Source organism: Melanerpes formicivorus, unplaced genomic scaffold, assembly GCF_026170545.1.
Source record: "Melanerpes formicivorus ecotype bairdi unplaced genomic scaffold, bMelFor1.0.p_v2 SCAF_22, whole genome shotgun sequence".
Taxonomy (NCBI): Eukaryota; Metazoa; Chordata; class Aves; order Piciformes; family Picidae; genus Melanerpes; species Melanerpes formicivorus.
In genome coordinates this window covers 186,355-253,960 of record NW_027142374.1, presented here as the reverse complement: position 1 = coordinate 253,960, position 67,606 = coordinate 186,355, and the positions used below count along the sequence as shown (strand labels likewise).

Here is a 67,606-nt window from a genome sequence, read left to right as displayed (position 1 = left end):
AATCAACTAACCCATGGCACCAAGCACCCTATCAAGTCTCCTCCTGAACACCTCCAGGGATGGTGACTCCACCACCTCCTCAGGCAGCCCATTCCAATGGGCAATCACTCTCTCTGTGTAGAACTTCCTCCTAACCTCCAGCCTAAACCTCCCCTGGTGCAGCCTGAGACTGTGTCCTCTTGTTCTGGTGCTGGTTGCTTGGGAGAAGAGACCAACCTCTGCCTGTCTACAACCTCCCTTCAGGTAGTTGTAGAGAGCAGTAAGGTCACCCCTGAGCCTCCTCTTCTCCAGGCTAAGCAACCCCAGCTCCCTCAGCCTCTCCTCACAGGGCTTGTGTTCCAAGCCCCTCACCAACTTTGTTGCCCTTTGGAGGCACCCAAGACTTGGAGCAGCCCAAGACCCACAGCCATGACCAAGCACATGGAGCTTTTTTCCTCCCACAGCTTCCAAGGTGTGGGCTTGCTCCTCTTTTCTCTCTCCAGAGAACTTGCTCCCCAGGAGCCCTCACAGGAGGGCTGTGAGAAGTGGCTTGGATGGGGTGGAAGACACAGCTGAAAGTGGGAGACCTGCCCAAAGGACACTGTTTTTGTTTGAACCCCTCATGACCCAAAGGCTGAAGTCTGAAGTCTGCGCAATGTTTAACTAGCAGGAAGGTTTGATCTTGTTTTGTCCTTGTTGTTGTTTGGAACAGCTTTGTTGGTTTTTTCATAAGCTCAGCTTGGCTGCCTGAACAATGCAGCCTGATGAGGTTGTCCACTTTTCAAGCAGCACTTCTGTGGCAGCAGCCACATGGCAGCAGCTTTGTGCTTACTGCAAAGAGCTGTGAGGGTGCTTTGTTTGCTGCTTGTGCAGCATCTCTGCCGCCACACGAGGTGAGCCACCAGTGTTTTATCACAGAATGCCAGGGGCTGGAAGGGACCTTGAAAGCTCACCCAGTCCAACCCCCCTGCCAGAGCAGGATCACCTAGAGCACATCACACAGGAACACATCCAGGTGGGTCTTGAATATCTCCAGAGAGGGAGACTCCACAACCCCCCTGGGCAGCCTGTCCCAGGGTTCTGTCACTCTCACAGGGACAAATTTCTTCCTCATGTTTCCATGGAACTTCCTCTGCCTCAACTTCCACCCACTGCCCCTTGTGCTGTTTATCAGAGATGTTGTCACATGGCACCAAAAACCCCATGCACAAGGACACTGTAAACCCCAGGCTGACCTCTTTTTACTCCTCCCAACCTTCTCCTTTGACTGCACACATTACTCTGAAGTCACCTGAGGTCCCCAGCAACCCCCTGCAAAAACAAAGCAGAACAAAGAGCAGGGCTAAGATCAGTTATGAAAATCAGATTCCTTCTTTCCCTGTGCAGCAAGCATTGGTGAGAGGAACATCTGTTCTGTGCCAGCAACAAGAAAAAATACTGCTGCCCTCATTCCTGGGATCACAGAAGGGTAGGGGTTGGAAGGGACCTCTGGAGATCATCGAGTCCAACCCCTCTGCCAAGGCAGCTTCACCTAGCAAAGGTCACATAGGAACATATCCAGGTGGGTTTTGAATGTCTCCAGACATGGAGTCTCCACCACCTCCCTGGGCAGCCTGCTCCAGCACCCTTAAATTCCTCCTCATGTTTGGATGGAACTTCTTATGCTTAAGTTTGTGCTTGTTACTCCTTGTCCTGTCACAGGAAACCACTGGGCAGCACTTGCCTCACCCCTGGGTGACCCAGAAGCTTCTGTGTGACCAAAATCAATGTGACTGATGCCAGCCACGTTACTGTGCTGCCTTACTCAAACTTGGGTGGTCCCTGTGAGCACAGGAGTGGACAGATGCCCCCATGCAGCAAACTCCCAGGACTACACAGACATAAAAGGACCTCTGGGAGGTGGGCTGTGCATGGGAAGTGCACAGTTCACTTAGTGAACACAGCCTCCATTGTTTTTTTGGCAATGTTTAAATGAAAGTGTGCTAGCAAGAAACCAAGGGAACCCTGCAGCAGGACTTCAGCCCAGGGTATCTGCCCTGGAAGTTTGTTTCATAGACTCATAGAATGGTTTGGGTTGGGAGGGACCTCAAAGATCATCTAGTTCCAACCCCCTGTGGCATGGCATGAAACACCTTCCACCAGAGCAGGCTGCTCAAGGCCTCATCCAACCTGGCCCTGAACACCTCCAAAGAGAGGCCATCCATGACCTCCCTGGGCAACCTGTTCCAGTGTCTCACCACCCTTACTGTAAAGAATTTTCTCCCCTGTTTCTACCATACCTTCAGCTGAAGTCTGAAGGAAAGCTGGACAACTCCAAACACAGTTTGGTGCTGGCAGGAGGTTCTCCCACCAGGGAAAGGGGAGTGAGAATGAGAGGTGTGGCTCTCCACCTTGCTCAGTTGCTTGCTGAGGAACCAGCAGGTTAATCTGCTTTCACCAGGCACCTGTGTGCTGCACCTATGTGCAGACCCCAGGAAGCCTATCTGTGTCCCATGCCTCAGAAGAGCTGTCTGTACAGGCACCTGCAAGGGCTGGTTATAAGAAAAGGCAAACCAAACCTGGAACTTGTTGATACCAGCATGGACACGGGCCAACAGGTTGTCACATGAGGACAGAAACTCGAGAGAAGGCAAGAGGAGGTGACAAGGCTGCTTCAGCAGGAGGGGGGGAGAATGAGGAAAAGCAGCAAGAGAGCACAAGGAAGGCAGCAACCCGATCAGATAAGTGCTGCTGGAAGGCTGAGTTTGCTGAGGCCTGCAGATCTTGCTGGCACTGGCTCAATGCAGACTAGGCATCAGGTGGCAGAGCTCACACGCCGCGGCCCCTGCCTCCCATGTGGAACGTGGCAGCCATTCAAGTATCTCAGAAAACTCCTCTGGGCAGACTACAGGGGAAGCAGAGATGAGAAGTACGTGCCAGGCTGCCAGGGAACGGCACTTCAGGGCTCCCCTCTCCTCTGCAAAACCTCTTGAGTTGGATGCTATGAGCTGCACAAACTGTCATTCAGATCCTCAGATGTTAAATGCTCTTCTGGGACTAACACCAGACCCCAGATTTGGGTCTGGGTGAAGGGTGCAAGACTGTGTGAGATGCATGGTGAAGGCAGTCAGACACTTCATTCAAAGAGTGCTTTCCACAGAATCAATCAGGTTGGAAAAGACCTCAAAGATCATCAAGTCCAACCTATCACCCAACACCTCGTGACTAACTAAACCATGGCTCCAAGTGCCTCATACAATCCCCTCTTGAACACCTCCAGGGACAGGGACTCCACCACCTCCCTGGGCAGCACATCCCAATGGCTAACAACTCTCTCTGGGAAGAACTTCCTCCTTACCTCGAGCCTAAACTTCCCCTGGCACAGCTTGAGACTGTGTCCTCTTATTCTGGTGCTGGCTGCCTGGGAGAAGAGACCAACCCCCACCTGACTACAACCTCCCTTCAGGTAGTTGTTGAGAGCAATAAGATCTCCCCTGAGCCTCCTCTTCTCCAGGCTAAACATTTACAAGGCCAAATAAGTGAATTTCTGGGGTCTCAAGATAAACAGCCAGGCAGCAGGGACCCTGAATTCCTATGTACTGTCACCCACCCAAATCTTGTTTGGCCCAGTGGAAAGCCCCTTCAGAAATCTCATGAGATATGGATGGGAAGGGGGTGAGCTGTTCTCAAAAGGACTGCTGAGCCCCATAGCAAAGGGAGAGAAAACAACCTTTCTGCTAGGACAGACAACAGGACCTCAGCTGAGGCTCTTTCCAGACAGCTAGAAACTCCAAGGGGGAAAAGAAAACCCATAAGGTTGATGCTTTTTGAAGCTGTCTGGCTCCAGACACTGACCCTACTTAGCAAACTGTGTGTCCAGTTAACTGCAGAGCAGAGCACCTGCACCTACAGTTGCAGACATGCAAGATACCATAACCTGCTCCACAGAGATGGCAACAGGAGAGTTCTGCTCCAAAACCCACTTCTAATTATTATTTTTTTCCCCCTGCCCATCCTCTCCACTTAATTTCACCTCTGCACTCAAATCCACTCCTCAACTTGTCCATCTGTGCTACCTGAAGGAGGAATGCAAGTTTGACACAGCGACAGCACCTGGAGCTTTTAAACTCACCAAGGATTGCCTGGGTCTCTTCAGAGCCTGGAGGGGTTTCCCAAAACTCAGCTCCCTCTTGCTGCAAACATTGTTTGGCAGCATCAGAAAGGCTTTCCAAGGGGAAGTCAGACAGACGAGAGCTCCTGTGTCTTTGAAGCCCTGCCAGGCACGTCTCCAGTTACCAGCTTACAGACTAAGTGTGGTCCTGCTATTGATGAGAGCTGAAAAAGAATCTGAAGTGCAAGGACACTGATCTTCTGTTTAATTGCTGCACAAATCAGATAATTGGGTGCAGAGGATTCAAAGAAAAGCTGAGGATCTGATGATGCACAGCTGAGGTGGGGAAGAAAGATGACACACAAAATCCCTGCGCTTGCAGTGATGCCTGGGAGGTAGCTGAAAAGGAGCCAGAGATTTAATTGTGCCTTGGCAAATACCCTTGCTACAAATGAGAAATCATAATGCAAATGTGGCCACTGAAGCAAGGAACAAGGAAGCTTGATGCTTACATTGAAACATTACTCTTCAGACTCAAAACTTGGAGTATTATAGAACTGTTGTGTTTGGAAAAGCCCTCTAGGATCGTTGACTCCAACCTTCAACCCACCACCCCCACGGCCATTCAATCACGTCCCAAAGCGCCATGGCCACATGCTGTTTGAACACCTCCAGGGATGGGGACTCCACCACCTCCCTGGGCAGCCTATTCCAGTGCCTGACCACTCTTGCAGCAGACATCTTTCCTATCTCCAACATAAACCTTCCTTGGCACAATTTCAGGCCATCACCTGAGACTAGGGAGACCTAAGACCACCATGGCCACTAAACTGTGTCCCCAAGTGTCATGGCCACACATTTCTTGAGCACCTCCAGGGATGGGGACTCCACCGCCTCCCTGGGCAGCCTGTGCCAATCCCTGACCACTCTTGCAGCAAAGACATTTTTCCTGATCTCCAACCTAAACCTCCCCAGGCACAATTTCAGCCATTTCCTCTCATTCTACCACCTCATACTAAGGAGAAGAAACCAACCCCCACCTCATTCCAAGCTCCTTTCAGGAAGATGTAGAGAGCAATGAGGTCTCCCCTCAGCCTCCTCTTCACCAAACTAAACATCCCCGGTTCCCTCAGCTGTTCCTCCTCAGCCCTGTTCTCCAGACCCTTCCCCAGCTTTGGGGCCCTTCTATGAACACACTCCAGCCCCTCAGTGTCCTTCTTGGAGTGAGGGCCCCAAAGCCAAACCCAGGACTCAAGGTGTGGCCTTCAGGAGAATGTGACATGATTTATTTGGGGGCAAAATGTGGGCACTAGTAAGAAGGCAACTAAGTAAGTAGGCTCTGGCAAGTCTGGCAAACCCAAGTCACTCACAGGCCTCAAGGTCTGAATGAATCACTTGTGTGACTCAGCACAGCTACCCTGAGTCTTGTGCTTATTTTTCCCAAACTAGTCTCACTGAAGGAACTGACTTTCCAAGGTTGTATTATCCCATCAGGATCCAAGGATGTTAGCAGCAATCTGGAGAGTTTAAACCTCCTTTTTTCTTCTTCTTCTTTTCCCCCCCCCCCCAGCACTGCTACTGCAGCTCTCACTCTGCAGCAAAGCACTTTATGGATGTGCCACCTGAGTACTTCAGGTTTAGATTAAAGGCCTCCTCCCTGCTTTGAACTTTCCAGACGTCAGGGATTGCCAGCACCAGTCCAGATGTCAGGGATTGCCAGCACCACTCTTAACTGTGGTTTGAAGTGGAAAAAAAAAGAAGTAGAACTTGTTTCCCCAAGTAAGCTACCTGCACTCTGGAAGGAGCAGGGAGCAATGAGAATAAAAGTGGTGCTGAGTGTGTGGAACTTCGGTGGCTTCTTGTTTTGGAGAGGTATCGAAGCTCAAAACGAGAAGGCAGCTGCATGGCTGCCTGCCAGAAGGAAGTTCACAGCAAAGCTGTTTGCACAGCAGCAGCCTATTTTTAGCATGCAGTTAAGGAGGGTGTTTTTTCCTCCCCCTGCCCCAAGCCTTTGTAATGCCCTCCACTGGCAGGCAGGAGCTTGATGGGAGAGTCCTTGCACGTCTGGCCTTACAGTACCTGATGGGGGCCACAGGAGAGCTGGGGAGGGACTGTTCATAAGGTCTTGGCCAATGGCTTGGAGCTGCAAGAGGGGAGATTGAGACTGGAGATGAGGAAGAAATTCTTTAGAGTGAGGGTGGGGAGACACTGGAACAGGTTGCCCAAGGGGGGCTGTGGATGATGCTTCCTCCATTTAGGAAGGAGGTTGACTTGCTGGAAGGTGTCCAGAGAAGGGCAACAAAATTGGTGAAGGGGTTTGGAACACAGCCCTGTGAGGAGAGGCTGAGGGAGCTGGGGTTGCTTAGCCTGGAGGAGACTCAGGGGTGACCTTATTGCTCTCTACAACTACCTTAAGGGAGGTTGTAGACAGGTGGGGGTTGGTCTCTTCTCCCAGGCAAGCAGCACCAGAACAAGAGGACACAGTCTCAAGCTGTGCCAGGGGAGGTTTAGGCTGGAGGTTAGGAAGAAGTTCTACACAGAGAGAGTGATTGCCCATTGGAATGGGCTGCCTGAGGAGGTGGTGGAGTCACCATCCCTGGAGTTGTTTAGGAGGAGACTTGATAGGGTGCTTGGTTGCATGGGTTAGTTGTTTAGGTGGTGTTGGATGATAGATTGGACATGATGATCTTGAGGGTCTCTTCCAACCTGGTCTGGTCTGGTCTATTCTATTCTATTCTATTCTTCTCCCTGGAGGGTGCTCAAGACCAGGTTGGATAAGGCCCTGAGCAGCCTGGGCTGGTGGGAGGTGTCCCTGCCCATGGCAGGGAGGATAGAACTAGATGATCTTTGAGGTCCCTTCCAACCCAAACCACTCTATGATTCTAACATGGATGTTTTACTTGGGTTTGGGTTTGTTTTTTCCCTCTTTTTCCTTCTTTGGCCAGCAGTGTGCACTGGGGTGTTTTATGTGTGCCAAGCAACCTGCACATCCATCCAGGGAATAAAAAGCAGGGCAGCACCCAGCCCTGCCTGTTGCCTGCTCAGCTGGAATGTTGTTTCAGGGAAAATAAAAGCAGAGAACTCTCTTTAAACAAAGAGAACATTTCTGGCACCAGTTCAGATAAAAGCTGCAGATTCCTGCCACAGCAACTGGGTAAGAGATCAGTCACTCCAAACCCTGCATCATCAGCCCAGCAAGCATGCACACAATTTAGAAGCATCAAGGAGCTAATCCCACCCCTGTGTCTGTATAAATCACAGAATCACTGAATGGTTTGGGCTGGAAGGCACCTTAGAGATCATTTAGCTCCAACCCCACTGCCAAGGGCAGAGACACCACCCACTAGCCCAGGTTGCTCAAGGCCTCATCCAGCCTGGCCTTGAAATGACTGCTGCCACTTTGCTTATTCTTAGAACATAGAAATGGACATGCAAGGTGTGGGACATCATCACCCAAAAAGCTGGGAGTGCTGAAAGTGGAGAGTGCCTCATGCTGGGCAGCGTCAGGAAGCTGGTGCCAACTATGTGGGCACGGGGCCCTCCATGGGAGCACACCAGTGTCCCCACAGATGTTATTATCACCACAAGTGGTAGTTTTAAGGAGAAGCAGCAAAAGGAAAGGCATGGCTGTGAGCCTTGAGGTTGAGTAGCTCAGCAGCTCTGCCAGTGCAATGTTTCTCTCCAGAGCAGGCAGTTCTCCAACTCCCTTGCAGAGGCCTTAGTGTGAAGCCGTATTGCCATCCACAACTACCTGAAAGGAAGTTGTAGACAGGTGGGGGTTGGTCTCTTCTCCCAGACAACCAGCACCAGAACAAGAGGACACAATCTCAAGCTGTGCCAGGGGAGGTTCAAGCTGGATGTTAGGAAGAAATTCTTCCCAGCAAGAGAGATTGGCCACTGGGATGTGCTGCCCAGGGAGGTGGTGGAGTCACCATCACTGGAAGTGTTCAAGAGGTACCTGGATGAGGCACTTGGTGCCATGGTTCAGTTGATCAGTTAGTGCTGGGTGATAGGTTGGACTTGATGATCTCAAAGTTCTTTTCCAGCCTGGTTAATTCTGTATTCTGTAACATCTAAGAGGGCAGCCTCAGAAACATAAGCAAGGAGGCACTTCAGTTAGTCTGGTCCTTGGCTGGTGCCCCAGCCCTGGAAGATGCCCACTAACTTTTCTTTTAAAATCCCACATTCCTGAGATTCCAGAGTTTTCCAGAGCTCAACTCTTCCTGCTGTCAAGGCCAGCTGCCCATTCTGATATGTAAAGCTAAATGTCTCCTGCTGCAAGGTCATCTGTTCTTCTTGTCCTACCTGCAGCACAGTTGGGAAGTGTTTATTTCCTGCTTCTTTGTACCTACCTCTTACTGATCTGAAAACATCTCTCCTCCCACCTAGAAACAAATCCTGGCATTTATAGTGGTGAGACACTGGAACAGGTTGCCCAGGGAGGATACCCCCTCCCTGGAAGTGTTCAAGGCCAGGCTGGATGAGGCCTTGAGTTGCCTGGTCTAGCAGGAGATGTCCCTGCCATGGCAGGGGGGTTAGAACTGGATGATCTTTAAGGTCCCTTCCAACCCAAACCATTTCATCAATCCATGAATCCCTCTCATTGCTTTTCTCTGCTTAATTTCAACTGCTCCATGTTTTCCCAGAAGGACTGGTGCTTATAGCTGGATACCACGTTGCAAGGAAGGCTTTCTGCTACCACATGATGAAGAAGGACTATATGGGGAGCAGCCAGGCAAAAAGGGACCTGGGGGTACTGGTTGACAGCAGCTGAACAGGAGCCAGCAGTGTGCCCAGGAGGCCAAGAGGGCCAAGGGCATCCTGGCCTGAATCAGGAATAGTGTGGCCAGCAGGAGCAGGGAGGTCATTGTGCCCTGTGCTCAGCACTGCTTAGGCCACACCTTGAGTCCTGTGTCCAGTTCTGGGCTCCTCAGTTTAGGAAAGATGTTCACTTGCTGGAAGGTGTCCAGAGAAGGGCAACAAAGCTGGGGAGGGGTCTGGAGCACAGCCCTGTGAGGAGAGGCTGAGGGAGCTGGGGTTGCTTAGCCTGGAGAAGAGGAGGCTCAGGGGAGACCTTCTTGCTCTCTACAACTCCCTGAAGGGAGGTTGTAGCCAGGTGGGGGTTGGTCTCTTCTGCCAGGCACCCAGCACCAGAACAAGAGGACACAGTCTCAAGCTGTGCCAGGGGAGGTTTAGGCTGGATGTTAGGAAGAAATTCTTCCCAGCAAGAGAGATTGGCCATTGGGATGTGCTGCCCTGGGAGGTGGTGGAGTCACCATCCCTGGAGGTGTTTAAAAAGAGCCTGGATGAGGCACTTGGTGCCATGGTTTAGTTGATTAGAAGGTGTTGGGTGACAGGTTGGACTTGATGATCTCAAAGTGCTTTTCCAGCCTGGTTAATTCTGTATTTCTGTGTCATGCATCTTGCAAACTGTTCATACAGTCCCCAAGGTGGGTTTTTTCAGTGTGTTCAGGAACAGGATGCTGCTGAATCACACTCAGCTGGTGACTGGCTGTAACCCCAAGAGAGCTTTCCTGTACAACTGCAACCCTAGCAGCCTGTCCTGTCCCATCCTGTGTTTGTTCAGCTGATGGTTGCTTCTGCTGAAGTGTACAAATATGCATTTGTCAAAGCCATCACTGGATTCACTGAATCACATTCCAACTCTTTTGAATTTACCAAGTTCCTTCTGAATCACAATTGTCTTCTGCCAGCTCAGGAGGTAGCTCCCTTCTGGTGCTCCCTACAAATGTATTCAGCATATGTAACCTAAACTGTTAGTGAAAACACCAAACAACATCAAAGCAGAGCAGAGCTGTGGAGGATACCACTCAACACAGCCTTGCCAGTCATCTAACTGCACATGCTTAATAATTAATAATTACTCAAATGATTAATAATTAATCATTACTCTGACTAGGGGTTTCCAAACAGGCTTAACAGCCTCCCTTGAAATTGGTTGTCACAGCACATGCTCCTACTTCCTTATGGCAAGTCATTAAGAGACACTTAAGCTGTGCACACTGCTTTTCCTCTGCTCAAGAAGCTTCTCACATTGCTACAGAAGAGGAAACATTACTCTGACACTGATCTTGCATTCAGAAGCTGACAAATTCCCTTTTCCATTCATTTTCCACTTTAAACTATTAATCCCAAGTTCTGAACAGACCGGTGGAAGAAAGAAGACAAGCTGAGCCTTCAGAGTTACTGCATCCCACTTTGTCTCTAATCAACTGCATCAGTGAATCCTAGAATGCTTTGGCTTGGAAGGGGCCTCCAAAGGTCATCCAGTCCAACCCCCTTGCAGTCATCTGGGACATCCTCCACCAGATCAGGTTACTTAAGAGTTTTGTCAAGCCTGACCCTGAATATCTCCAGGGACAGGGCCTCAATTACCTCCCTGGACAACCTGTTCCAGTGTTCCACCACCCTCATGGTGCAGAACTTGTTCCTAACATCCAATCTAAATCTGCTCTTCTTTGATGTCAAACCATTGCCCCTTATCCTATCACTGCAGGCCTTCAGAAACAGTCCCTCTGCAGCCACCTTCTAGCCCCCTTCAGGTACTGGCAGGCTGCTATTAGGTCTCCCTGGAGCCTTTTCTCCTCCAGGCTGAACACCCCCAGCTCCCTCAGCCTGTTCTCATAGCAGAGGTGCTCCAACTCCCTGATCACCTTCATGTCCCTCCTCTGGACCCATTCCATCAGGTCCATGTCCTTCCTGTGTTGAGGGCTCCAGAACTGGACACAGTACCCCAGGTAAGGTCTCACCAGAACAGAGAGGCAGAATCTCCTCTATCTGCTGGCCATGCTGCTTTGGATGCAGCCCAGGCTGCCACTGGCCTTCTGGGCTGCAAGTGCCCATTGCTGGCTCATGTTCAGCTTCTCTCCCACCAGCAACCACAAGTCCTTTTCTGTAATGCCTGAAACTAATTCACCATAGAGGTTATCTGATCTAGGAAGGAAGAGAAGCTGTGCTTGTGCTGCAATCTCTGACATATGGCAGAATAAGCAGAGCTTGTCTGAGAGAGGACATGAGAGCCCTTGAGTCCATTAGGACTCTGCTCTAATGTCACACAACATGAGGACAACAAAAGTCTTTTGCTTCTGTGTCTTTGGGTCCTTCCTCCATTGTTTCAGGATTTTGGTGACCAGCTCTCCCAGTGCAGTCTCATCCACCAAACAGAGCAGGCTCCTCCCCAATACATAGTATCACAGTATCATAGTATCAGTCAGGGTTGGAAGGGACCACAAGGATCATCTAGTTCCAACCCCCCTGCCATGGGCAGGGACACCCCACACTAGATCAGCCTGGCCAGAGCCTCAGCCAGCCTGGCCTTAAACACCTCCAGGGACAGGGCCCCAACCACCTCCCTGGACAACCCATTCCAGGGCTTCACCACTCTCATGGGGAAGAACTTCCTCCTCACCTCCAGCCTGAATCTCCCCACCTCCAGCTTCATTCCATTCCCCCTAGTCCTATCACTCCCTGAGATCCTGAGCAGTCCCTCCCCAGCCTTCTTGTAGCCCCCTTCAGATACTGGAAGGCCACAATTAGTCACCTCGGAGCTTTCTCTTCTGCAGACTGAACAGCCCCAACTCCTTCAATCTATCCTGCATTCCCTCCAAAGATCCCAGCTGACTGAATTAAAACACACAAAGCCATCCAGCAAATAAAACAGGCATCCTGTAGTTACTTCCAGGCCACCAAAAGCTATGCTGTGAAACAACTCCCAACACTGACTTTGATAACAGAAGTCTTACATTAACCTCTTGAGGAAACCTTTGCAAAGGTGGAGGTGGAACCACAGGATCAATAATTCCACCTGATTGACAAGACCTGATCATTTGGCAGCTCTTCTTTGAAGCTGATGCATGACAAGTTGGTTGGGTTTCTCTTCCTGCCAGAAAAGTCTGTGCTGAGCTTTTTCTCAGGTCACAGTAAATATCTACTCTGCTTATTAAATCAACTCCTGGTTTAAGGGGATGGCATAGATGTTTTTAGCAAGAAATATCTTCATCAAAAAGGCCAATAGCATCCTGCCTCCTGTGGAGTTTTCCCATCACCTTTCTGGATTCTTTATGAACACTGAAGAAGGTATGTGGACAAATCCAACATTTTCCCAAGTGGTCTTTCCTTTTGTTCATCTCTTACATCACATTTCCACCATTCTAAAGGGCATCCTGGATGTAGCTGCTCCTCTGCAGTGTAGCTAGATTACACTCTGCATTTCTTCTGCATCTTAGGTCTAAACTAAGTCATGGCATCTTGGGTCTAAACTAAGTCATGGCATCTTGGGTCTAAACTAAGTCATGGCATCTTGGGTCTAAACTAAGTCATGGCATCTTGGGTCTAAACTAAGTCATGGCATCTTGGGTCTAAACTAAGTCATAGCATCTTGGGTCTAAATTAATTCATGGCATCTTAGGTCTAAACTAAGTCATGGCATCTTGGGTCTAAACTAAGTCATAGCATCTTGGGTCTAAATTAATTCATGGCATCTTAGGTCCAAATTAATTCATGGTTATCTTAGGTCCAAATTAATTCATGGCATCTTCAAGCTAATTCCTGGCATCTTTGAACTAATCCCTGGCATCTGGAGTCTAAATTTCATTCATGGCATCTTAAATCTAAATTTCATTCCTGGCATCTTAAGCCTAAACTCATTCCTGGCATCTTAAGTCTAAACTCATTCCTGGCATCTTAAGTCTAAACTCATTCATGGCATCTTAAGTCTAAACTCATTCATGGCATCTTAAGTCTAAACTCATTCCTGGCATCTTAAGCCTAAACTCATTCCTGGCATCTTAAGCCTAAACTCATTCCTGGCATCTTAAGCCTAAACTCATTCCTGGCATCTTAAGCCTAAACTCATTCCTGGCATCTTAAGCCTAAACTAAGTCTAAACTCATTCATGGCATCTTAAGTCTAAACTCATTCACAGCATCTTAAGTCTAAATTAATTCACTGTTGAAAAAGAGGGGGAAAAAATGAGAGGGGAAAAAGTTCTTGGAAGATGACCATGGGACACTTGAGTGAGCCAGTCACTTCACATCATTAACTAGTGGTAAATACAAAGCAACTTACCCACTGCAGCAAGTTAAGCAGAATACACAAGTGTGCAGAGTTAGCACAGAGGAAGTGGCATGCTGTCAGCAGGCATTCTCTCCTCTCTCCTGGCAAAACGTTCATGGGCCTGCAACCTCTAAAGGACATCCTGCATTGCTGAATTACAAGGAGTTTGGCCAAGTCATGCTTAACAGAAAAAGGACAGATATGCAAAGATGAAATTCATAACTCATTTATTGAATATATATATATATATATATATATATGCAAGGATACCAATAAAAAGAAACTAATACTGCAAACTACAACTTTGGAAGTAAAGCCAATAATAACAGGAACAAAATATACAGAACATTGTCGATAGGAATGCATTGACCCTCTTTCATACATTCCCTGTCTTTACACCTAATGTCAAATGTTAAGCTAGAGCAAAAGCTGCACATGTTAGCCTAACCTGAGTGCTTTTTGACAAGCAATGGTTCTCCAGGATCCTTTAAGGGTTGAGATGTCACTGCCGACTCATGAATGTGCATACAGATGCAGATACAGGAACTGCTTCGACAAGTCTAGAAGTCAAGAGCTGTGCTCTGCTTTGTAACCTCCACCACTAAGGGAGTGGAATCTGTTTCTGGTGAGATGGGAGAAGAGTTACAATTTGCCAGAAAGTACTTTCAGTTCTCTTCAGATTAATTTCACCTAATGAGGATTCATTTTCTTGTCAATCTGATTCAGCATATTAATATTTTTGGAATGCACTGATTATCACCTGCCAGAGAAGTCTAATATTTCAAAGAGATGATCACCCCTTCGTCTTTCACTCTGGTTTAGCATGAAGTTATTATTTTTCACGTGGGCAGCAGTAAGAAGCAAGAGCTCTCCCTTTCTATCACGTGCGAGTGCAGTCACCCCACTCTTGATCAGCACAGCTCAGCTTCTACCTAACACTCTGACTTTGTTATCTCCTCCTAGAGACTTAGCACAGTACCTCCTGTGGATCAAGACCTGCTGAGTGAGTAGATCTTTTGAACACCTGATCTGTTTTATCCTAGCTACCTGTGCTGACACTGATATCAAACCAGCCTTTCGCTCCTCCTTCAAGTGGAGTGAGAGCACAGCTCACCGCTAGAGTGTTTGACCACACCTTGAGACTCTGGCACTACACCAGCTGTATCCTCAAGTTAGGTGAACAATACCCTTCTGATCCTGGCCTTCTTTGCTGCACACAGTCCTTTCTTGGTGTAGCAGATCTGTTAACACAGAGACACAGTGAGCTGGGGAGATCTGGTCATATAGAGATACAGCCAGCTGGGGAGAAACCTCCCTTCTCGGAGGCCTCCAGGACAGACTACCCTTGTGAGCAAAAAGAAGTGCCCAAAGGTCAAAGAACCTCCCTCCCCCCCCCCCAAAATTTGAAGTCAACCCAGTTTCCTAAGACAAGTTTTGTTAAATTCATGAGTTCTCTGATTGTGAGATGAAAGCAGAAGGTGCCTATTCCAACCAAAAAGGTCTCAGTAACAAATAGGCTGCATTAATTCAACTAGCTAATTGAAACATAACCTATTTCACCTAGAGAGCACTTTTCATTACCTCTAACGTTTCTGGGAAGGCAGTAGATGCTCCAGAATAATCTTTCAGCATATGCTTGCAAAGGTTACATTGTTTTACCCAATTAAAAAAAACCCAAAAACAACCAAAAAAAAGGGGAAAAGAAAATCAAAAGAGCAATAAAAAAACCACCCCAGACTGAAATCTGAAATTCCAAGCTAAAACACACACCAGAAGACAGCAAAATGGCAGTATTTTGTCTTTAAAAAAGGATGTTAAGTGTGGTACACTATCATACATTGTCATGCTTTCCTTTGAAACTACAACTGGGGATGTCAGAAGAGATGTACAGTAAATACACTGCTGAGGTAACATTGCTTCTAAGTATTAACACCACGACAGAATTAACTCCCCAGCAGGTGCTGCTACTTGGGAACATATAAATACAATTATTTTTACATTGTAAGGCACTTTTACCCAGCATACAGGAGTTGAAGTCAGTTCTGACAAATTTTGAGGCTTGGTGAAAAGAAGAAATAAAAAAAAGAAAGAAAGAAAAGAAAAGAAAAGAAAAGAAAAGATTTCTTCTTCTTCTTTTTTTTTTGACTTTGCTTCCAGGAATGAATGACTGAATGAATGAATGACAGATTTATAGTCAGCCCATCTCAGCACAAAGAGGTAACAGGTCAACCAGCCACTCCACTTCTCTGCTACCTGAAAGGGGAAAGTGCTGTGCTGGTTCTTCAAGGCATGGAAATGGGGCAATTGATTTCGTAACAGGTGAATTATTGGCCTGGATACCACACTAAGCAACTGACACACTAGGAATGGAGAGCTCAGGCTCAAACGCAATCAGTATGCTGGCAGATCTACCCCCTGCAACCTCAGTTGAAACACAGTAGCTGCAAACAAAGTGCCTTTTGTTTTGTTGTGTTGTGTCGATTTCCATGGGAGGGCCACCTCTGAGGCACCGGAACCTAGAAGTAATTTAAACATTGGAGGATGTTATTTTGCACTCTAAACCTGTTCAGAGTGGCTGCCAACAAAAAAAAAAACAAACCAACAAACCCACACAAATGAAGTGCTCATCTCCTAGGAGGAGCAAAACCCCCTTGGCAAGACAACTTCAATAAGGGATCTGGCAGTGCAATTCAAGTCACGCTTTTAATTTTTCCAAGTTACAAGTACAAAATAAAAACCATCCATGGCATCATGGTTGAGAGCAGGTAACTGAAGTGATTTTTGTTTGTTTTTTCTGTACACAGCAATGTTTCTTTCCAAAAACAGCATTGTTCTCCAGGAAAGCAAACAAGGGTTGATTGACTTCTAACAGGCGGAAACGTTAGAAACTCCAAGATACAGTAATTGAGTCCCCTCAAGGCATTAAGGGAATGCATAAGAAGACAAATGACACAAAGGAAAATCTTTTGTTTGAAAAATACAGGTAAGAAAGAAAAAAAACCAAAACCCCAACCAACCAACAAAAACCAATGCTACAGAAACTCAGGTTACAAATGAACTGGTTTGGCAATCACCAATCACAGAAGAACTGCAGCCGTTTCCAGGCAAAGAAAAAAAATCATCAGTGTATCTTGCTTGTTTCCTTCCTTCAGATCCAGGAGTTTTTGTTGGGAGTTCAGGGTGAAACAAGTCAAAACCCCTAAACAAAGGATAATAAGGTGGTGTGGTTGCAACAGATGAAAAGGGTGGACTAGGTTCAGCTTTTTCTCTTTTTGGTTTTATTTCAGTCTGAGGATGTGCTTTAACAGACCAACTGAAGAAGCCTTAGTAGCCATTAGGACTGACAAGGTGTTCTGAAAGCAGTCAGGAGGACTGTGGTTTGGTATAGCCTAGAGCTGAGCATTCCCTAAAGGAACATCAAACTCCAGCAAGGAGAATCCCATGGTGTGGCTGTTGACTGGACAGGTATAAGAATGAAAACCCTAATCACTAACCCAAGAAGGATGGTAAGGAAGGTTTCTCATATAGTGGTCATAAGATGGAAAAAAATAAATACCAATCTAGCCCAAAAAAGAAGGAAAAAAAAAAGGCTGTTTGCTCATTCTTCTGACAGAATATGGGGACCTTTTATGCATATTCTGAACAAAACATGAAGTGTTCCACCCAACACAGAACACTTGAGGTACGGACATCAGACATGGTGGCTAAGCTCCGTAGGGAGTTAAGAGCCACTCTGACTCTGGAGTCAAAGAGACTGGGCTGCTGCAGAGTCCAAAATGGTTTAAATCACACTTAGTGAAGGGTTCTTTGCAAATGAGGGACACAGAAAGAAGTGGGTTGGGGAGGGAAAGAACGAACTACAGCCCTTTGGCATGAGTTCTAAAGCCCCCACAGCTCAGAACCAACAGCTGCTCGAGCGACTCCGCCGCGAACAATGCTGGGCGGAGGGAGCAATCCCGACAGGAACAACCTGAAATGTTCAAGCGGTGCCTCGCTGCACACCGAGTCCTTGTCCTACCGTGTGCTTCCCAAGCAAAACCACGCAGCTGCTCCCCCACCTTACAGCCTCCAAACACTTGGGGATGAAGAGAATGCAAAAAACTCACAAAAGTACCAGCTTGGTGCCACCACAAACTTGTCCATGTTGGGAATTCAACTAGCTAAGACCTTCCCTCGTTGCATGAATCCACTAAACCACTTAACACATTCCAAATCTTAAGGTGTTTGTTGTTTTGTTTGTTTGTTTGCTTGGTTTTATTTATTCAGTCCAGGAATACAGGTCTTAAAACTTCATTTCAATGTCTGCCTTAACTTTTGACACTGTACATATTACATATCATTTATATAGTGTTTCTCTTTTTTGTTTCTTTTAGTTTTGCTTCCTTTTTTGTTTCATTTTTTGTGTCCTTTTTTTGTTTGTTTTCCTTTTATGTTTCTTTCCTTTTTTGTTTCTTTCCTTTTTTGTTTTTCCTTTTTTCTTTCCTTTTTTGTTTCTTTCCTTTTTTGTTTCTTTCCTTTTTTGTTTCTTTCCTTTTTTGTTTCTTTCCTTTTTTGTTTCTTTCCTCTTTTTTTTTTTTGTTTCCTTTTTTTTTTTATTGTGTTTGTTTCCTTTTTTGTTTCTTTTGTTGTTGCTGTTTTGTTTTTGTTTCCAGACACTGCAGACTACAAACTACATAATATTGACATGTAAAAACTCTGCCACTTACTGAAGGCTCACACACATGAACGTTTCAGGCAGTTCAAGGAAAATTTCTAACAGAGCTGGGCAGTAAAAAGTTTACTGGCCCTGTTCTGAGTTTAGAAAACAGTTTAAAAGAATTAGTAGTTATGATGTCTTAGCCATTCCCAGTTCTATAACTCTGTCCCTTGAACCTGTTTGAGAAAAAAAAATGATGGAAACAACAGTAAGTGGAAGATCAGACAGAAAAGCACTCAGCAGCTCTGGCAGTACATCTACGTTTAGCCACAGAAATGAGGGCCTCCCTTTCTTAGAGTGTGACAAGATCAGCTGGGTTTAAAAAAAACACCCCAACAAACTAACAACCAACACATCCTCCCCATTTTTTTCCCCCCCTACAGTGCGCCAATCAAGCAGTATTTATCTGCAGACACTAGGTTTAAACACCTCACTGCAATCAACTACATGAAAGGTATATTGCGTTTCAGACTGGGCAACATCTGTCAGGGGTAACTTCCATACCTAGTTTCCATTGAGCTGCTGCTGAGGAATGTCATTATGGTCAGTGCCTGATTTGCCACGGCTTTTACTCTCTCTTTCTTCATCCTCTTCATCTCTTTCATCATTTCCACTATGGTTTTTACAATAGAGCCTAGCACAAGAAGAGAAAACAGTGAGGAGTTTTACTGACGTCCTCTATCAAAGCGAGACTTTCCTCTCCCATTAGTTTGGAGATATGCTGCTACCAGTCGATTGTAAACTCTTTTAACTCATGCCTGGCTCACAGGCAAGCAGCAGTTACACCGAGAAAGAGAACAAGCTTGAAGACCAGCCAACCAAACCGATCAGCTCCGGTTTTCATGAGCTGCTACTCTGCTGCTCAGAGAATGCCCTCTTGTGGGCACAACCACGCTGGCAACTCAACTGCAGTCCCTAACACCAGCAGTTCAGCCAGCACCCAAAGTTTTGGGCTCCTCAAAAAAATCCCCAAATGAGCTACAAAACATATGAATATGGAAGAATCATGACACAGAATAGCCAGCGTTTCCTCAAGACAAATTAGCTGAGGAGGAGATATTTAAGTCAATGAATTTTCTCCTTTCTCATACTACAATGACTTTAAGCCAGCAGAGCAACTAAATTGCTTTGCAAAACCAACAATTACTGACACACACCCCCCCCCCCATTTTAAAATGAAATAACATTCTCCTTTTTAATAACATACTTGACTGGCCAAGTTAGGCAGAAAGAGTGCCATGAAATGTCTTCACTTTTGTCAAGAGATTCAAGAACTAGGTAGTTGCTTACTTATAAATTCCTCGTGACATATTCTCAATGTATTTAGCTTTGTCTTCTACTCCACAGTGGTAATGGTATGTTTTTATGCAGGCTTTAATTTCACACCCAATAGTAGCACCAGGCTGGCTGCAAAGTGTGCATTTCTGTGCAGGAGAAAGAAGAGAATGGCACTGTTCAGCTCTTCAGGCTCTTAATTCTCAGGTTAGCGTTCATCGTGTTTATGGCTACCATTTTGGAGCAGAGTAAGTTCTCTGCCAGATCATCTTTCCAGTGAAAAGTTACTCAAAGGTCATTGTAAAGTAGGATCTGTACAATCCTAACCTATTGAAACGTGAACTCTGGGATTTACAGAATCACAGAATTGTCAGGGTTGGAAGGGACCTCAAGGATCATCTAGTTACAATTCCCCTGCCATGGCCAGGGACACCTCACACTGCAGCAGGTTGCTCACAGCCACATCCAGCCTGGCTGCAAACACCTCCAGGCATGAGGCTTCCACCACCTCCCTGGGCAACCTGTGCCAGGCTCTCACCACCCTCATGGGGAACAACTTCTTCCTCACATCCAATCTAAATATCCCCTCCTCTAGCTTGGATCCATTGCCCCCAGTCCTATCATTCCCTGACACTCTAAAAAGTCCCTCCTCAGCTTTCTTGTAGCCCCCTGCAGATACTGGAAGGCCACAATTAGGTGTCCTCAGAGCCTTCTCTTCTCCAGACTGAACAGCCCCAACTCTCAGCCTGGCCATTGGACTGAAAATGGCTACATGATTCCACCTATCATTGCATTTCCAAGATCCTTATATTGCCACTGAAGTTAGTGTGTTAATGTGTGAAGAACCTTCAGTCACAGAATGGTAGGGGCTGGTAGGCACCTCCAGAGATCATCCAGTCCAATCACCCTGCCAAAGCAGGGTTAACCTAGGGCAGGTAACACAGGAACACACCCAGGTTGGCTTTGAAAGTCTCCAGAGAAGAAGACTCCACAAACTCTCTGGGCAGCCTGCTCCAGGGCTCTGCCACTCTCACATTGAGGTGAAACTTCCTGTGTTCTAGCTTACATCCATTATTTCTTCTCCTATTATTGGGTGTCACTGAAAAGAGCCTGGTACCTTCCTCTTGACACCCACCCCTCAGATATTTATAGACATCAAAAAGATCCCTTCTCAGCTTTCTCTTCTCCAGACTAAACAGTCCCAGGTCTCTCAGTATTGGTTTTTTTTCATAAGGAACAATAGAGTTAGGAGTTGTTTGTTTTGTTCCTGCCCTCTCTTCTGCTTTAAAATCATCCTGAGTTGTAACAAAAATACAATCTGACATTTTACCAACATCTCAGCTATGAGAACCCCAACACAAGAGAATCGTAGACCTGCTGGAGCAAGATGAGCAGAGAGCTGGAGCAACTTATGGGAACAGGCTGATAAAGTTAGGGCTGTTTAGCCTGGCTAAGAAAAGGCTCCAGGGAGACCTTATAGCTACATTTCAATGTCTGAAGGGCATCTACAGCAAAGCTGGGTAGGGACTGTTTAGAAGAGCATGTAGTGATAGGACAAGGGGCAATGTTTTGAAACTGGAGCAGGGGAGACTTAGGTTGGACACTAGGAAGTTTTTCCCAGTGTGAGTAGTGAAATTCTGGAACAGATTGCCCAGGGAGGTGGTTAGGGCCTGGCCCTGAAAACATTCAAGGTTAGACTTAGGTAGCCCAGGGCAGCCTGATCTAACTGGAGGTGTCACTGCAGCAGGACTGGACAAGATGACCTTTGAGGGTCTCTTCCAACCCAGGGCAGTCTGTGAGTCTCTATCCCCTGAAGCCTTAAGACATTTTCATACTGAAGCACCAAACTAATCTGAAACACTTCACTGCAGGAACACCTTCAAAGGTTATTTTATAGTTTCACACAAGTGTGCTTTTAGCAACACAGGATTCAAAGCTGTTACTCTCTCCTAGCTACAGGAAGGCTAATAACAATTCCATAGAACCAACCAGGTTGGAAAAGACCTCAGAGATTATCAAGTCCAACCTATTACCTAATACCTAACACCTCCTGACAAGTAAACCATGGCTCCAAGTGCCACATCCAAGCCTTTCTTGAACACCTCCAGGGATGGGGACTCCACCACCTCCCTGGGCAGCACATCCCAATGGCAAATTACTCTTTCTGGGAAGAACTTTCTCCTCACTTCCAGCCTAAAACTCCCCTGGCACAGCTTGAGACTGTGTGCTCTTGTTCTGGTACTGGCTGCCTGGGAGAAGAGACCAACCCCCACCTGGCTATGACCTCCCTTCAGGGAATTGGAGAGAGCAGTAAGGTCTCCCCTGAGCCTCCTCTTCTCCAGGCTAAACAACCCCAGCTCCCTCAGCCTTTCCTCACAGGGCTGTGCTCAAGGCCTCTCCCCAGCCTTGTTGCCCTTCTCTGGACACTTTCAAGTGTCTCAATGTCCTTCTTAAACTGAGGGGCCCAGAACTGGACACAGGACTCCAGCTGTGGCCTAACCAGTGCAGAGTACAGGGGCAGAATGACTTCCCTGCTCCTGCTGGCCACACTGTTCCTGATGCAGGCCAGGATGCCATTGGCCTTCTTGGCCACCTGGGCACACTGCTGGCTCATGTTCAGCTGCTGTCAAGCACTACTCCAAGGTCCCTTTCTGCCTGGCTGCTCTCCAGCCACTCTGTCCCCAGTTTAGTATGTACATCACCATACTATGTACAGAACAATTTACCTCATACCCCAAACATGCCCAAACATTACTCACTCTTAAGGTGACTGCTATATAGCTACCTGCTCCCAAGAGCACCCATATATTTACATTATGTGTTTAGAAACAGATGGGCAAGACTGTTCCACAAAAGGGAGGAGCTAGAGCCATATACACTCCTTAGCAGAAGCAGATACATACCATTCTTTTTCCTCTCTTGATTTCCTGAAGTACAGTTTTAATATCAAAATCACCAAACTCTGCCCTTGAAGTTGTTGTTAGCTGGACAGTGCCAGAAGAGAACAACTGCCAAACAAGGAAGGCAAAAGAGTTTCAGGTCACCAGCAGTATTAGACTTCTTTAATGTGCAGGAATAACTGAGTATTGACCATCCCCTTTCTGTGGTCTCAGGCAGCCTGCATTCACCAACAAACTAGGGGAAAACACCACTGCTTGCTGAGCAATTAGTCTGAGTATTTCTTCAGATAGCCAGCTGACAGCTTTAATGGCATCTGTTGCCATGGAGAAATGTATTTAAAGAAGATAAAGGAGTGGACAAGAAATAATGACCTGATGGAAACACCCCAAAATGATCCTTTTTTAGGAACATGCCCTCTCCTTCCCCGGGACATCGACATAACTCAGCTCCGTGGCAACATACCTGAAAAGCCCAGAGGGATGACCACAGAGCACATAATTACCAACCCTACTCTCATCATCCTGCTATATGTACAGCTTAAACTGTCTGAAACCTGAAGCTCAGGTCCACCAAGTAGTGAAGAACCCTCTGAGACTCAAGGCTGCTGGCACACAGCTGCTCTCTGTTCAGTGAGGATAAGCAGAGGAAGACAGTTCACGCTCCACAGATTGCCTGGACTCCTGATTCATTTTGAGGTACAACAGGAACCACTGAGGTTTGTTACTCTAAGCCCTGCCTCATTCAGAGAAGGAGTTCTCTGAAGGCAGCCCTGTCTGCTCCTGTTCACTGAAATAAGCAGATGCTTTTCAGGCTGGCAGGTCTAGAAATGTGACCACCTCAAGGCAAGGGTTTTCTAGCCCTGCCATGTCCCATTCCACTTGAGTCACACAGCCTGAATCCACTGGTCAGAAACTGAAGCAAGCTCAGGGATTCTTCCCAGATGTTTATCTGAGTGCCTGAGGAGTAAATGGATTTTTACTTTTGGAGTGGATTCTTGTAGCTAAAACTGTTTTCTCTTCCCTTTCTAAATATTGGTTGTGCATTGAGGCACCAGGAAGCTTTTTTAACAAGCTGAAGAGCCTCCCTGAGCTAATTCCATCTCTTACCACGTAGCCAACTTTTATCCACATTGCCTGCAGTGAAAATAAATGAATTGCTCACTTTGCAACACTTCAGTGCTTCAAGAGATCATCAGCACACAGACAATACTCCTGCATAATTACATGTGAGGGTACTGTACTGAAGCCTAAAATAGCAATTCAGACAAAACTCACATAATTAGACTGGCTAACAACAACGCTGTTACTCACCATGCACTTATAGTGTGCTGCAGCCTTTTTGGCATTAAATATATGAAGCTTTCCTCTAGCTTCATTTTCTTCTTCACCTGCATGACAGAATCCACATTTAGGTTTTGTATCACTGGGGCTGCTTCTGTGGGGAGACCTGTCTCTCTGAAAGAAAAACATTTCACTAAAATATACTGCTGGGTTACAAATCAGGCTGTCAATTCAAAGAAAAGAAACCAAAAAAGCCTGTGGCCACCAGCTGGAGGCTCAGACAAATGCAAGTAGTCATCAAAGTTACATTTGCAGAGAAGAACATAGTGCAATTCTGGCTTCTAAGAAGTTTAGCATATTTACTGCTTACATAGGAACTGCTTTCTATTTCATCTGTGCCATGTGAGGACGTAGATCTGGTGTCTTCTGATTGCCCTTTTGCATTTGTTTTCCTCGGCTTTCCCTTCCGACCCCTCCTTTTGCCTTTGGGAGGTGAGGGCTCCAGCTCATGTTCATTGATACTTTCTTCTAAATCTGCTTTAGAAGTTAGAAAACATCATCAAATAACACTCTCCAAAAGTCAAACAAACAAACAGCCTCAGAACAACACCACAAAAAACCCCAATGACCCAGACAAGAAAAAAACCATAACCTGGATTTGCTTATGGCCATGCAACTGCAGGGTCTGAAAACACTCTTTGCTTGATCCACATCACACAGCTTTGCATCTTTGTAACAGAACACAGGAAGAAGGTGCAGCATTTCTTCACAACTTTCAGACCCAGGATGTGTCCTCAGGCCCTGAGGAGAACTCACTGAAACTACACTGAAGCCCTTGATATTATGCCAGCGTTTCTGAAGAACACCTCTCTCCTTGCTTTATTAATTGATGCCTTATGAATTGACTCAAAGGACTTAAGTAAGAAATTTGCCCCTTTTGGCTAAAATAAGAGAACAGAAGAGAACAGAAGAGAACAGACCAGGTTGGAAGAGACCTTCAAGATCACCGTGTCCAACCTATCATCCAACACCACCCAAACAACTAAACCATGGCACCAAGCACCCTGTCAAGTCTCCTCCTGAACACTTCCAATGATGGTGACTTCACCACCTCCCTGGGCAGCACATTCCAATGGACAATCACTCTGTGTAAAACTTCCTCCTGACCTCCAGCCTAAACCTCCCCTGGCACAGCCTGAGACTGTGTCCTCTTGCTCTGCTACTGGCTGCCTGGGAGAAGAGACCAACCTCTGCCTGTCTACAACCTCCCTTCAGGTAGTTGTAGAGAGCAAGAAGGTCTCCCCTGAGTCTCCTCTTCTCCAGGCAAAGCAACCCCAGCTCCCTCAGCCTCTCCTCATAGGGCTGTGTTCCAAGCCCCTCACCAACTTTGTTGCCCTTCTCTGGACATGCTCCAGCAAGGTTTCAAAACAGAAATGTATTTTGCCTCTGTGAAACAAATCTAGAATTGCACTGTAGTTACAGGATGCTTTTCACATCTACAGCTAGAAGCAGCCACCAGTTAACAGAAAATCATCCCCACTGACAGTATCCCAAATAAAGGATTTACAGACCAGTAAGAATCTCAGAATGTCTACTTTTAACACACAGATTGCACCAGCTTGCAAGGGACCCTCTCAAAGGTCATCTTGTCCAATCCCGCTGCAGTCAGCAGGGACACCTTCAACCAGATCAGACTGCCCAGGGCCACATAAGAGTCTGATCTTGAATGACTCCAGGGATGGGGCCCCAACCACATCCCTGGGCAACCTGCTCCAGTATTTCACCACCCCCACTGTGAAAAACTTCCTCCTGATGTCCAATCTAAATCTCCCCTGCTCCAGTTTCAAACCATTGTCCTTTGTCCTATTGCCACAGGCCCTTCTAAACAGCCCCTCCTCAGCCTTCCTGCAGGTCCCCTTCAGATACTGAAATGCAGTTCTAAGGACTCCCTGGAGCCTTCTCTTTTCCAGACTGAACAGTCCCAATTCTTGCAGCCTGTCACCCAAGGGGAGGTGCTCCAGCTCTCTGCTCATCCCACTGCAGCAGGGGTGTCTCTCCTGCGTTGGGGCCCCCAGAGCTGGACACAGTACTGCAGGTGAGGTCTCACCAGACATGCCAAAGAGTTTCTTGCAAGTTCCTTTGGAAATGTCAGCTCAGCTGCTGATCACTCTATAGAACTGCAGCCCAGTATTCTGGCAGACTGTCAGAACTGCAGCCCAGTATTCTGGCAGACTGTCTTTGACTCCTCAAAGCTCTACAGTTAACACAGATCAATTCTGCAAACTGAAGATGACTTCCAGTACAACGTAGTTAGGTTACAGCTGATACTGAACAACCAGCTCTAGTCAGTTGCTAACAACTTCCCTGATGACCAGCTGCTCCCAGCAGCATCTTTTCATGTGTAAGCCCCACCTCTGCCCAAACTGCAAAGGTATTTCAGCAGACTTGTTTGAAGAAACATCCGCACGCACCGCTTGTGTCCAAACCACAACCATCAGCATGAGCCCCAGAACGAAAGGAAATCCTCAGCAGAAGGTTCAGAAGAGCTACTTTCTACATTAATGAGCCACTTGTCTGTTGTGGTGGTATTATTAGTCTGACTTAATCATTGCTGTGACACTCAGCATCATCTGGACCCAGAGCATCAGCATCTGGACCCAGGCAGGAGGGCTTATTTCGGGACCACAAAGACATCTTATTCAGATGTCTTTTTTTTTTTGGGCTATCATCACATAAAAATCAAATCACATTTCTGTCTTGTGATTAACAGCAACCCAACTGCACTGAAGTCATCAGCAAATTTGCAGATGACACCAAGCTGGGAGCAGATGTTGGTCAGTTAGAGGGCAGAAGGGCTCTGCAGAGGGACCTCGACCGACTGGACAGATGGGCAGAGTCCAACAGGATGGCATTCAACAAGTCCAAGTGCCAGGGGCTGCACTTTGGCCACAGCAACCCCAGGCAGAGCTACAGGCTGGGGTCAGAGTGGCTGGAGAGCTGCCAAACAGAGAGGGACCTGGGGGTGCTGATTGACAGCCATCTAAACATGAGCCAGCAGTGTGCCCAGGTGGCCAAGAAGGCCAATGGCATCCTGGCCTGCATCAGGAAGAGTGTGGCCAACAGGAGCAGGGAAGTCATTGTGCCCCTGTACTCTGCACTGGTTAGGCCACACCTTGAATCCTGTGTCCAGTTCTGGGCCCTTCAGTTTAAGAAGGACATTGAGACACTTGAATGTGTCCAGAGAAGGGCAACGAGGCTGGGGAGAGGCCTTGAGCACAGCCCTGTGAGGAGAGGCTGAGGGAGCTGGGGTTGCTTAGCCTGGAGAAGAGGAGGCTCAGGGGTGACCTCAATGCTCTCTACAACTACCTGAAAGGTGGTTGTAGCCAGGAGGGGGTTGGTCTCTTCTCCCAGGCAACCAGCACCAGAACAAGAGGACACAGTCTCAAGTTGTGCCAGGCAAAGTTTAGGCTGGAGGTGAGGAGAAAGTTCTTCACTGAGAGAGTCATTCACCATTGGAATGTGCTGCCCAGGGAGGTGGTGGAGTCCCCATCCCTGGAGGTGTTCAAGAGGGGATTGGATGTGGCACTTGGTGCCATGGTCTAGTCATGAGGTCTGTGATGACAGGTTGGACTCGATGATCCTCGAGGGTCTCTTCCAACCTTAGTGATACTGTGAAGTTTGAAGTCAAACACTTCAACAGCCAGCAGCCTGGAGCAGCAGGTAACCGCACTGCTGGCCCCAGGCCTTGCACACAAGTATACCTCATTAAGCTTTTGCTCCGTCACGCCTGTCACTAATCCCTCAGAAAGCTACAGCTTCTTGCCCATGTATTCACGAAGGGCAGAAAACTAATCCACAGGCATCACAACAGGTGACACTGACACATAATTCCCCCAAAGCTTTACTCTGCTGTGTGGCTAGAAAGAGGCCAAAAAGAAGCTAAATGAATACAGATCTGCAAATTATTTTGGCTCAAGCCGATGCCTTGTCCAGCTGCACAAAAATTGCCGCTAAATTACAGCCATCTATCTGCTACAACATTCCTAAGCTTTAATATAGATGCTCTTCTTTCCTCATTAGATGACAAAAGCACCAATTCTTTTACTCTGAATAAATAAAACCCATGATGATCTAGTGAAATAATACATTTCAGGTTTGCTGCTCAGCATTCACTACCTCACATCATTTTCATTTCTCACTCTCCAAGCAAGATTATGCACTCGAGACACTGCACCTCTCAGACTGCAGAGAGCAAATGTTATTGCAACCTCAAAACCCCAACTCCAAAGAAAAGAGTTCTCTTTGATCTTGTCCCTCACCACTTGAACTCTCCACCAATGTATTAAAAGAAATCTGTGAATCCTTGCCTCTACTTCTACATTTACAGAGTGGTTTCAGTTGGAAATGATCTTCAAAAGCCATCTAGTCCAGCCCACCTGCAGTCAGCAGGGACACCCTCAGAGTTGCTCAGAGGCTTGTTGAGGCCCCATCCCTGGAGATGTTCAAGGTGAGGCTCAACTGCCTCCCTGGGCAACCTTTTGCAGAGTTCCACCACCAAGCTCCTGGTGCAGAACTTGTTCCTAACATCCAATCTATATCTACCTTCTCTAATTTCAAACCATTGTCCCTTGTCCTGTCACTGCAAGTCTTTGGAAACAGTCCCTCTCTGTAGCTCACTTCAGGTACTGGAAGGCTGCTATTAGGTCTCCCCAGAGTCTCCTCTTCTCCAGTTCCCTCAGCCTGTCCTCACAGCAGAGGTGTTCCAGCCCCCTGATGATCTTCATGACCCACCCCTGGACCCACTCCATCAGGTCCATGTCCAGGCTCCAGAGCTGGACACAGTACACAGTACCCAAAGTGAGGTCTCAGCAGAGCAGAGAGGCAGAACCCCTCTCTCCATCTCTGGCCACACTGCTTTTGCTGCAGCCCAGGCTGCCATTGGCCTCCTGACCTGCAAGTGACCATTGCATGCTCCTGCCTAGCTTCTCCCCCACCAGCACCTCCGAGTCCCTTTCTGCAGGGCTGCTCTCAATCTCATCATCCCTCAGCCTGGACCGACACTTACTATTGCCCTGCCCCAGGTGCAGAACCTTGCACCTCAGAAAATGTAAAGACCTAGTAGATGGTTATTCTGGAGAAGGAAAAAAGAGCCTTTAAATAACATCACCAAGGAGGCAAAAATATTCCTTCCAAAAGAATTCCACCCTACTGTATTTGATGAAGCTAAATGCACTTCACTCACTAACACTCCTTATTCTATCTGTTGCTGCTTCTCCATTCTTTACTGCTTTCCCCCTCTTAGTCCACCTCTATTCTCTGAACAACATTAAAGCACAGCCTGAATTCTCTCCAGTCACACTTGCAAAAGTGGAAGTGAATCATAACTGCTTAAAACCCAGGCACACATTTCTTTTTATAAGAACCACCACAGCCTCCCTTACAGAACAAGTTCTTAACTGCTATTATATATGTATTTTTTTTTAGTCAACAGTTACTTGAATAGTTAAGATTAGAAAAGTAAAAAAATGCTGGGTTTGGAAAAGATTGAGTCAGTGTTCTGATAAAACATCAAGACTGCAGAGGTTTCCCCACAGGAGAGGCCCTTTTCTATGCTCCAAACTAGTCCTTCCAAAGAAGTTCAGTTCATTGAACTTTAGGTGCTACGTGACCCCTTCACTAAAATAAAGCTCCTTGCAGATTTAGGTCTCCTAGACAAGCGACATGGACCCACATAGTAACACCACTGGGAAGGAAGGATCTGCTCTACCACATCTAACTGCAAGACTGGTCCCTCAAAACATTGAAGTTGCTCTCCTTTTTAACAGCACAGGAAGAAAGTGGTTGCAACCAGCTTTAAAATACTCCTGCCTCGGATGGTCTTTATTGCTTCATAGACACTTTGGTTTGTGCCCTATCCCTCCCCTCAAGCCCACTGCCAGCTTACCCTGTTTCCCTGGCATCTGATGGTTGGGTGTTTCCAACTTCTCATGTCAGCTTGAACTAAGGAAAACACAAAAAGTTGTTCAACTCCTCCCTGACCAGGTGGAAGTTTTACCATGGAGATCACTCACACCCTGAATCCCCTGAGATTCCCTAGGTATTCTTCAGCTGCCCCCCAGCCCATAGCCCATCACTGCATTGCCTTGTTTTTTAAATCACCACAATATTCTCACCACAACTGTAACTAAGTCTTGCAAGGAGGTGTCAGAAGTCCCTAAGTGCTGTAGCTGAAAACACAAACTTAGTATGCAACAGGGTCTGAGCAGGAGGGGTGGGGTAGGAAATCAAGAGGAAAGCACTCTACATTTTAACAAGCATCTGAGAACACAAGATTGTAAATTCTGATGAGCTAAAAGATGAGCAGCAACAAGCCCCAAATTTGCATTTTAGAAACCCATAAGCAGTACAAAGCACCACAAAAAGGCTAGCAAAATGCTGCATCACATAAACTGTTAGCAGGGGAGACTCAGCTGCAGAGAGAAATCTAAACATTCTCCTTTGATCATGATGAGAAGGAAAAAGGATCAAAATGTTTTGCTGCTTAAAAGCAGGCTTGGCAGAGAAAGAGATTGAGATATCACTGATCCAGTCTACACTGTGCCAGCTGGAAACACACATGGAATCACCCTTTTCCAAAAGCTAGGGTAAAGCAAAGTAATAAGAGAATTAAGTGATTTAAAGGTTGGGAAAGAACAAGTGAAAAGAGGATGTGTACAACAGGAGCTAATACTTCTCTCTGGATCCAGCTTGTACATTACCTTGAACAATAGGCTGAGCCAGAAGCAAAAGGGGGCAAAGTCTGTGTAAGGAAACTAATAAACCAAACTGACTGGCAAAAAAACATCTATTTGCAAGCAGGCTTGTACATTAAAAGGAAGCCAAAATGTATAATGCAGAAATGGCTTTGACACGCTGTTATGTAAATCTGCAGTCACACAGTGGTATTGCAAGCTCTCCACTGCATTTGGGATAAAAGAGAAGCACTGAAAATTACAAAGATCAAAATTCATCCTCCTAGGTGTCTGAGAAACAGAGTATCACAGACAGAGAGGAAAGAAAATAAGCACTTCAGCAGGTTGAAGAAAGAAGTCCTTAAAATCTGGCTGAAACCAACTGAGCCATGTGGCAAGATCATTATTTTTAAGTTGGAAAGAAATACAAACCAACCAGAAAACCTCATTATCCCAGCTGTCAATCATAAAAACCTGACTGCATCTGTAAGCAGTACAAAGAAGCAGAGGTTTGCATGGAAAAAAAATAAATCAAACCAGACATAAAATTACTAAACCCTGCAAGCAAATATTGAATCGGGTAAAGTGATCAGGAAAGAAGAGCAGCTTCTCTCAGCACATTCTCTGAAATCACCCATCAAAATGAGGAACAGAATTTTTTGATGGAGAAAAGGTTGATTAGATGAAACAGAGCCAAGCTGGAGAAAGGAAGAGTCAAGAAGGGGGAAAAATAAATGAAATGCCCCTTTAGGTCCCAGCACGAATATGTGTTCCCAAAGTACCGAATCAAGGAACTGATGACTCTTGCCCAAAAGCTGGTTTTGACTGCAGAGTATCTATGCTGTGAAGTATTTGAGATTCTTTCTTTAATGAAGTATACTTCATGTAGAAAATGAATCAAATGGTCCTTATTAGCCACACAGCCTACATGCTTTCTTCACACAAACGATGCACTGGCAGAGCCTGAAGGCAGACAATACTCTCAGGTTATCTGCATAATCAGAAAGGGTGTGATAAGTGGCATGGATAAACCTTTTAAGTATGAGTTAGCTGACCAAGTTGCTATTTGTGTTATGTCTTGCCTAGATAGGAAGGAGAATTATCATGTAAACAAACAGGGGGCAGCTCCTCAGCTAGGACAAACCATTCAGCACTTTCTTCCTTTTTGGTGAGCTGTGTGCTTTTTCCTGAGGAAACACCATTGCGATGCTCCTGCAAAACACCTCCTCAGTCTAACACTGTGTATAGATGTGGTGCCTCGTTCAGAGCAGCATTTTCCAGAAGACAAACAAGAAGGCTGAGTTAGCAGGGCCTAGGGAGAATTTGCTGCCATCCAGCAGCAGAAGTGAAATGACTCCCAACTGCAAGGTTACAGCAGCTTTCCTTTCCGGCTGCATTCATCTGCACAGCATTAGGCAAGATTCTGCTGCAAACAGCACCACAGATAAAGCAGCTATGAACAAATTAAAGAAACCAAGGATTAATTAATATTTAATTCTCTAATAACTTAAAGAATCCAAAGATGAATCAGGATGTCACCTAACTAGAATGCCAAAAAGTTCTGATGATTCCCCTGCCAGCCCCTGGCTTACACAGCGCTTGGAAAAAGTCCTCGGTCTGCTGTAGATTGCAGCATCTCTAAATAGATTTCACAGGGAAATATTACCCTGACTCAATATACTGAGCAGTATGAGAAGCAGAGATTTCATGTTTGATCTTTAGAATACCATGAAAAGGATGCTGAGACAGGGAATGTCCCTGATTTCCATTGTGGAAACATAATTCCCCGGGGCTTTGAGTAGAGCTACAATAGGAATTATCGACACTTTATTTTCTGACCCCACAGTTCCCAAGCATCTGTTTTAAACATTCACAATAGAGAGTCACATGGCTGTCTTCATTATTCTTTGTTTTACTACTATGTAGCACAGGAGAATGAAATTACATTCTTATCTTAGCTGCTATTAAACAATTCCTGATCAGCTGAATTTGTTTGAAATTCAAACATGGGGGGCCAGGGCAGCTCCACCTGCAGGGAACTGCAAGATACCAGATTTCTTTCTTTCTTTATTTTTTTTTTCTCCTCTCTCCACAATTATTTCTGGTACATTGGAATAAATTCCAACAAGCAGTTCCAAAGCCTTAGTTCAACAATACTCCATTCTTCAAAAAGAATAAATGCAAATTGTATCAAACCGAACAGGAATTCAGCTATTAGTTAGCTATGACAGTTGGAAAGCTCTGGCAGCAATTCCTGTAACCTATGAGGCACTGAAAACAGACTTGCCCAAACTACAAATGAAATTACTACTTGAAGTTCAGGTCAGATTATTCTGTGAAGATTTATAACAGCAAGACAAAGATCAAGGCAGGAAGCTTTCAGTAGCTTGGACTGAGACTTCCAGTCTGCTGGCCCTACAGCCCCAGGGTGAGCGTGAGAGCACCTCACTTTTACTGTGGCTTTTCCAGCTAGTGTGAACACAGCACAGCACTCTAGAAGTAAACATACATTCTAGAAGTAAACATACTCTAGAAGTAAACATACACAAAGGAAACACAGGAGGAACATATTTTTCCTGCTCTATGCCACCCCCAAAATAATCAATATAAGGGCAGGAGATTTTGCTGCCAACGTTTTGTCTTTTTATATGCAAAGAAAACAGCAGCTAGTTCAGCAACTCCTGCCAGTTAAAGGAAAATTAACTCCCATCACCCATTAATTTGGTCTTGATGAGCAGAGAGATACTTAGTCTGATGAATTCTTGCACCACTTGAAGTTGATGAGAGCAATATGTAAGAGGTTTTAATTGGGTAACTTTGATTCCCGCATAGGTCCTTCAGCTGCATTTCCATGCGGCCTCAAAAACTGTTCCTTAAACTGTTACTATAAAAGTTAAGAGATATCCCTTCTAAACTTCTAACATTAGCCAGACCTCAGACTTGAACAAGTATGACCCCCCCAAAAAGCACTGATTTTATAGTGAAGCAAGGGAAAAAAAACCATGAGTCTCACTCAGGATTGCCTACAAAGAAATAAACTGCTCTGGACTGCACCAAACCAAACACTCCCCAAAACTCTTCCAACATCCATCAACAGAAGTGACAGAATACAAATGTTTGGAGTGCAACAATTAAATCTGGATACAAAGAACATGAAGTGCCAGATGTTCTACACTGACCAAGAAAGAAAAATACATCACCAGCATCCCAGAGCAGGAGCACTAAGTTACCATTCAAAACAACTGCTATGTGGAATGGAATGGAGTAGGAGTAGAGTAGGAATAGGATCAACCAGGTTGGAAGATCAAGATCATCACGTCCAACCTATCACCCAACACCTTCTAATCAACTAAACCATGGCACCAAGCACCCCATCCATTCTCCTCCTAAACACCCCCAAAGATGGTGACTCCAACACCTCCCTGGGCAGCACATTCCAATGGCCAATCTCTCTCTCTAAAGAATTTCTTCCTTACATCCAGTCTAAACCTCCCCTGGCACAGCTTGAGACTGTGCCCTCTTGTTCTGGTGCTGCTTGCCTGGGAGAAGAGATCAACCCCCACCTGGCTACAACCTCCCTTCAGGGAGTTGGAGAGAGCAACAAGGTCTCCCCTGAGCCTCGTCTTCTCCAGGCTAAGCAACCCCAGCTCCCTCAGCCTCTCCTCACAGGGCTGTGCTCCAGACCCCTCCCCAGCTTTCTTGCCCTTCTCTGGACACCTTCCAGCATCTCAACATCTTTCCTAACCTGAGGGGCCCAGAACTGGACACAGGACTCAAGGTGTGGCCTAACCAGTGCTGAGCACAGGGCACAATGACCTCCCTGCTCCTTCTGGCCACATTATTCCTGATGCAGGCCAGGATGCCATTGGCCTTCTTGGCCCCCTGGGCACACTGCTGGCTCATGTTCAGCTGCTGTCAACCCATACCCCCAGGTCCCTCTCTGCCTGGCTGCTCTCCAGCCACTCTGTCCCCAGCCTGTAGCACTGCCTGGGGTTGTTGTAATACACCAGTTCTATAATATTCTGTATTCTATATAATAGCCTATAATACACCAATTCTGTAATATTCTATATCCTTTATCTATATAATAGCCTATAACAGACCAATTCTATAACATTCTATAGCCTATATAATATCCTATAATACAGCAATTCTGTGAGATTCAATATTCTACTCTATATAATAGCCTGTAACATAGCAGTTCTATCATTTCCATGAGACAGGTGCAATATCAATATATTTAATATCTTTCATTTAAAGGAGGTCTATCACCCAAAAAAAAGTGCCCCCAGATCCTGGCAACATCAAATCCGTAACTGCACACAGTATTCTATGGGTACAGTTCTTTGAACTGTATGGACCCAAGATAGAACAAATTCTTTGGGATAATACAGAACATATTCTTTAGGAATGAGCACTGGGTAAAATTTTAGCCAAATATTAAACAAACAAACCCCAAAAAACAGAAATATGAAGCATAGCTACACACATTTCTAGAGGTGTAAAGCATCACTAAATATTTTAACCTCAAGGCTCCAAACTTCAATGTTAAGTAAGATACTATTGGGTTCTTTGAAGTCAGGTTTTCCTGACTGATGTTCTTTAGAATAGAATAGAACAGGAATAGGAATAGGAAAAGGAATAGGAATAGACCAGACCAGACCAGGTTGGAAGAGATCTTCAAGATCATCGCATCCAACCTATCATCCAATACCACCTAATCAACTAAACCATGGCACCAAGCATCCTATCAAGTCTCCTCCTAAACACCTCCAGTGATGGTGACTCCACCACCTCCTCAGGCAGCCCATTCCAATGGGCAATCACTCCCTCTGTGTGAAACTTCCTCCTGACCTCCAGCCTAAACCTCCCCTGGAGCAGCTTGACACTGTGTCCTCTTGTTCTGGTACTGGTTGCCTGGGAGAAGTGACCAACCTCTGCCTGTCTACAACCCTCCTTCAGGTAGTTGTAGAGAGCAATAAGGTCACCCCTGAGTCTCCTCCTCTCCAAGCTAAGCAACCCCAGCTCCCTCAGCCTCTCCTCATAGGGCTTGTGTTCCAAGCCCCTCACCAACTTTGTTGCCCTTCTCTGGACACGCTCCAGCAAGTCAACCTCCTTCCTAAACTGAGGAGCCCAGAACTGGACACAGGACCCTCAAATCTAAAAGGCTCTTTGGATGAGTCTCATTTACTGTTTTCATAAACTGCCATTATCAACATTCAAGAAACTAAAAGCCACTCTGCCACTAAGTTTTGCCCTGTGTTCTCATTCAAATACAGCCTGATAAAATCTACCAGCCATTTGCTGTTGTAGAATTGGAGCTCATGGTTTCTGGAAGCTCTTACAAGAGAAACACCATTTCAGATCCTGCAAGGAATTCCAAGAAGATAAAAGGTAATCCATTGGCATTGGGCTGCATGTGGAATTGGAGGCATTTTTCAATAGATGTCAAACACTGAGTAAAAGCTTATGCTTAAATATCAGGGGAAGAGATCCATCTCTCTCTCTGAACTCAAATATCACTTTCTGCCTAGGTGCAAAACAAACCCCAAAGCACAGGAATAACGTGCCAAACTACAAGACAACGCAGCCCTGACTCTGTGGAGAGTTAATGGAACATGGATGCTGCTTTTCTTGTTTCAATCTAGTAACAGCAAAATCAGAGACTGTTTTATACAAAGCATACAACAATAGTTATTTAGAATCCTAGAATGGTTTGGGTTGGAAGGGACTTCCAAAGGTCATCCTGTCCAATCCCCTGCAGTCAGCAGCGACATCCTCCACTAGATCAGGTTGCCTTGTTGAGCCTCACCTTGAGTATCTCCAGGGATGGGGCCTCAGCTACCTGGGCAACCTCTTCAGTGTTCCACCACCCTCCTGGTAAAGAACGTGTTCATAACATCCAATCTAAATCTCCTCTTCTCTAATGTCAAACCATTGCCCCTTGTCCTATCACTGCAGGCCTTTAGAAACAGTCCCTCTGAGGCCTTCTTGTAGCCCCCTTCAGCTACTGGCAGGCTGCTCTAAGGTCTCCCTGGAGCCTTCTCTTCTCTAGGCTGAGCACCCCCAGCTCCCTCAGCCTGTCTTCATAGCAGAGGTGTTTCAGCCCCCTGATCATCTTCATGGCCCTCCTCTGGACCACTCCATCAGGTCCACATCCTTCCTGCATTGAAGGCTCCAAAGCTAACTTTAAAGAATGAATCAGTTTTCCTTTGGCATTTTTTAACTGCCTTCAGTTATCTTTCCAAACACTGCAGTAACATCCAAACTGCACCACTAATATCTACTATCTGCAGCATAAAAAGCAGTGTATTTACCCTAAAACAAAAACCTCCATTTAGCAGAAAGAGCCTTTAGCAACTGATGAAATTTAAGAACATCTTCAGTGGAGAGTCACATACTCCTGGTCAGATAAATGTGATGACATTTCAGTTCCAAGTAATGCAAAGCATCAGCTGGCAACTGTTTGCTTACCCAAATTCAGCTACAGTAGGAAAAAGGAAAAGCACCTGCACAAATACACAACAGCACAACTAGTTTGGAATTTTAACCACCTCTTGGGTACGTTTTTGGCACAGCACCCCTCCTCATGCATTTCACAACTCTGCCCTGCAAAGATGCACAGCTTTTATGGATACAACCATATGGGGCTTTTTGCTGTTGTTGTTTATCAAAATGACTCAGAAACAGCTCTGTGAGGCATCTCATCACAAAGCTTTTTCATTTACAATTGGGTCCTTCTTATGGGAAGAGTTAGACTCTTCCAATAGTTCCAAAAAGGTAGGGAATGTTTCAGGAACATAAGCAAAGAATCAGCTGTCCACTGACAAAATATTTCAGATGTTAAGACTGTGAACATTTAACCACAAACCTAAATCAGCATCTTCCCAGAAGGGAATGCATTCTTCTTACCCAAATTTTGTTTCATAGAACCACAGAATGGTTTGAGTTGGAAGGGACCTTAAAGGTCATCTAGTTCCAACCCCCCTGCCATGGGCAGGGACACCTTCCATGGGCAGGGACACCTTCCACTAGCCCAGGTTGCTCAAGGCCTCATCCAGCCTGGCCTTGTGTACCTGCAGAGAGGGGGCACCAACAACCTGTTCCAGTGCCTCACCACCCTCACTGTCAAGAATTTCCTCCTCATCTCCTGTATCAAATCTTCCCAAAGACCCTCCAATTTCTCTTTTAGATTTTCTCCACCAAACCCAAAGAATGTTGAGAGGAAAACACAGAAACCGGAAGTGCTTCCAAACTGTTTCCTCAAGTAATAGTGATAATAAGAATGACAATAATCAAAAGGTTCTCATTTTTCCACTGAAAACATTTCTACCCTCCAGAGAAATTCAATGTAACCAAGCAGCTTGCTACAATGGGGAAAAAAAAACAGGTGATATGGAATGATTGTTTTTACCTTCAGAGTTATGCGTGGCTTTCTTGTGTTTTCGACATAAAATCCTACAAACAGAGTAGTTGAACACTGTCAAGTCAGTCACGATTCACAGGTTATTTACTCATCTTTGCAATGTTAAATGCCAGTACATTTTTATCTCTCTCTCTCTTTTTTTTTTTCCCTCCTTTTTCTCCCACTTGCAGGACTCACTGAGATCCAAATCTTCCAGTGACAATGTGCCTTTTTCCCCCCTAGCGCATCGTTTTCGCTTCATAGTTCTGGTTAGATTCCAAAGTTGGGGGGGATGGTGGGGGAGGGCTTGGGGGGGGTTATTTTATTTGGCTTTGTTGTTGTTGGGGGATTTGTTTATTTTGGGTTATTTTTCTATTTTTTTTTTTAAACCAATGTGAAATATAAACACACAAAAAAAAGAAGCATAGGAAAATAAGGAATAGTTACATGTAAATGCCTTGTGAGGGTTTCTCTCTTATCTGAGCTTTATCATGCAAAGCACAGTAGTAGTGATATGTCTTGTGGCATGTTTTTACATCACAGCCAATGGTTGCTCCAGGGCAATGGCATAAAGAGCACATCTGGAAAGGAAAAACAACAACAACAAAAAAGAAAGCACAATTGCTGTCACTGTTGGCTTAGTATTTCTGAGCTTCAAAAGAATTAAGAGTTCAAGACAACATGAGTTTGCAAACACAGTTAGCACCCCTTGTGACAAAAAGAAGTGGGGACACACAATTAGCAGGACTCTTGCCTGCTCTCAGGTGCTTTGCAGAATTTACTTTGAAACCAAGGAGAAGTTATTATGCCACAGTCCCAACAGCCATCATATGCTGGTCACCAGTTCAGTGAAGAGAGTCATTCACTTCACATGGCTGATGGAACTGACACAGCCGTTCACCTGAACATCCCACTCCCAAAGGATGGGCTGCTTGTACCAACCATTTCAGAACTAGTAAAATCACAAACTGTACCTGTTTAGTTCAGAATGACATTAGGAAAAGAAGCCCAAACCACTCATTTGGCAATGAACCTTTCAGTCAAAAATACTAATGACCTCCAGATTTACCTTAGCCTCCGCAGCTACCTTGATCTTTCTTTTTCCTAGCTGGTTATTTCTTTAAGGCATTTCCAAAAGACTGAATTTAGTGAAGCATTTGGTAAATACAATGAATTTCTTTCTATTAGACTAAATTTTCTTCTTCATACCTATAGGGTGCAAAAGGTTAAATGGAAGCCTACTGCAGAATCACAGAATGTTAAGGGTTGGAAGGTTGGAGATCATTGAGACCAACCTCCCTGCCAAAGCACCCAGGGCAGGTCACACAGGAATGAATCAAGACAGGTTTTGAAAGGGTCCAGAGGAGACTCCACAACCTCTCTGGGCAGCCTGCTCCAGGGCTCTGTCACCTTCACAGTAAAGAAGTTTTTCCTCATGTTGAGGTGGAACTCCCTGTGTTCCAGTTTGTATTGACTGGTCCTTGTCCTAGCACTGAGCATCACAGAAAAGAGAGCACCACCTTCATCTTGACACCCATTTCCAACTAATTCCTTTCATATCAGACTCATCATTGCTTAGGCTACACCACCATGCTTTTAAATTGTTCACTGTCCTTCTTACATTGTGTTAGGAAAGAAATTATAGAAACATAGAACTGTTAGGGCTGGAAGGCACCTCAAGGATCAGCCAGTTCCAACCCCCCTACCATGGCCAGGGACACCTCACACTACAGCAGGTTGCTCACAGCCACAGCCAGCCTGGCTGCAAACACCTCCAGGCAGGAGGCTTCCACCACCTCCCTGGGCAACCTGTGCCAGCATCTCAGCACCTTCATGGGGAAGAACTTCTATCACAATACTTTCCTCTCTATTCTTGTTTACTTACATAATATTGCCCCCAATATCTCAGAATTTCCCATTAAACTTCCCTCTCAAGACAACTGGAGCTATTTGTTTTCACCCTGCATGTTGTCTGTGTCTCTCCTAAAAGAGCATAACCAATTCCAAACACTTAAGTGTGCAGTGTAGGATCTGTGTGGAGTACACTTTCTTGTTAGTCTCAGATATGACAAATAAATATACCAGAGTTATGTATCACCATCCTGGCTTTCAATTTTAACAAAGTTAACAGGAAAAAATGTCAAAGCTTTGGATCATCTCCATTTACTCCTCTGCAAGCTCTGAAATGGCACCAGAGTTAAGAGACTGTTCCCTAGTTGTTACCTAAACTGTATGGCCATTTAGCTCATCAATTTGGTATACCTTATGGCTAATATATAGGAATGGTGGATCAAAGTCCTCCATAAAAGCCTAAACTGAAGTTATGTCCAATCAATTTCAGTCAGGACTTCAGTATTTTGAAAGCTAGAAATGACTGAAAGTAAACTTTATTAACACCATGATGTATGAACAAAACATGCTACAGGAATTTTTAGAGTGACTTATTGGTCTGTATTTCCTGACAGTAATAAAGTACTTATTCCATTGGTACAAGTCCTACTGTCCAGAAAGGCACTGTCAACAGATTAATTCCCAAGGTGTGTGCCCTTGTGGCCAAGAAGGCCAATGGCACCATGGGGTGGATTAGAAGGAGTGTGGTTAGTAGGTCCAAAGAGGTTCTCCTGCCCCTCTTGCTCTGCCCTGGTGAGGCCTAATCTGGAATATTGTGTCCAGTTCTGGGCCCCTTGGTTCAAGAAGGACCTCAGGGAACTGCTTAAAAGAGTGCCTTATGAGGCAAAGCTGAGGGAGCTGGGGCTCTTTAGCTTGGAGGAGCCTGAGGGGTGCCCCTATTCATGCAGATAACAATGTGAAGGGTAGTGTCAGGAGGACAGGGCCAGGCTCTGCTCAGTGATGTCCTATGGCAGGACAAGGGGCACCGGGGGCGAGCTGGAGCAGAGTAGGTTCCACATGAACACAAGGAAAAACTTTTTCACTGTGAGGGTGACAGAGTCCTGGACCAGGCTGCCCAGAGAGGTTGTGGAATCTCTTTCTCTGGAGACTTTCAAAACCCACATGATGTGTTCCTGTGTGACCTGCCCTGGGTGACCCTGCTCTGGCAGGGGGGCTGGAGTAAATGATCTTTTGAGGTCCTTTCCAACCCCTAACATTCTGTGATTCTGTGGGTACCATGCATATGTGAGGTTTGACAAGCTGCAAAATAGGTAAGCCCTTAAGAAACAACAACAAACCCCCCTCCCATGCACACATCTAATGACATCACTGCCTTGTACTCCCAGATATTCAAGACTTCAGAAGTTTTCATGACTGGCCTGCTAAGGTTTGAGCCTACCAACCTCTCAGATAAATATACCACCCTCAGCAAGGCTCCATGTGTCAGTCACTATCACTGCAGTAATGAACAAGCCTCAGTTTTCAGTGTGTATCTGGTCAGCAGCAGCACCTCCTGAAGGAAGGCAACTACGTAAAATCTGCCTGCAGCCAAATTTAGTCCAAGCCATCAATGTAATTACTTAGCCCAGTGCACCACGCTGAGATATTTTTTGCTCAGTGTGTTCCCACATGAAAGAACAGGCTAGAACAGAAAGCAGACCTTTGAGAGGGTATCTGGGCTAACTATAAATATTTAGCTTTAAGCTTCCTATAAAAGTCAATGTAGGAAGGCAGAACCATCCAGACAGTGATCCAGAGCTGTTGTTTTCTGACAGCTACAGAGATAAGGGACCTAAGTGAGGATCTAACATTGTCTTGTAAATTCTCTCTCCAAAGGGGAATCACCTCAGGCCTGTGAGGCTACCAGATTAACCAGACCCAGGTTTTCTGCAAGAAAGCTGAACAAAGTGCCTGCTCCATACACCCAGTGAGCTCCAGGAATATATTACCCAGCTGTAGCATCAAAAAATCTCAAAAGCAGAAAAACAGAAGACATCAATGACACAAAAAAAAAGAAACAACCCTGAGAAAAAGATTTTGGACACTCAAGAATCTGAAAGTTTGGGTTTGGGTTTTTTTTCTTATGATCTGCAGCTGTACCATGTTCTTTGGAAATTCTTAATCACAATGTGAATGACTTGTGAAAAGTTACTTCTTCATGCTTCAGCTAATGAGAGCAGCAAAGAAAGTGCCCTGAGTTGGAAAACATTCAAATTAAACACTGGAGGGGAGGAAATATTACATCATTATTAAATACTTGCACTTCTACAATAATGATTTGAATTACTCTTAGTAGCCCAAGAACTGGTAGATACATAAGAGAGCTTCCAATAAGCTTTTCCAGGTACAAGAGTGAACTGGTGATTTGCTTGAAGGAGACTTTCAAGCCTCACTCATTTCCCCCCCAAATGAAAAACAAGCAGTTCTGAATGAAATGAAACAAAAGCAAAATGAATGAATCACCTTCTTGGGAACTTTATAATAAAAAAAGTCATTGCTGCTCAATGCTGATGCCTTTGGCAGAGCTGTGACCACTGTTGTACTCACATACCTCCCAGACAGCTATATTCATGGCATCATCCATTAAGGCAGTATGAAAGGAAGCAATAAAATTACCTCTGGTAGCTGCAAAACCCAATACTGGGAAAGGTACAGCAATACCCTCATGAGGTCCCTAGAATGTGGGTTTCTTTCTGAAATCTACCAGAAGATGTTAAATAGGAACCACTGGATTAGAAATAGACAGTTTAGGACATGGTGGTGTTTAGGTGCAGCCCATCAGAACAACAAAAAAGGGGGGGAATAAAAAGGGCATGTTCTATCAATCAGCTTGCAGATTTGCTTGGAAAAAAAATACCTATCTGCTATAGCCATCTGCATTTGCCAGTGAGGGGGGGGAAAAAAATACCCAAAGACTGCAAAAATCATAATTCTGGATCTATTTTCTACTAATTCCATGATTAAGTTCTTCAAACATGAGAGCAGAACTTGACTGAAATAAAAAAACTACTGTTTTATCTTTTCCTAAAGGCACTTCAAGGGTTGGTTAACTGACATGCAAATTTAACTTCAGCAGAAGTATAGTCATGTCCACTAAATTTATCTGTTTCTAGGAATCTGAATCTGTGAATAAATTGGTTTCAGATTTACAATGGTTTGGGTTGGAAGGGATCTCAAAGATCATCTAGTTCCAACCCCCTGCCGTGGGCAGGGACACCTTTCACTAGCCTGGGTTGCTCGAGGCCTCATCCAACCTGGCTTTGAACACCTGGAATGGGTTGTCCAGGGAGGTGGTGGAGGCCCCATCCCTGGAGGTGTTTAAGCCCAGGCTGGATGAGGCTCTGGCCAGCCTGATCTAGTGTGGGGTGTCCCTGCCCATGGCAGGGGGGTTGGATCCTTGTGGTCCCCTCCAACCCTGAATGATTCTATGACCCCCAGACCTCCCTGGCCAACCTATTCCAGCGTTTCATTTCAATAACCTTCTCTAAGCCATCCACTACCTCATTGCTCACACACTCTAAACAAACCCAACAGATACAACACCCTGAACAATCCCATGGGAAGCTTTCCAGAAGGGTAGATTAAAAAAAACCCAACCCTTGCCTTCTATTTTCAAGAGCCAAAAAAAAACCAAAACCAACTTACCAGTTTTGTGCCTCTCTTGATTTCTTTCTGAATATCTTCAATTGAGAATCCACCCAGACTCTCATTATCAGTGGGTGAAGACACCAGTGCAGATGAGAACAGCTAGAATTACAAGAACAAAACTTTTTTTTTCTGTGTGTGCTTTATGTTTTCAAGGTTTAAAAGGCACAAGTGAGACAGAACACTCAGACAACACGAAACCCACGACGGTGGCAAATTACAGCCATGAATCACTTGTGCCAATGCCACAGCTGGGGGATTTGGTTTTTTTTTTTTTCCATTTGTTTGCAGTCTTTTGACTAGCCCACGACCTTCCTTGCTTTGTTTTTTTTGTTGTTGTTTCCTGTGGGTTACTTACCATACATTTGTGATGTGCTGCCACCTTCTGGTTTTCTGACATCAACAATTGTCCACATTCATTATCTTTATTAGATCTACAAAAACCACACTTCCTTTGTCTTGAAGAGACTTTTTTCTGTCCAACTGAGCTTGTCATGATTTTAAATGGCCTTAGAATGCCACTTCAATCCTCTCAATGCTACAGAAAAAAAAAAGGTGTGATCAGCATGTTAACAGCAACAAAAAGGCAATTTAACTTACACTTTCATAAACATACCTTTGGCTGCCTGAAAAGTGCCTGGTCCCTCTTCAGTCTTTTATGCTACTTCAGTACAGCCAAACAAACAAGCACCCAGCAGAGGCAGCTCTTTGGCAGCTTTGAATGAACTTGTATTGCCAAGCAGAGTCAGCTCTTTAGGCAAAAATGGTTGAGCCTTAATGTAAAGCTTTGGATACCAATGTAAAGCTTTGGACACCACCACAAAAATATAGATACCACCACAAAAATATAGGTACCACCACAAAACTTACTTTGGATACCACCACAAAGCTTACTTGTAAAGCTTTGGATACCACCACAAAAATATAGATACCACCACAAAACTTACTTTGGATACCACCACAAAACTTACTTGTAAAGCTTTGGATACCACCACAAAAATATAGATACCACCACAAAACTTACTTACTTTGGATACCACCACAAAACTTACTTTGGATACCACCACAAAACTTACTTTGGATACCACCACAAAACTTTAGCTACCACTACAAAACTTTAGCTACCACCACAAAACCTTAGCTACTAAATAGAGCTTAAGTGGAAAAGTAGGAATAAGCTGAAAATGCAAGTGCAGCCATCATTAGGGGAAAGGTACTGCAGGTCTTTTGTCCCATCCTGATGGTCACTTATTAGTGCAAAAGGATTTGTAGAAAGGGCACCACCTGTGCATGCTACTGAAGTGCTTCAAAAGCCAAGCAAGAAGCCCCTCAAGAGTCCAGCACAGCGTCCAGAAGAGGTTTTGAGCTTTAGAAAAGCTCAGAGAGTATCACAGCAGAGAATGAGCTTCGGATGAGGGTGGAGATGAGAAGATAAAATGTTACCATTTTAGGCACCTCACAGAGGCACTGTGGCTAAGGCAAGCAGCATTAGGAACAAAATTTCAGCCCCATCTAGGAGCAACACCCTGCCACGGAAACCTTATCGAGAGCCACAGTTCATTTAGCAGTACCAAGCATAACCATTTTCAGTAAGCACATGTCAGCTGCTGTTCTCATCTAAGGAAAGTAACTTCAATTTGATGTGAACCACAAACTTGACTCGAGGTCCCCATCCCCTAACCAGGCAGCAGCAGACACTGCAAGTTCAAAAGTGAAAACACCTAAGGAGCCTTGGCCCAGAATGAAGCAGTTTGTGTTCATCTGCTTCTCAAGCAAGCAAGAAAATATTGTCCTCTTCCAACAGGTTCACAGCTTTGTGCTTTGGAGATATGAGCCTTACTGTCAGAATGGGCCACAACTGCAATAAAAGCATCCACCTCGGCCCCTGTCTACATCAGACTCATCTAAATAAGTCCCCACACAGTTTCCTATTTCTGAAGGGGAAAGAAAAAAGACAAAAAAGAAAGAGAATAACTAACACCCAGCTGTAAGAAGAGCAGAGCTGCAGTGCATCTGGACCATGCAACCACAGTGACCTGCATGAAGACACATGACTGACTGCTGCCATTTGCATAGGCAAACCTGTCTGCTTCCAGCGCTGTCCTAACATTAATACCACTCCTATTTCTCTAACTGAAAGCAGAGGAATGTTACTAAGTTCCTGTCAGTACTGTTGAAAGGCAACCCTGTTACAGTCCCACTCTTCTGTTTCAACAGATTGTCACAGGCTGAGGGTTTAACTGTTTGTCCTCTGATGTTCACAAAACTCCTGCATCAAAAGGTGTCCTGTCCTGGATCTGTGGCCTTTGCTTCACCAACAGCTTCATTTGCTTTCTTTTAGAGCCGGGAAGCAGTTTAGCAGCCTGTGACTGCAGACTCACAAGAAGAATGCCTAGATTTCAGATCTTGCTGATTTGCACAAAAAAATGTGCCAATCTGGATAAACTAGTCACACCCTCTTGCAGTGGCAATAGAGGGCCCTTAAGTGTTAAGCACAAAAGAACTACTATACTGTATTCTTCTAAAGAACACAAAACAAGACCACTCTGTTACCCCTCCTGAGTAGAAAGGAGGAATGGATCCTGAAGGATAGGTACATGGATTTTCAAATGGGTGGGTAGGTGTTAAATTAGTGGGGGGGGTTTAACTTGAAAAAAAAACCCACAACTATTTGGAGGCAGGGAAAAAAAATACAAAAGGTAAATAGGAAATAATATCACAAAGCTCGCTTGCTATCAGGTCATAATAGCTCAACATAAATGACACAGTGGTGGGTTAGAAATGTATTAAGAAAATGATTTAACATGCAAAAAAAAACCCCCACCAGTCTGTTTTGGTGTGGATCATTTGATATACACACACAGACTCCTTTGGGGTCTCCCTGTTTCGTTGTGTATTTGGATTACATTAGCAATATATTGACAGCAATTAGAGCAGCTCTGAAAAGGAAGATCAGGAATTCCCTTCAAAACACATGGGCAGGTTGTGGTGACTTAAGAGGCATAAGAGCTGCTGCTCTGAGCCCCAGCCAGCCTTCGATTTCACAAGCAAATGCCTGGTTTGGAAAATGCAAACAATTTATAGGACACATCAACATTTATGAAGCGGCTCTCCCCATCTTTCATTTAGAAGTACCTTCCAAGAAGCAAGACTATAAAGAACCCTCCTCAAAGCTTTAAGCCTAGTGGTGCACTAACAGACAGGAGAAGCTGCATCACTACAGCAGCAGGAGAGCCTGACATACCCTAACTTCTTAAGCCCTCTTGCAGAATTCAATCTTTCAAGGCTGAGAGTGAAAAATAATGCAAACATTTACCTGGTGATGGCACAGAGGTTGAAGTTATTAAATAAAGTTAGAAGAGCAAATACTGTGTCTCAGAATACTTAATCATAAATAATTTAACACTTGAAAAAAATAATATATATTTGAAATGCAAACAAGCTGAAAAGTAGCAGAGAAGAAACTCAGATTCTCTTCACCATCAGATTAAATGACTCTGAAAGCATTTCCTAAACGTATCTAAAAGTCTCCTTTCTACTCCACCACCCTCTGCATTTGTGGTTCCTCTGTCACCAGGCATTAACACTATTTATACATTTCTAAAGACTGCATTAAAAAAAAACAACCACCTGAGCAGGAGAAATGTTTCAGGAGCGTTTGATCTACAAACCTCTCCCTGAAGGATGTTTGCTTTCTCGTAAGTGTGAGAAAACACAAGGCAGGGATGGCTTTTCTTTGGGCCAAAATGCACTTCTCACCCTGCCCATTTCACAAAATCCACTTCCTGGAAGAGATGATCCAAGGTACACAGCTGTAGCACGGCCCCAGAATCCTCCATGCAGTCAAAATTCTTGGTTCAAGTTAAATCACCCAAAAGCAGCTAAGGCTGTTTGCCAAGGAGCAAAGCTACGTTTCAGCCGGAGAAGCAAAATAATGCAACTCAAAGCCAGCTCAGTAGTTCTGTTTTCCACATTTGAGGAGCTAACAAATGAGTAAGACTTATAAAATTAAGTGTTCAAAGTGTCAGCTTTGTCTGAGAAAGGCAGAGACTGGATCAGAGAAAGTGATGGAATCACTGACTAGGAGATGATGCAGTAGCTGTACCAAAATGGAACATGTGTTCCACAACACACTGATTACTACACACAGAAATGTTCTCCACAGGCTTGGCCTGAAAAAAAACCATAAATGAAAAAGTTACATCTGCCCCAAAACCACAGAGGAAGAAACTCCTTCAGTGATTCTCCAGTCAAAAATTTGGGCTCAGCTGCCTTCACGTTTCTTAACGTCCACTCAAGCTCTTCCTTAACGTCCAGTGAAGTTCCTTACTAACGCCCACTAAAGTTCCTCACTAACATCCACTAAAGTTCCTCACTGTGGTGCTGCCCCTAACAGCACCTTGATTTTTGTATCTTTAAAACAGCACATTTTGGCAAACTCATACAGCTCATACCCTGCCCTGCTGAGCTGCAGGCAACATGTCTCTGGAAGGCAGAAGAAAAGCGCCAAGTTCAGCGACTCTCAGGCAACGGAGGATGCTCTCGGTGCAGGAGACATTGTTCAGCACCAAAGAATGGAAAGTAACCTGGGTTTTAATCCCTATTTATTGCCTGAGGTATCTTTCAAGAGCCTGTTTAGAGGAGTTAAGGCCTCACTTGTACATCCAGCAAAGGGATGGTGACCTATGTGCTGGACCTGCTCGAGTAAAGTTTGTTTGGCTGTGTTTGTACGAACACAAAATTACTGTTTCCTTTTTCCATGATGATTTATCTTTACCCATAAAGTAAATTTGAGATGCTCAAGGAAAACCTACACAAGAAACACACAAGCTTTGTAGAGGTTCACTACAGGTGCTGGAGTGGTCTGGGCTCTCAGGGAGGGAAGGCTACAGAAAATCTCTGCCTTAAGTTGGGTTTCAAGATGCTGACTAGAGGGACCAGATTGTCTCCTCAGGAAATTCTTCAAGTGCTTTCTAGTTTCCAGGGTCAATCATCCATTACTGGGGGCGTTATTTTTGAGAAGGGGGGGTGAGGAGTGAAGCTGGGGAGAGAGGAGGTATCCTGCTGGGTGTGTAGTTGAGCATCCAAAGTCACAAGTCCCACAGAAATCTTTATCCGAGAGTCACGTTAACAGAGCATCCTACAGGCACTGTTAGAAGGAGGATAAGAACTTATCCATACAACTTCTTTTTAAAAGAATAATAAAAAAACATAGTAGGGGCAAAGGCGAGGGCAGGAAAGGCCCAAACCTCGAAGCCCTAAACAAAAAGAACGGAGTAGGTAGCTAAAAACCCCACAGAAAGAGCCTGCGGTAAGACAGGGCTGGCAGGCAGCACAGACCGGTCTGTAGCAAAGTTTACATCCTCCCACGGGGAGCGGGAGAGGGGCTGATAGCGGCACCTCCGCTGCTCGCTTCCCCGAGGAGAATCTCTGAGGCTACGGCACCCCTCTGGGCTTGGACTGCCGCGACTGTTCCCGCAAGGGCCCGGCCACAAGCACCGGCGGGGCCTGAGCCCTGTACGGCGGAGGGCCTACTGAGAGAGTGCTCGGTAGGACGCGGGGTCTCGGAAAGAGCGATCCGTCCCTCTGTTCCACCCCAAATTTTGGGGGAAATGGGACTCAGTGACAAGGGGGGGCGGATCCTCAAGGGAAGGAGGGAGCGGGCCGAGGCGGGCGGAGCGAAAGGCTGCCGTCGGCTCGGCGAAGGGAAGGGGGGGCGGGTAACGGCACCGGGGGGGGGGGCGCCCCCCGAACAGGCAGCGATGGGTGCCGGGACCCTCCCGGGGGGTGGGCGACTCGCTGAGGCCCAGGGACAGCCGGCGGCCGGTGGCGGGCGGCGGGAGGGCAAGGCGGGCTCCCCGGGCCGGGGAACTGAGGGCAGGCGGGACGGAGGGATGCCGTGCCTGCCCCGGGAGCGCGGCAAAGAGGCGGTTGGGCGGGCAACGAGGCGGTTGGGCACTCGGTTGGTCACTCAGTCACTCACCCGTGTGGCGGGTGGGGCGCCGGGGAGAGGAGCAATTCGGGCACACCCCCACCCCCCCCGTCACTGCCGGTCGCTCACGGCCGCTCTCTCTCTCGCCGGGACCGTCCCTTTCATTCGGGGCAGGGGACGCTGCGCTGCCGCCGCCACCGCCGCCGAGCGCAAGCACGCACGCACGCACGTACGTACGTACGCACGCAAGAGCGGGCGGACGCACGCACGGCGCGCTCGGGCCGCGGCAGCGCGACGCTGCGGGGGCACGCTGCGGGGCGGCGCTCGATTGGCGCGCGAGGCGACGCGACGGGAGCGAGCCGGGCCCTGGCGGCCTCCTGCGCGCACGCGCACCGCCGGTTTCTCCGCCAGGCCCGCGGGGGCGAGAGAAGCCGGGAAACGGGAGGGGGCGGTGCGGGCGGGTACTTTGCGCATGCGCACTGCGCACCCGCAGCCGTTGGACATCGCGGGGGGGGGGACCGCGGGGGCGGTGCTGGCTACCGGGGCCGCGCAGGCGCGGTGCTCCGTAGGCGCGCGGCAACTCTGTGCGCGTGCGCAGTGGGCCGCGGCGAGGGGGCTGGGGGAAGCGGCTGTGGCGCGGTATGAAGGGCCGGCTCGTGCGTGCGGCAGAGCGGGCCGGGGTCGAAGGGGGGGGGGGGGCGCGGGGGGGACAGGGGGGCGGCTGTCTGCAGCTTAGATCCCCTCACGGGGCCGCGGCCTGGTGGTCGCAAGAGTCGTACGGTTTGGGTTGGAAGGGACCTCTAAAGGTCATCCGGTCCAGTCTGCTAGCAGCAAGTGATGAGGGGAAATGGCCTTAAGTTGGCACCAGGGGAGGTTTAGGTCGCTTGTTAGAGGAAAGTTCCTCTCTGAAAGGGTTCTCCAAGCCTGGCACAGGCTGCCCGGGGAGGTGCCTGAATCCCCATCCCCGCAGGGCTTTCAGAGAGGCAGAGATGTGCTGCTGAGGGAGGTGGTTTGGTGGGTGTGGTGGTGGGGGGTTCATGGCTGGACTTGATCTTAAAAGGCTTTTCCAACCGAAATGATTCTGTGGAACTCTGGAGATATTCCAACCCCACCTGGATGAGTTCCTGTGTGCCCTGCTCTGGGTGCTCCTGCTCTGGCAGGGGGGTTGGACTGGATGAGCTTTGGAGGTCCCTTCCAGCCCCTGACATTGTGTGATTCTGTGATCTCCCTGCAGTGAGCTGTGTCCAACCTGGCCTTGAATGCCTCCAGGGATGCACTTCTGCCGTGTCTCTGACCAACCTCTGCCACCCAAGAGTGTTTCACTGCACTCCCTGACAACTGCCTTACATCTCTTCCAAACGTTTCTAGTGATGGGACGCGGCTAGATCAGGTTGCTCAGGGGCCCATCAGGTCTGCCATTGGATGTCTCCAGGGATAGGGCCTCCAGTGCATTCTGGGCAACCTGTTCCAGTATTTCATCACCCTCATTGTAAAGAATTTCCTCCTAATGTGCAGCCTAGATCTACCTGTCTCTGCCTTCAAACCATTGCCCCTTGGAGCACTGAAAGGCCACAGTAAGGCCTTCCTAAAGCCTTTTCTTTTCCTGGCTCCAAAACACCAACTCTCTTGTCATAGGAGAGGTGTTCCAGCCCTCAGATCATTTTTGTCCAGCCTCCCCTGGATCCACCTGAGCAGATCCATGTCTCTCCTGTGTTGCATCCAGCCTGAGGCATGCCAGCAGTGGTGAGCAGGACACTTCTGCCTTTGCTCTGCTGTCTCAGCCAGCACACACATAGCTGATGCTGGTATAGCAGCTGGCAGGAGTGAGGAGGTTGCTTTAACTCATCCAGGCACTGAAAGCATGACATAGCTTAAGGCCCTGCATCACTCTAGGGCTGAGCAGTGTGGAGATAGCCAGCAAGGGCTGTGCTGTCTGGCAGTGACATATGGCTGTGTGTAAAGCTGTTTGTGGGGGTGAAACTGGAGGAGTTGTGGTTCCCTCATCTGCTCAGCTGGGACCCACACTGTCCTCAGGCTTGCATTGTGAGGGGAAGAGAAACCAGGGGTCTAACCACAGTGGACCACCAAAATAAGGTCCTGTTGTGCTAAATTACTATGAATGGGTTGTCCAGGGAGGTGGTCGAGGCCCCGTCCCTGGGGGTGTTTAAGCCCAGGCTGGATGAGGCTCTGGCCAGCTTGATGTAGTGTGGGGTGTCCCTGCCCATGGCAGGGGGGATGGAACTAGATGATCCTTGTGGTCCCTTCCAACCCTGAATGATACTATGATACTATAAATGTGCTGGGACAGCAGAGCAAGACCTCATCTGGAGGGATTATGGAGTGATGAGGAGGGAAAAGGTATAAGCCATAGAAGATAGCCACAACCAAGCAGTCTTCCCAGGTATTCATGTCCCAGGTATTTGTAGGGCAATGGCAGATGTGTTAAGTAGAACTGAACTGAAGTGAGCTGAGCAAGGCAACAGGCAATAAGAGAGGCAAATGTGGGAAGAAGCTAAAGTAAAGAGGTGATAAGGACAAGAAGCTGCTGGAGCCCACAGTGACCAGTACAACCCCCTGCTGGATACCATATGATGACAGCACAACCTTAGCTGAAAGGCAGAATTGCCATTGCCTGGCACATTGCCACTGCACTGGTTGTTTACACAGTGCCTCTGATCCTAAGATTTCTTCCCACCTTTCACTAATAACAAATGTCAGAAGTATAAGGAGGTATCATTGTCGTAGAATCACAGAAGCATTAAGGTTGGGAAAGACCTCCAAGATCATCAAATCCATCTTTCAACCCAATTCCAGAACACAGAATCCTAGATTTGTCAGGGTTAGAAGGGACCTCAAGGATCAGCCAGTTCCAACCCCCCCTGCTATGGGCACACTACAGCAGGTTGCTCACAGCCACATCCAGCCTGGCCTTAAAAGCCTCCAGGCATGAGGCTTCCAGCACCTCCCTGGGCAACCTGTGCCAGTCTCTCACCACCCTCATGGGGAAGAACTTCTTCCTAACATCCAATCTCAATCTCCCCACTTCTAGTTTTGCTCCATTCCCCCCAGTCCTATCACTCCCTGAGACCCTCAAAAGTCCCTCCCCAGCTTTCTTGGAGCCCCCTTCAGATACTGCAAGGCCACAAGAAGGTCTCCTCAGAGCCTTCTCCTCTCCAGACTGTACAACCCCTCAGTCTGTCCTCATAGCAGAGCAGCTCCAGCCCTCTGCTCCTCCTCATGGCCCTTCTCTGGACACCTTCCAGCACCTCCAGATCCTTCTTGGCACAGAGGCTCCAGAACTGGACCCAGAGCTCCAGCTGTGGTCTCAGCAGAGTGGAGCAGAGGGGCAGAATCCCCTCCCTGGCCCTGCTGGCTCTGCTTCTCTTGTTGCAGCCCAGGCTGTGGTTGGCTCTCTGGGCTGCAAGTGCTCACTGCTGGCTCCTGTTGAGCTTCTCCTCCACCAGCACCCCCAAGGCCTTTTCTCCAGGGCTGCTCTCAAGCCAGTCCCTGCCCAGCCTATATCGGTGCTTGGGGTTGCCCCAACCCAGCTGCAGGACCTTGCACTTGGTCTTGTTAAACCTCATGAGGTTGTCATGGGCCCAGCTCTGCAGCCTGTCAGGGTCCCTCTGGATGGATCCCTTCCCTGCAGCTGTCTGCTGCACCACACAGCTTGGTGCTGAGGGTGCACTCAATGCCACTGTCCCTGTCGCCCACAAACAGGACTGGTCCCAGTACTGATCCTTAAGGGACTCCACTTGTTGCTGGCCTCCACTTGCACACCACAATACATGGATCATGTACACTCCTGTCCCTACAGAACTTCTTCTGCCTTCTTGCTGTGGTGGTCTTTTTATTTCTGCCTTGCTATGCTGTTCTTTTGCTCTTCATTAATAAAAAGTTGTTCCTTTGTTTACTCCCTGAAAGCACTACATGGCTTGAGGGAAACTTCTTCTTTCTCTTTGGTGGTCTTTGATTTTCACTTTTCAGGGAATGTTGATTGAATATCAGCTATTGGGAGGAGAAAACAAAACAGAGACAATTGCTTTACTGTTGGTTTGGGGTGGGTTTTTGTTTTTTGGCTTGGAAAAAAACCTCTTACAGTGATTGTGCTTCCTTCCCAATACAATTATTCTTGTTTCTGGCAATATGGTTTTTGTCTTCCTTAGGCACAAGGAACTTTGGAGGGTAACATTAAGAAATACACACACCAGCACAGATAATTGTGATTGCAGTTTGCTGTGGCTCCTGTTGAAATATGTGCTGTGGCAGCAAAGGCTTGCTGTGGAGGAGCCTACTGATGTCATGCTCCAGCCAAAGGCTGAGTATAAAATGGAATGGAATGGAATGGAATGGAATGGAGTGGAGTGGAGTGGAGTGGAATAGAATGGCATGGAATGGAATAGAATAGGATAGGGTAGAATATAGAATATAGAATATACCAGGTTGGAAGAGACCTTCAAGATCATTGCGTCCAACCAATCTTCCAACACCACCTAATCAACTAACCCATGGCATCAAGCACCCTATGAAGTCTCCTGAACACCTCCAGCGATGGTGACTCCACCACCTCCCCAGGCAGCCCATTCCAATGGGCAATCACTCTCTCTGTGTAAAACTTCCTCCTGACCTCCAGCCTGAACTTCCCCTGGCACAGCTTGAGACTGTGTCTTCTTCTTCTGGTACTGGCTGCCTGGAAGAAGGGACCAACCTCTGCCTGTCTACAGCTCCCCTTCAGGTAGTTGTAGACAGCAATAAGGTCACCCCTGAATCTCCTCTTCTCTAGAATAGAATAGAACGGCACGGAACGGAACGGAATGGGATAGAATAGAATAGGAATAGGAATAGGAATAGGAATAGGAATAGGAATAGGAATAGGAATAGGAATAGATCAAACCAGGTTGGAAGAGACCTTCAAGCTCATCAAATCCAACCTATCATCCAACACCATCTAATCAAGTAAACCATGGCACCAAGCACCCCACCACATCTCCTAAACACCTCCAGTGATGGTGACTCCACCACCTCCCTGGGCAGCACATTCCAATGGCAAATCACTCTAAAAGTTCTTCCTAACATCCAACCTAAACCTCCCCTGGCGCAGCTTGAGACTGTGTCCTCTTGTTCTGGTGCTGGTTGCCGGGGAGAAGAGACCAACCCCCACCTGGCTACAACCTCCCTTCAGGGAGTTGTAGGGAGCAATAAGGTCTCCCCTGAGAACCAAAGGTGTGGAGTGTGTGATGGGAGTGGAGCCAACATTACACAGCACCACAGAATGGTAGCCGTTGGAAGGGACCTCTGGAGATCATCAAGTCCAATCCCCCTGCTAGAGCAGGCTCACCCAGAGCACCCCTGCACAGGACAGTGTCCAGGGTGCTTTTGAATGGCTCGAGAGATGGACACTCCACCATCTCTCTGAGCAGCCTCTTCCAGTGCTCCACCACCCTTAAATTCAAGAAGTTCCTCCTCATGTTTGAATAGAACTTTTTGTGTTCAGGTTTGTGCCTGTTACCTCTGGCCTGTCACTGGGCACCACTGAAGAAAGACTGGCCCCATCCTCCTGACAACCCAACCTTGAAGTGTTGATAAGCATTGATCAGATCCTCCCTCCCATCTGCCCTTCTCCAGGCTAAAAAGCTCCAAGTCCCTCAGCCTTTCTTCATAAGAGAGATGTTCCTGTCCCCTAATCAATAATCCTCTAAGTTATTTTTTGTGCATTACCAGATGGTGACATTTGGTCCTATTTCTGCTTTTCCAAGCACAGGAGTATTCTCCTTTCTTTTACAGGGAACCTGAGGTAGCCAGTGGCTTTATTCTCTTAGGGCACAGCACTCCAGGGATGCTGTACCTCACATGAATACTGAATTCCTCTGTGCTTTGTTTCACTGAGAGCAAGGTAAAGGAAATAATGAGTTGTAGAAATGGCACATCCAACTGACTTCATGTGTTATCATCACAATGTTTTCACAGTCCCACAGTACATTAGAGGTTGGAAGGGAGCTCCAGAGATCATCAGGTCCCACCCCCCTGCCAGAGCAGGGTCACTCAGATTAGTCTGCACAGGAATGCATCCAGGTGGGGTTTGAAAGTCTCCAGAGAAGGAGACTCCACAACCTCTTTGGGCAGCCTGATCCAGGGCTCCAGCACCCTCACTGTAAAGAAGTTTCTCCTCACGTTGAGGTGAAATCTTCTGTGTTCAAGTTTGTAACCGTTGTTCCTTGGCTTGTTCCTGTGCACCACCGAAAAGAGCTTGGCCCCCTCCACTTGACACCCAGCCCTCAGGTATTGATAGACATTGATCATATCCCTTCTCAGCCTTCTCCAGATTAAACAGCCCCAGGGCTCTCGGCCTCTCTTCACAGGGGAGATGCTCAAGTCCCCTAATCATCCTTGTGGCTCTCCCTTGGACTCTCTCCAGCAGATCCCTGTCTCTCTTAAATGGAGAAACCCAAAACTGGAGCCCTTGCAGCATGATCACAGACCTGGATGTACTTCCAGCTCCCAGGCTGTGGCTAGCCAATTGCTTGCAATGGGCAAATGACAGCACAGGGAGATTCTGACTTCATGCTAAAATATTTTCACTGTGTTGGGCAAGGAGCCCAGCAGGCATTAACCACTACAGGAGCTTACAGAACTTCTCAGTGCTTTGTGCTTGGCAAGCTCATCCCCCACAAACTCAATCATTTACTTTCTTCCATTTCAAGAGGACAAGAAATATCATAATCAGGAACCTAAAGAGGCTGAAATGACAAAACAGAGCCTGTCATGTGTTCACAGATACAGCATTAACCCAGTTGCTTTCTAAACCTCAGGCTTGTGTAGAAACCATTCATCTTTCATCAAAGACATGATCAGGTTGGTTTGGATTTTTCTATAGCCCAGCTGTAGTGGAGTACATTTTACAGTGAATTCAGTGTCTGCAGCTAATTCAGGGTTGGTTTTTCAGTCAAAAAGATGGGAAATAAGCTCTCACTTATTTCCCACGAAGCAGGGCCCTGGTTAAAACAGAACCCAAACATTCTAGAAGGTCTGTCAGAATGTACTGGGGGGGAGCTGTTTGAGAAAAGGCATTTTAGAAACAGGCTGAATCCTCTGAAAACACAACAAAACAAAACAAAGCCAACTCCTTAGCTGCTGTATTTCTGTAAACATGATTTAAGTACAATGCAAACAAGTGAAGTTGTAGCATCATAGAATTGTCAGGGTTGGAAAGGACCTTGAGGATCATCCAGTTCCAACCCCCCTGCCATGGGGGGTTGCCCAGGGAGGTGGTGGAAGCCTCATGCTTGGAGGTATTTGCAGCCAGGCTGGATGTGGCTGTGAGCAACCTGCTGCACATCCAGCCTGGCTGCAAATACCTCCAGGCATGAGGCTTCCACCACCTCCCTGGGCAACCTGTGCCAGTCTCTAACCACACTCCTGGGGAACAACTTCTTCCTAACATCCAATCTCAATCTCCCCATTTCTAGTTGTGTTCCATTCCCCCCAGTCCTATCACTCCCTGACACCCTCAAAAGTCCCTCCCCAGCTTTCTTGGAGCCCCCTTCAGATACTGGAAGAATCATTTTGGTTGGAAAAGACCTCTGAGACCATAAGTCCAACTGTCCACCTAACACCACCATGGCCATCAAACCATGCCCCAAAGTGCCATGTCCACACATTTCTTGAACACCTCCAGGGATGGGGACTCCACCCTTTCCCTGGGCAGCCTGCTCCAATGCATTAAATAGAAATAAAGCAAGAAGCCTGAAAAGGAATGGCAAATATCCTGGAAAAAGAGACTACTGAATTGCTTAGACATCCTACAGGTCCTCTCATTTTAGCTTATCAAGAGGGGGGAAAAATAATATCCTGGGGTGCTGGTGGACAAGAAGCTTGACATGAGCTCTCAGTGTGCACTTGCAATCCGGAAAGCCAATCAGATCCTGGGCTGCATCAGGAGAAGTGTGGCCAGCAGGGCAAGGGAGGTGATTCTCCCCCTCTGCTCAGCTCTGGGGAGACCCCACCTGGAGTACTGCCTCCAGTTCTGGAGCCCCTATTGCAAGAGGGATGTGGAAGTGCTGGAAGGTGTCCAGAGAAGGGCCAGGAGGATGAGCAGAGGGCTGGAGCACCTCTCCTATGAGGACAGACTGAAGGAGTTGGGGCTGTTCAGTCTGGAGAAGGGAAGGCTCTGAGGTGACCTCATTGTGGCCTTCCAGTAACTGAAGGGGGCTACAGGAAGGCTGGGGAGGGACTGCTCAGGATCTCAGGGGAATGGAATGAAGCTGGAGGTGGGGAGGTTCAGGCTGGAGGTGAGGAGGAAGTTCTTCCCCATGAGAGTGGTGAAGCCCTGGAATGGGTTGTCCAGGGAGGTGGTTGAGGCCCCGTCCCTGGAGGTGTTTAAGCCCAGGCTGGATGAGGCTCTGGCCAGGCTGATCTAGTGTGGGGTGTCCCTGCCCATGGCAGGGGGTTGGAACTAGATGATCCTTGTGGTCCCTTCCAACTCTGACTGATACTATGATACTATGATACTATGATAATTGCATTAATGTCTATTCAAATGTAGTATAAAAATGACAATGAGGAATGTGTCCTGGTTGGTAGTCAAATATGGACATCAAAGGCCTGTACCAGGGGAACTTGTGTCCAACAAGCTTTGAGATCTACCCTAGAACAAGTCAAGGCAAACAAGTCTCTGCTTTTGCTGTACAAGAGCAGCTCAGTTTTTAGCTCTGGAATAATTCTTGCCTGGTGTGTTTTAGATCATTAGTTGCATTTGCTTGCTGTTGGCAAAACTGTTCACCTTAAGTTCTTTCATTCTCAAAACACCTACAAAAGGTCTGAGCTTTAAAGCTAAGGAGAAACAAAAGAAGGCCCCATAAACCCCCTCCCAAAGCACAAATGTTGCCAATGGTGACTGAAGCCTTAATTGTTTAGCACTGATTATTTTAGCATAAAGATATGTACAGGGTACAGCGTTCACAGCCCTGAATTAGCTCTTTCATCTTCCAGGATTGCACAATGCAGAGGTTCCTTTTGCACTGTATTCACATCACTTGGGTTAGCAGCAAGCTGCTTTAGATAATGCTCCAGCAGAGCAGTGTGTTACGTCTGTGAGATGTTCCAGTGTGTATCCATAAGAACACTACTGAGGTGTTCAGTCACCTCAAGGTATGGTTTCTCGTGGTGCCACATTTGTACTGCTCTCTTCTGGGACAACACCATGGCTCCATTAACACACAGACAGGAGCTCTCCGTGGAGCATGTCCAGGGAAGGGCAAAGAAACTGGGGAAGGGTCTGGAGAACAGGGCTGGTGAGGAGCAGCTGAGGGAGCTGGGGGTGTTCTGGAGAAAAGGAGGCTGAGGGGAGATCTTCTCACTCTCTACAACTCGGTGAAAGGAGGCTGCAGTGGAGGTTGCTCTCTTCTCCCTAGTATCAAGTGATAGAACAAGAGGAAATAGCCTCAAGTTGCACCAGAGGAGGTTCAGGTTGGAGATTAGAAAAAATGTCTTTGCTGTAAGAGTGGTCAGGGATTGGCACAGGCTGCCCAGGGAGGCGGTGGAGTCCCCATCCCTGGAGGTGTTCAGGAAATGTGTGGCCATGGCATTTGGGGACACGGTTTAGTGGCCATGGATGTGCTGGGTTGACTCAATGACCTTAGAGGTCTTTTCCAGCCTTAGTGATCCTGGGACTCTGTGGTTCTGTGACCTAAATCCAGGTTTCTCTTTCTGTGGTGACAAAAGAAATATGCTGTGTCTTGAGTTTTCACATGATGTGAGTTGTGCCCCTCATAAAGATGTCGTGCTCCAAGTCACTTTGAGGAGAATGTCACTTCATCTCACTGCTGTTTATTCCTCTGCCTCCTCCAGAGGCAAAAGCTTGCAAGCAGGAGCTGTTTCTTTCTACAGGCTCATGCAGCATCTAGCATAACAGCATCCTGGTGTAACAGCATCCAGGGCCTCTGGTTGCTATGTTGTACAGACACTTGAGATATAGATTGTTTTAGATGCATGGACAGAAATCTGGGTTTCAGTTACTGGATTTCTTCCCTGTATTATGATGTGGAAATAAGGATTTGACAAAGGACTAAGCTGGTCCTGCTCCTGCAGAATTCACAATCTGGTTCTTAAAAGCAGGTAGGTATGACATATCAGTTGTGCTGTGATTGCAAAGGTCCCAGAATCACAGAATGCCAGGGGCTGGAAGGGACCTTGAAAGCTCATCCAGTCCAACCCCGCTGCCAGAGCAGAGTCACTTGCAGCAGATCACACAGGAACACATCCAGGTGGGGTTTGAATATCTCCAGAGAGGGAGACTCCGCAACCCCCCTGGGCAGCCTGCTCCAGTGTTCCCTCACCCTGAAAACAAATTTCCTCCTGTTTCCATCAAACTTTCTATGCTTCAACTTCCACCACTGCCCCTTGTGCTGTCATTGGGCATCACCCAGCAGAGCCTGTCTCCTGCCTCTGGGCACTCACTCTGCACATCTTTATAACCATGAGTAAGGCTTTCTCAACAGGAGAGCTTCAGTGGGTGGTTCTGTTGTCAGGGCAAGATAAGCCAATGTGTCCATTATGAGATTCACCCACAGCATCTGCACAGACTAAAGTTCACCTGCACCAGGAGCTGACTCAAATTCCAGTCAAAGCATAAACCCATCCTGTTGTTAAGAAGTAAGTAGATGTGCTTACAGTAGGTAGTAGGCATGTCAGGTACTTCATATCAAAAAGAGCTATCACAGAAAACAAGTTCTTTCCTATGAGGGTGGTGGCTCACTGAATTTAGATAAAATGCCAGCAAGAAGTCAGAGTTTTGCATCATTTATGAGGTGTGAAAAAGATAAATCATTGCTCAGCTTCTTCTGTGTCCAGTCTGGGCCCCTCAGTTTAGGAAAGATGTTGAGTTACTGGAAGGTGTCCAGAGAAGGGCAACAAAGCTGGGGAGGGGTCTGGAGCACAGCCCTGTGAGGAGAGGCTGAGGGAGCTGGGGTTGCTTAGCCTGGAGAAGAGGAGGCTCAGGGCAGACCTTATTGCTCTCTCCAACTACCTGAAGGGAGGTTGTAGCCAGGTGGGGGTTGGTCTCTTCTCCCAGGCACCTAGCACCAGAACAAGAGGACACAGTCTCAAGCTGTGCCAGGGGAGGTTTAGGCTTGATCTTAGAAAGAAGTTCTTTCCAGAAAGATATATTGGCCGTTGGAATGTGCTGCCCAGGGAGGTGGTGGGGTTGACACCCCTGGTGGTGTTTAAGAAGAGCCTGGATGAGGCACTTAGTGCCATGGTCTGGTTGATTAGATAGAGTTGGGTGATCAGTTGGACTTGGTGATCCTGGAGGTCTCTTCCAACCTGGTTGATTCTATCTGTGTAAAACAAAGCTTCTGTCTGAGAGGAACTGCATGAAACACGAATGCTCCACGTGTGGCTTAACCAGGTGGACTTCCCCCCCTGGCATCAATGGGTTTTGCAGGCATTTTTATTCCCAAACCAGAACAGAACCATTTCAAACAAATCTGAAGGGGGATTTAACAGAAATGATAGTGGGTTTGGTTTCTGCTGCAGCTAATTCAGGCTGCACTCTTCTTTTAAACACGCAGCAGATGTTTGTGGTTAGTCAGTAACCAGAACATGCAAGCTGCTGAGGCTAGAGAGGTAAGATCAATGTGAAGAGCAGTGAGGGACATCTGAATCATTTAAGTTCTTATATTTTAACATGAGTTTTTTTTCCCTCTGCTAAAAAGCACCCTGACATACAACAGCTAATGCTACTGTTATTTAAATAAGCACCTTTAAGCCCCTGAATTTAAGCAGTCAAAAGCACTGCCTGGTTCTTGGAGCCATTGTCAGAGCTATTGTTTCAAGCCATCTGTGGCTTATGGAAAACATCTTCTCCTCATTTGTATTCAATATATTGTTAAAACCCATCAGCACTTCCTTAAAAATAAGCAAACAAGTCTCAGATTGTAGACCTCAGTGTTCCCCCTGTCTTGGTCCGGAGACACAGTTCTTTTAAATATTCCCATGATGTGAAATGAGAGGCACGAACGAGGCCAAAGTATCAACAGCTAGGCTATTTATTACATAAATAAAGTGGACATAAGAAGGGGAGAGGGAGAAAATAGAGAGGGAGAGAGAGAGAAGAGAGAGAGAAGAGGAAAGGAATTATATTACCACACCCCTCATCCCCCCCAAGACAGTTTGAGTCTGTGGAGGAAAGGTGCTGCAGAAGATGTTGGGTTGGTACAGGAACGGTGCTGAGGCTCTGGCTGGAGAAGAGCTGTGGTCCTCTGGGAAGATGTTGGGTTGGTACAGGAACGGTGCTGAGGCTTTTGCTGGAGAAGAGCTGTGGTCCTCTGGGCAGCCTGGGTCTGTAGAGAAAGGGTGCTGAGGCTTTGGCTGAAGAAGAGCTGTGGTCCTCTGGGCAGCCTGGGTCTGTAGAGCAGCATTGTCCCGAGCTTTCCTTTCTCAGCGGCATGCTCCGTCTCCTGTGTTTTCCTTCATCTCCGTTTTTCTCCCCGTTTTTCTCCCCCTAAGCCAGTAGTTGCTCAAGTCTTTTATACAGTTTTTAGTCCTTAGGTATGCGTCCAAGTATTGTCCCTCAGGAATTCCAGGGGCAGGAAATCATCCTTAGGTAAATGTCCAGGTATCGTTCCCCCGGAAATCTTTCTGTGTATTGCTGTGTGTTTGGGCAAGATTCTGGATGGAGGCGGGGGGCCTCCGCCTCCTCCGTCTCCATCCAGACAAGCCCCCACACTCATTACACATCAGGAAACAGGTGGTGCACCCTTCCCAGGGTACTTGATGGGTGGAGATTATCTTGCCCAAAAGGCGTGAATGGCTGGGTCATTGTAGGCCAGCTGTGGCCCAGTGAGCCATGTTATCTTTGCAGCTTCCTAGAGTCCTTCTAGTGGCTCTGCCCAACACATGTTGTCTGGGCAAACAGCAAGTGATTTTATCTTTGTTGAGTCACTAAAAGAGAGACAAACTTTAGTCTCTCACCCCCCCCACGGCTACAAATTCATAGTATCACAGTATCATAGTATCATTCAGGGTTGGAAGGGACCACAAGGATCATCCAGTTCCAACCCCCCTGCCATGGGCAGGGACACCCCACACTAGATCAGCCTGGCCACAGCCTCATCCAGCCTGGGCTTAAACACCTCCAGGGACAGGGCCTCAACCACCTCCCTGGACAACCCATTCCAGGGCTTCACCACTCTCATGGGGAAGAACTTCCTCCTCACCTCCAGCCTGAATCTCCCCACCTCCAGCTTCATTCCATTCCCCCTAGTCCTATCACTGCCTGAGAGCCTGAGCAGTCCCTCCCCAGCCTTCTTGTAGCCCCCTTCAGATACTGGAAGGCCACAATGAGGTCACCTGGGAGCCTTCTCTTCTGCAGACTGAACAGCCCCAACTCCTTCAGTCTGTCCTCACAGGAGAGGTGCTCCAGCCCTCTGCTCATCCTCCTGGCCCTTCTCTGGACACCTTCCAGCACCTCCACATTCCCCTTGCAATAGGGGCTCCAAAACTGGAGGCAGTACTGCAGGTGGGGTCTCAGCAGAGCTGAGCAGAGGGGGAGAATCACCTCCCTTGCCCTGCTGGCCACACTTCTCCTGATGCAGCCCAGGAGCTGATTGGCTTTCTGGGCTGCAGGTGCACACTGAGAGCTCCTGTTGAGCTTCTCCTCCCCCAGCACCCCCAAGTCTCTCTCCTCAGGGCTGCTTTCAATACACCCTTGTGGGCTGGGGTTTTTTTAAAGTGCTAGAAATATCCAGAGTAGGCTCTTTACAGTCAGACACTAAAGATGTCTTAGATCAGCAATGATGAATGAACTTTCTGAATGAGCTTTCTGAAGTTTCTGAATGAGCCAACACTGTGTTTGTCTCTTCTCATGCTAAGAATCACTGTCAAGTGTAACGGGAAACCCTGGTTTGGGAGTACCAGCAATGGCTTTGTAGACTGTCCTTGGGGGATATCTGCACTAGATGAGTAAAACTGAGGTAAAATGTGGGTGTCAGAATGGCATTCAAGAAGGATGGAGAGAGGCTGTTTGCAAAAGCCTGCAGTGACAGGATGAGGGGCAGTGACTTCAAACTACAGCAGAGCAGATTTAGATTGGATGTTAGGGACAGGTTCTTTACAATGAGGGTGGTGGAACACTGGCACAGGTTGCCCAGGGAGGTGGCTGAGGCCCCATCCCAGGAGATATTCAAGGTGAGGCTGGACAGGGCTCTGGGCAACCTGATCTAGTTGGGGATGTCCCTGCTGACTGTAGAGAGGGTTAGACTGGATGACCTTTGGAGGTCCCTTCCAACACAGACCATTCTATGACTTTATGACAGTCAGAGTTTAAGCCATTCAGAGAACAATCCACACTTCTGGCCAAGCTCCCTCAAAAGAGGCAGATACTCTCTGTAGAGGATTTAAGACATGGTTCTTGCATGTGGATCATAGAATTGTTTTGGTTGGAAAAGACCTTTAAGGTCATTAAGTCCAACCATCCACCCAACACCACCATGGCTATTAAACTATGTCCCACAGTGCCATGGCCACATGCACTTTGAAGACCTCCAAGGATGGTGACTCCACCACCTCCCTGGGCAGCCTGTGCCAATCCCTCACCACTCTTTTTTCCATATTTTTCCTAATATTCAACCTAAACCTCCCCTGGTGCAACTTGAGGCCATTTCCTCTTGTTCTGTCCCTTGTCAGTAGGGAGAAGAGACCAACCCCCACCTCGCTGCAACCTCCTCTCAGGGAGCTGTAGAGAGCAATGAGGTTTCCCCTCAGCCTCCTCTTCACCACACTAAACACCCCCAGTTCCCTCAGCTGCTCCTCCCCAGCCCTGTTCTCCAGACCCTTCCCCAGCTTTCTTGCCCTCCTCTGGACACGCTGCAGCACCTCAATGTCCTTGGAGTGAGGGCCCCAAAACTGAACCCAGGATTCAAGCTGCAGTCTCACCACTGCTGAGGACAAGGGCCACTTTCACTTCCCTTTACCACCAAGAATTTAGATCCTTCTGACTCCAAGAGGAGGTGCAGCTGTGTCATCTTTATTAATGTCATTAGTAACTGGGAGGGCATGGGGTGGGGGAGAACTTTCAGTTTTCAACCAGATCAGCAACTTTAGGTGACCAATTTCAGGCCAGCACCACTGCCTGAGCCAAGGAGTGAAAAATCTGTGGTTGGAGAGGGAAGTCTCTTTCACCAGCAACACAGCCCTAGCTGGGACTGACACAAGGGTGGGCAGGCAATTTGTCAAGCTATTTTTTAAAGTACAATAGGACAATTTTGATTTATGGCCCAAGGACAGTCTGTTGCTTGGGAACTGACCTGGCCACACAAGGTAGCTTTCTGAGAGCCTTGAGAAAGGTGAGATGCCTGATTATTCAATAGTTTCATAGTTTCATAGTTTCATTCAGGGTTGGAAGGGACCACAAGGATCATCTAGTTCCAACCCCCCTGCCATGGGCAGGGACACCCCACACTAGATCAGCCTGGCCACAGCCTCATCCAGCCTGCTCTTAAACACCTCCAGGGACAGGGCCTCGACCACCTCCCTGGACAACACATTCCAGGGCTTCACCACTCTCATGGGGAAGAACCTCCTCCTCACATCCAACCTGAATCTCCCCACCTCCAGCTTCATTCCATTCCCCCTAGTCTTATCACTACCTGAGATCCTCAAAAGTCCCTCCCCAGCCTTCCTGTAGGCCCCCTTCAGATACTGGAAGGCCACAATGAGGTCACCTGGGAGCCTTCTCTTCTGCAGACTGAACAGCCCCAACTCCTTCAGTCTGTCCTCACAGGAGAGGTGCTCCAGCCCTCTGATCATCCTTGTGGCCCTTCTCTGGACACCTTCCAGCACCTCCAGATCCCTCTTGCAATAGGGGCTCCAGAACTGGACACAGTACTCCAGGTGGGGTCTCCCCAGAGCTGAGTAGAGGGGGAGGATCACCTCCCTCGACCTGCTAGCCACACTTCTCCTGATGCAGCCCAGGATCTGATTGGCTTTGTGGGCTGCAAGTGCACACTGAGAGCTCATGTTGAGCTTTTTGTCCACCAGCACCCCCAAGTCTCTCTCCTCAGGGCTACTTTCCAGCCAGTCACTGCCCAGCCTGGATTTGTGCCTGGGATTGCCTCGACCCAGCTGCAGGACCCTGCACTTGCTCTTACTGAACTTCATGAGGTTGGCTTGTGCCCACCTCTCCAGCCTGTCCAGGTCCCTCTGGATGGCCTCCCTTCCCTCCAGCCTGTCTGCTGCACCACACAGCCTGGAGTCATCAGCAAACTTGCTGAGGGTGCACTCAATGCCACTGTCCATGGCACCCACAAAGATGTTGAACAAGACAGGTCCCAGGACTGATCCCTGAGGGACTCCGCTTGTCACTGGCCTCCACTGGGACATGGACCTACGGACAGCCACAAATTCAGAAAATAGAATGGTAGGGGTTGGAAGGGACCTCTAGAGATCATCAAGTGCAACCCCCTGCCAAAGCAGGGTCATCTAGGGCAGGTCACACAGGAATATGTCCAGGTGAGTTTTGAAAGTGTCCAGAGAAGGAGGCTCCACAATCTCTCTGGACAGCCTGCTCCAGGGCTGCAGCAACCTCACAGCAAAGAAGTTCTTCCTCATGTTGAGATGGAACATCCTGGGTTCCAGCCTGTGTCCATTGCCCCTTGTCCTACCACTGGGTACCACCATTAAGAGCCTGGCACCTTCTTCCTGACATCCACCTCTCAGACATTGATAGACATTGATCTGATGCCCTCTCAGCCTTCTCCCGACTAAGCAGCCCCAGGTCTCTCAGCCTTTCTTCGTAAAAGAGATGTTCAAGTCCCTTAATCATGCCCACAACTCTCTGTTGGCCTCCCTCCAGCAGCTGCCTGTCTCTCTTGAACTGGGGAGCCCACTCTCAGCGCTCAGCACACAACAATGGACACGGACCGACCTGTTGCCAGACCTCGTCCCAGAAGCTGCTGGCTCCAGGCTTGGCTGCTATAAATCACCCTGCACAGCACTCAATTCCTTTACACCCCAGCCACATTGTCTGTGTGAATGGTGTGTAACAGGCAGCAGCCAAGCTGCGCACAGAGCACGTGCTCTGCCTTTGTGCCTTGTGGCAAGAGCCATGGTTTTGCTGAACCCAAGTTGTGGACTTCCCAGCAAATTACCCTAGCACCGCTGCACAGCCTTTGGGGCTTGCTGGTAGCTGCCTGGCCAGCAGCACAGAGCCGTCTGAGGGCAGTACAAAGTGCTTTTGTTCTGTTTGCTTGGGGTTTGTTGGTTTCTCAGTACCGCTGAAGAGCTGTCAAAGGGTGTTGTGGGGTTGCCTCCCTCCACACTCTCGTGTCATCGTGGAGAGGATGAAATTTAGTTATCACATGCACTCCTGCCTGGCAGGAAACCAGCCCTCTGACACGAGGTACAGCAAAGGCTTGGAATAATCAGAGGGATCTGTGTGTGGGCTGAAACTCACCAGGGTTTTACAGTTGGCATCAAGCAGTTCTTGCCAGCTTTTAGCTTATCCCTTCCTGGCAAAGCTGTGCTGTAGGTAGCAGCAAGCTATCGATCGATTAAACTCGACTGGGTTCAGGTTTAACAAATGCAAAGCGGTTCTGGTTACAAACAAAAGTGGGAGGTACCTTTGAAAAGCAGCACAGCGACTGCAAATGCTGTTTTATTGAGCTTTTCCTCCAGCAGTAACTATCACACCAGCAATAGGACATTTGGGATGCTGGGAATGTTTAAGCTTGATAACCTAGCCTGAGGACTGCAGTGAGCTTTAACAAGACTTTCAAAATCATTGCCTTGAGAGCCATCTAAGGTGGTATCACTTGACACAAGTCTGAGGTGGACAGCATTTTATAGGCCTCAGGATCAGCTGCTCTGCCAGTGTACACTGCTGTGCTTCCCTGGCCTGAACCTGAGCAGGAATAGTCATAAATAACCCTTTGAGTAGGGAAAAAAAGAGTCATGTGTTAATCAGGTTAAATGCAGTGCTGGACTTCTCAGTTTAAAATAGTAAGCTTTACCTTCAGCACTGTAAAAATCTAGCAGCTGTGCCAGTGCCAAAATTGTGTGCCAGTATCTCAGCTTTTTTTCTTTTTTTCCCCTGTAAGCTCATCAAGTGACATCCTCTGCACAGCAGAATGGAATAAAGTCACAGAAAACCTTTAAACAACCCAGGAAAGCCCACAGAGAGATCACTCCAAAGGGGTTTTGAATGAAAGTGGGTTGTTGAACTGTAGGTTTCTCCTTCCCAAAGTGATGGGAGGTGTGTAACACCGTGAAACATCTGCATGAGGACCCCAAGGACTGCAGTCAGCAAATAGCAAGTGAGAAGAGTGCAGGGGAGGGGAGAATTAGGCAGTGGTCACTACCACCGTCAGGCAGGAGAAGAAGTTTTCATCTCTTTTAGCTTCAAGTCAAACCTGCTTCTGAATCATCGAGAGAGAGAGAGGGAGGAATGCAGTTGTGGCTGTGGGTTTGGGAGGCAGAGGATGAGGGAGAAGATTGGCAGCAAGGATGCCCTCGGCCACAACCACAGTTTTGCTTGACAAAAGAAGAGATGAATACTGAGCTGCGGCGGAGCTCGGCTCTATACGGAGCAGCCTGGAGAAGACAAGCCTCAAACGCAGGACAAGGACAAAGGCCAAAGAAAGCTGCTTCAGCCTCCGAACTGGATGCTTAAAATACCCCAAACAATTCAGCAGTCTCTGCTCCTGCCTCCTCCA

General features: G+C 47.1%; 1 protein-coding gene across 2 annotated transcripts; it reads right to left on the bottom strand.

Annotated features, from left to right (window-relative positions):
* Nucleotides 1-13,354: 13,354 nt before the first annotated feature.
* Nucleotides 13,355-49,123, bottom strand: PHF6 (PHD finger protein 6). Of its 2 annotated transcripts, none has more exons than XM_068151750.1 (11): nucleotides 48,951-49,123; nucleotides 43,326-43,505; nucleotides 42,968-43,069; nucleotides 37,880-38,013; nucleotides 37,442-37,485; nucleotides 23,667-23,833; nucleotides 23,327-23,470; nucleotides 22,019-22,123; nucleotides 19,131-19,264; nucleotides 18,345-18,474; nucleotides 13,355-18,016 (listed from the first exon to the last, which is right to left on the bottom strand). In XM_068151750.1, exons 2-10 carry the CDS (start codon nucleotides 43,461-43,463, stop codon nucleotides 18,345-18,347), a joined length of 1,098 nt encoding a protein of 365 aa, XP_068007851.1. In that variant the 5' UTR covers nucleotides 43,464-43,505; nucleotides 48,951-49,123; the 3' UTR covers nucleotides 13,355-18,016. The 2 variants fall into 2 exon arrangements, with proteins under 2 accessions (XP_068007851.1, XP_068007852.1); XM_068151751.1 differs by having other exon boundaries at nucleotides 23,667-23,830.
* Between the last annotated feature and the right edge of the window lie 18,483 nt (nucleotides 49,124-67,606).

Bases quoted from the DNA above. Each gene is read 5' to 3' on its own strand.
- PHF6 (XM_068151750.1), bottom strand. From the start codon at position 43,463: ATGACAAGCTCAGTTGGACAGAAAAAAGTCTCTTCAAGACAAAGGAAG. The intron at 43,070-43,325 runs GTAAGTAACCCA...TTGTAATTCTAG, and splicing joins CAGCACATCACAAATGTATG to CTGTTCTCATCTGCACTGGT. The intron at 38,014-42,967 runs GTAAGTTGGTTT...TTTCCTTTCCAG, and splicing joins TCAAGAGAGGCACAAAACTG to ATGTGCTCTTTATGCCATTG.